The following is a 72,089-nucleotide window of genomic DNA, read 5'->3' on the forward strand; positions in this document are numbered from 1 at the left end:
GAGAAAATGATGCTCATGATGGAGGCAATTCTTGAAAATGAGGAGAAGCACCACTTGGCACTCGAGGACATGAAACAAGTCTTGACTCAAAATGATGATGATATCCTCACCTTGGAAAAGAAAATGGAATCATTGATTGAGGCTCATTATGCCCATCAACTTAAGAGTGTGGAATATGATCAAGAAGAGTCTGACTTCGAAGAAGAAAGTGAACTTTATTTAGAGGAATCAAGAATTGAACACCCGTCAACCGAATCCATGAGTGTTAATGATGCAAAGAAAAATATGAAATTAGAGTCAACCGGTGTAAGTGAAAATATGGTTGAAGTTGGCTCTAGTTCGGGGGAAAAAAGGGTGTCAAAATCCGGGAAGCAATGCAATTTGAAGGCTTGAGGTCGCATTCCAAGCATTTTTCAACCTTGGAATTGCATGGTGATATGGGAATTGAGCTGTGAGAATCCATATGGAAGTGCAAAGAAGAAAAGCAAGAGCCATACATTTTGCAATTTGCATGTTCAAAAAGGCAAAATGACATTCCTCACATGAGAGCCAATAAACGCAAGATCAAGAAATTAATGCTTGGCTTGATCATCTACTTACCACCCCCTACCACTCGTGGTCACAAGCTTGCTTCCAAGTTAGGTGCCCAGTTCATATCGTCCAAGTGGCGAGAAAAGTGGTAAAGTTGATCTGTGTCGTGCCACAACGTTAAATGCGGCGCTTGGTGGGAGGCAACCCATCGTTTTCGAATTTTTTGGTCATTTATGAAATTTTCTCTTTTAGAATAGGTTAGTATATTATTTTTGACTAATCTGCCAAGTTTTAGAATTTTTGGAGTTGATTTGAGTAGGTCGGGGTGACCGGACAACCAAAACCAGTAGCTGTTAGAAACTGCAGACGCAATGCTTTGCGTTCACGGAGGACCTTAGCGTTCGCGAAGGTTTATGAAAATTTAACCTTTCGTGTCCACGATGAGATCCTCGCGTTCGCGAAACTTTGGCACTTTTTACTCTTTGTGTAGGCGACAAGGCCCTCGCGAACGCGGTAAGGTCAAGTAAGCTAAAATATTAGAAACACTGGAAACGGGCACTTGACCCCTTTTTGGCTCAAGAATAACTCTCACTACTCCTTAACCTTCAAAAAAAATCAATTCTCCATAATCTTCAAAGTCCATTATCAAGGTATGTAATTTCCTCTCTTGTCTCTTAAATCTTTCTTCCCTTTCTTGGCGTGAAACAATAGAAGGGCAGCCATGGTTGTTTGTGCTTAGGGCTCAAACATTTGAAGTCTGAAATGTCAAAATTATGTGTGGAATTTATTGCGATTGCTGGGTGAGGATTGGTTGAGTGTGAGTGTATTTTTATTGAGAAATTTGGACAAGACCTGTGCTTCAATGGTTTGTAAAACGAAAAAAGAAAAGAGGGCAACCCAACTGTTTGAAAAAATACCTGAACGAAAAATAGGCCTGAGCGAAGAAGATGACCTTCGCGAACGCGATGGTCGGCTCGCGAACGCGAAAGCCAAATTTCTGGGAAAATTGGTTTGACCTTCGCGAACACGATGGTCTGCTCGCGAATGCGAAGGTCTAACTCTGGGCAAATATTTTTGCTCTTCGCGAACGCGATTGTCTTCTCGCGAACGCGAAGAGCAATCACTGGTAGTCCCAAAAATGGCAAAAAATAGTAGCTTTGCACAGCTCTGCCCGGGACCTTTTTCGCCCATTCTTTTGGCCTAAATACTTCCTAATACATTATTTTAAGTGTCTATATGAGCTTTTAACATTGTTGATCTATTTTGTAGGTATTTTGGGCATAAAAGGAATCCGGTACACAATAAAATTGAGCAAGAACATGTCCTTGAAGCTGAACAAGAGGAACCCTTTGATCATGACCGATTTCTATTTGCAGCATGTGAGAGGAAATATGATGAACTATTGTTAAAGACCATTGTCCGGGAAAGAGGCATAAACATGGTAAAGGTTGAAGCTAAAATGCCGGGCTTCTACACAAGATTGGTAGAAAGCAGGTGGATTTGTTTTGCCGAGCAACCAAATAATGCTAATCACACAATAGTTTTGGAATTTTATGCAAATGCCTTGAGGACCGACTTCCAAGGTACCTTAGTTACTACTGTGAGGGGTGTGAAAGTCCATTTCAGTCCTGAGATAATCAATAGAATTTATGGCCTTCCCAATGGCGATAATGAGGTCTACAGAGATTGAGCTAAAGCAGGAGGAAACTAGTGGTTAGTGGACAAATTACATGATGGGGTGACCCCGAAATGGATGACAGTGCACAAGGGAGTTGATTCTCACGATTTCACAGTTGAGGCAAAGACATGGCTCTCTATTATCTATGCAAGAGTCTTGCCTTCTACAAATGACACTAATGTGACACCAGAGAGGGCATTGATAATTGCTACTATCACGGATGGGCTACCTGTGAACGTGGGGGAGCACATTGTTAGAGAAATCGAGGAAGACACCCATGGGAGGTCCAAGAGCCTATTCTTCCCATCTTTTATCACTCGACTATGCTATGATGTTGGGGTGTTAAAACTCCTAAATGATGTTGAGAAAGGTCCGGGAAAGCCGATGATCCATCATTTGCTGAAAAGGGGACCTAGTGACAAACAGAAAAAAAGGAGAATTGATGTGGTATCCTCTTTATTTGGGCAGTTCTCCGAGGCCACCACCGATCCCGCTGGATCCTTTGCACCTTCACCAGGGTCATTTGACCCCATGGGACCACTCCAGTTCAGACCTCACACTATGCGTCACTTATCCAGTCAGATACACGGAGTAGATGCACACATTAGGCAGCTCATAGTTGGCTTTCCTACTAGCCCACCTAGGGCTAGCACATCTACTGGCACTGCTACCCCACTATCCCTGGATGGTGTGGTCCAAGAGCAAAAAACAATAACTGGCAAGATGGAGGCCATGAACAAAAGGTTGGAAAATATGAGCCGCCGACAAGGGAAGATTGAGAAGGGGCAGAGAAAGTTCAAGGAGCATGAGAAAAAGAAAAGAAAATTTATGTCCAAAATGATGCACAAGCTGAGTTCATTCTGTGGCTCACATGAATCAGAGGACGATGATGATGAGGATTTGGAGCTCAAATTTCCCACCACCTCCAGCTCCGAGTGATGCAGTTTCAGGGAGCACCTCCTTCATTTTATCTTGTTTTGTTTAGTTGCATTGAGGACAATGCAACACTTTAGGTTGGGGGTGGCTCATATATGATGGATGTATATGGAGCATGATCATTTTTGTGAACTCGTGTAGATTAGTTGACATTTGTAGTTTATTAGTAATATTTCGTAGTTTAATTCTAGCATGTTAGCATTAGCATTTTCTTGTTAGTTTTTATTTTTCATGGTAGTATTAATGAAAATCCTTGGTTTTTCTTTATACCGCGATTTTTTTCCAAGGAAATAATTTGTGTCGAATCGAGTGATTTTTCCCTATGATGGATGGCGTGACAACTTTCTTAAGAGATTAGTCGTGTTTAATTTCATTTGTCTCTTTAGGTAAATATTTTTTTTAGTTAGTATAATAGCTAATAGTGAATAAATTGGTTATAGGGTGTGATCTTTTATCCATAAACCAATGTGTGGCTTATTTGGTACCAACATGATTTAAACCTTGGCATATGAAGTTTTGATTTTAAAAATAAAAAATGATTGAAGTAATAATCATTGTTGTGACTTTTAGGTTCTATTTTTGGTTTGTTGACTCATTAAATAGTCTTTTAGGCTATATATTATTTTTTTTGGATTCATTAGTCTTAATTGGATTTTGGATTTATACGCCACTCGAGTTTGCATGTGCCATGTGGGGTGAGATTTGTTATGAGTTCTTTTGCATTATTTGTAGTCTAGAACTTCCCCGGAATGTGCTTCAAGGCGAAATCCTAGACTAACTTGGTTTAAAAAATGATGTTAGGCCTTCCTTGAACCGTTATTGTGCCTTAAATTTCCTACCCTTGTATATTTTCCATAGTCAACCCCTTTTGAGCCTTTAAACTTTTTATTTGGCAACTATGTTACAAGCTTTAACCCTTTGTTCTTTATTCATCTATCTTTTGGCACCCTACCTCCCTAAGTACTTTGAAAGTGAAATCATAGGCTAAAAGCTTAATATTGGGGGTGAAAGTTGGAAAAGTTGTGATGTGGAAGTTGCTTAAAAGGTGAAAGGTAATAAAAAAATAATAAATAAAATAAGGTAATATATATATATATATATATATATATATATATATATATATATATATATATATATATATATATATATATATATAGAGAGAGAGAGAGAGAGAGAGAGAGAGAGAGAGAGAGAGAGAGAGAGAGAGAGAGAGAGAGAGATCGAAGGAAGTGTGCGTTGATTGTTGCAAATTGTAGTGTTTAGGGAGGTTTTGAGTCACTATTATCCAAAGTGTGCCCTACCCCAACCAAAAACTTACATTACAATCCTTTAAATCCTACTTGATTTTGAACCAAGTGTGTTTACATTAGTGGAGAAATACATGAAGGGCAAGCCTATGGCACTACTTTTGTGCATTTGAATATCTTTATGAGAGTGAGAGTTAATTCTTTCCATTTGATATCCCATATGTGTTTAAATAGCAATCTATAATTTGGGATTCTCTATTAAGTGTGAGGGCACATGAAAATTTTGAGTCGTGAACTTAATCCAATCTCCAATTGGGAAGAATGAACAAAAGAAAATTGCTTGTGATAATGAGGCAAATTTTGAAACTTTAGTGTCATGACTTGGTTGCTACTTTGATTAAAAGTGGTGTTTGAGTACTTGAATTGAAATGAAATTTCTGAGAAGTTCTTGGCGATTCATATGCTTTGAATTAATTTTTGGTACCAACCGAAGTCATTAGATTGTGCTTAAGTTGAACCTTTTTGACTTGAAATGATGTTTGGTATGCCATTGAGCTTAATTGATGATATTATTGAAGGATGTTCATAGTTTTTAAATTACTTGAGGACAAGCAATAGTTTAAGTTTGGGGGTTTGCTAAGTTGGTATTTTACCCACTTATCTCTTCTTGATACTTAGGCTTTTGTATGATTTTGATGAGAAACTAAGGCATTTATTGAGGTTTATTGGCATATTTCAGGTATCAAGTGATTTAGAAATGATGGTGAAGAAACCAAGTGAAAACGAGTAAACAAGAAGCTAAAATGGACAAAATAAATCCGCCTAGTGAATTACCCTTCGCAAACGCGAAGGGTTAGATGCGAACGCGAAGCATTAGGCCAACAAGCCTTCGCGAACGCGAGGTGCTGTACGTGAATGCGAAGAAGGAGGAAGCCAACCTTCGCGAACGCGAAGAAGCAGGAGACAAACCTTCACGAACGCGACGGAGATTTCGCGAACGCGAAGAAGCAGAAATCAAACCTTCGCGAACGCGAAGTGTTGTTCGCGAACGCGAAGAAGAAACTGGGCGGAAAAACTGGGCAGTTCTGAAATTTTACGAATTTGACCCCAAACCATTTAATACACGACCTAACTCATTTGTAGGAGATCTTTGGCTTATTTTTCAATTCCTAGACTAGAGAAGACAAGTTTTGAAGGTAGGGTTCTTGCACACACACTTGAGTCTTGAAGATTTGAAGCTTTTGGTTGAGAATTTCTTACTCATTTATGCTCATCTCTTTATTTTCTTGCTTTGTATTAAATATTTAAGTGTGTAGTATTTTTTTCTACACTTGAATCTTGTTTATGGGAATATTCATATTTAAAGTATGGATTAAATATCTTGTTGTGCTTATGTATTGATTAATTTTTATTTATTATGAAGTGAGTTATTGTTCCTTTAATTATTCTTGTTCTTTATTGTTTCCAAAGGGATTAGCTAACCCTAGGACTCGCCCATTAACTTCGAATTAATTTTGGAAAAGATAATTTGGGTTTGGGAAAGATTAATTAAAAAGAACTTGAGGCTTTAACCCTCACTTTATAGATTCTACCTAGGGATAGGATTGAACTACTTGTAACCATATTCGGGTATGCTTAATCTCTTAATTGTTTTAGGGATAATTCAATTAGTAAGTCTTGTTATTTTTTGAGAGAAGCTAATATAGAATTATTATCCGAGGCTAATAAATAATAAACTCGCTCATATTTTTAAAATTGTGAAATATATTGGATCGTTACTTGAGTATTCCCATTGTATCCATACTTGTAGCCATTGATCATTTTACTTGCTTTCTAGGTTAGTTTATATTTTCGCATTTAGATATAATATTTTCTCAACAATCATTCTAAGTATTTGGCATTGCATAATAAGTGATAATTCTCTTACATTCCTAATCACCTACATATTATTCTCTGTGGGATTCGACCCCGACTCATAGTTGGGTAAATTATATTGCATGCGACCATGTCCATTTACTTTTTAGTAGTGGATTTGGACGTCATCAATACTTACTAGGTATGCATTGATTTACGTACTCATGCTACACTTCTAAACTTATTATGCGGGTATATATATATTTCTGTTGGTCTCTTGGGCGTAAAGGCACAACTATTCAGGGGACTTTATAATGAGTTGCATCCCATGTTACACACCGCAACATACGGGGTCTCCATAATACTTATTTATATTATCATGTCTATCTTGTATTCCAGACAGATGTTATATTATTATTCTACTTCCTAGTAGGTGCTCATGCACTTGTGATACTGGGTTTTGGGGGTTCCTAGTGGATGTTCACTATTGTAGTTCACGTTATTATTATCATTTCACTTTATGATTTATTTATATTCGAAACTTTGTATAGAATAGCACAGATTTCTATGAGTTCCATATTTTGCTCTATTATTTAATGGGATTCATGATTTCAAAAATAATAAAATAAGTAATTAAGTTGGTAGTTCACCATTGGCTTGCCTAATGGTGACGTTGGGCACCATCGCGGCCTACAGTAGATTTTGGGTCGTGACAATAACATATCTAAACTTAGATTTGATAGTATTTAACCCTAAGAATTATATTGCATGAGAGATATTGGGGTGACACATGCGCTAGGTGACGAGCGTGAGTGTGCGCACTGAAGTATTCATGATTAGAGGTGGATTTTATACTATCGTGAGATTTGTTTTGCTATCACGCCTCGTTATATCCGTATTTTCTCTACTTGTATGATTAAATAAGCCATTATTCATGTTAGAAAGTATGTCTAGTCTATGTGCTAATTGTTCGAGACATGATAGGCTATTCTTGCTATTTCTGAGCTATTTACCTTAATTGTACACATACTCTCGGTCATGACGCTATATCCGTGTATGATATCTCTGTATCAGTACTTTCTTATTGATTCCTCATATGTTGTTGATGCCTTATATGTGTGACACTATTGATATAAGTATTATGAAATATGATTATCTGAGACTTGAGTAGTTAATGACTGAGCTTGTGCTATAGAGCCGTTTTGGTATTGATTTTGAGGTGATGCATATGCCAGACTCATATTGGGCTAAGCGATATTGATTTTGGGGCGACGCGTGCACTAGGCCTCTCCATTGGGCTATGTGATTATGATTAGCGCTTGGGCAGGATCTGTCCATCCGGAGTCTGACATGCCAGCATTGGGCGCAGGCACAATATTTTATATACGTGCTTTGATGATGGACATTTATGCCAGGCACTCGTATAGTGCTAAGTATAGCTATGTGGTTATTCTTGATAGTTTCGCTATAATAATGTTGAGTTGACATGTAGGCATAGAGATGTACCTTCCTCATGCTAGCTGGTAAATGAAACCATATCCGTGTTGGGCTTAAATTGTTATACTCAAAAGACATGTCTAAATTCCTAAAATGTTAACGAGCTGAACATAATATCATTGAGTTACCTGATTCTACTATTTCCTTTATATTCTGAAACATTACTGGTTATTGATATTGGTCTCTAATTATTGTTTTTGAGCTCGTCACTTCTTTCTGCCTAAGGTTAGTTTTGTTACTTATTGAGTACATGTGAGCACCTAATTTTTTTACCATGCTTGAAATATTTATCAATTTTTAGTATGTAAATATATTTAAACTTTAATCTATATATTTTATCTCTTATTTCACCTTTTTATATATTTTATTTAAGAAAAATGAAAATGGTTAAAAAAAAGGTCACATTTTAGTAGAAGTTTTATTTTTATTTATAAAGAAAGAAAGTTTTCAAAAAAATAAAAATAAAATATATTTTTATTTAGTTTAATGCAATTTTTAAATTTGATACTTTCAATAAACGAAGATTGAGTATATAGTAATTTTATCTTGTTATTTTTGATTTAGTAGGAGTAGATTTTTATTTATTTGTTATCAAAAAAAGAAAATACTAAAAAAAAAAAAAAAAAAAAGAGCCAATCAGAAATTGCTATCTTGCAAAGATTCCATGTTATCTCACTAACAAACTTCTCATGTGGCCTTTAATTCTGATAAATCATTTTACAATGGCATATCCACAGAAGCTTTAAATAATTTTATTCCCTACCAGCACATATTTTCCTCACTTTTAAATTATCATCACATTTTGCTCACATTTTGGATTTTTTCTTTTTGAACTAACTCTCACGTGACACACAGAGATAGCTGCCATATTGGATTCTTTCATCAGGGAATAACTTTTCTTTTAGCCTTATCTAATAAAACCTTCCTTGCTCCCCAATTCATCTGCTCAGCTATATAAACATTAAACACACACAAACAAAAAAGAGAATACGGGGGAACAAAAAGAAAAAGAACGGGAAAAGTTCGATAGCCTATCTTCTCGAGCCATTAACCACCCATGAAACTCCACTCATCCCCTCCATTTTAACTTCCAAAAACCAGCTCCAAAAGCCATGAAAATAAGTCCCAAACCCTGCTGAAAAAGTGTTGGAAAACATGCCTAAAACCAGTCCTTCAACAGCTGCGAAACAACCCTGAACTAGCCCCAAAATCACGCCAAACTAGCATGAAAATCAGCTGAAAGTAACCCCAAAATAACTCCATCAAACCAGCTGTGAAAACACACCAAATCCACCTAAAATACAGCTATAAAACACCCCGTCAAACCACCTCGAAGATCGCCAGTTTCACCCTTTAAAACATGCATAGAGATTCCCAAAATTGGAGTAGTTCGAGTTGAAGGTACGGACGAGTTTAAGTCGAGGTTCGAGGTCGTCAGTGAGAGATTCAGTCCGAGTTCTGGTTGTTGACTCGTGTGCCGACTCTTGTATTCCAATGTTATCAACGTTAAAGATCTCAATTTGAGGTTCTTTCCTTAACTTCCAGCATGTTTTGGTGTTTTACTTACCTCTGTTTTGCGCCTATTTGTATGTTTGCTCTATAACTCACTAGTATTCCTATATCTTTGTTTTAGTTTTGTGGTATTTATGCTTTTCTAAATATTTTAGTAGTGAAAGAATAAGGATTGTCTGCTATATCAATGTTTAGGTGTGTCCTAGTTGGTTTTTGCTTACTCAAATGCTCCGATTATCTTTCTTGACTTCGTTTGTTTCTCGGGTCAATTTCATATAGCTGGTTTTTGTTTTATTAGTTTATGAAGTACTTGACATGTGGAAAATTGATATCTAAGGGCAATGTTATCAATTAAGAGGAGTGGTTTTAGAATCAAATGAGCCGTAAATTGATAAGTTGGATAGAAAAGAGAGTTGAATTTGATATGATAAAATAACATGTTGGCCCTTAGCTTAGTACCTAGATTACATCATTTCTTTCACAATTTTCATAATTCACGGCCTTACAGTAATCTCAAAATTTAGAAAGTATAATGAACATTGTTAGAATACTTTAAGCGCGCTTTTAATTAATCTACCGCGATTATGTATACGTTCGCGTGACATAATTGTGATTACCAAAATTAAAACCGAAGTATGCGTTCACGCAATTTTGGGCAAAACAATCTAAATAATAATAAAGTGTTATTAATTGTGTACATATACGCATGAAATGATTTTTAGCACACTAAACAAAACGGATCTACACACACGCAATCCGTTTTAAAGATAAATCCATAACGCCATAATTAAAAGCGGTGAAAGGTAAAACTCACATAGGTTTTAAAAATACGTAATTAAATAAATAATTAAGTCAGGTGTGATTAAAGCGACCGTGCAAAACCACAGAATTCAGGAGTGCCTTACACCTTCTTCAGGGTTAATAAAATTTCTTACCCGATCTTCTGGCTTTCGCAAACTTAAACATAGTTAATTTCCTCGATTTAGAATTTTAAAATAAATCGGTGACTTGGGGCACCATAACAAATATCCCAAGTAGTGACTTTAATTAAATAAATAATCTTATTTCGAATAATGTCATTTTAATTGGAAAAATTCTCTATTTTCAGAAAAAGGTGGTGTGACAGTACATAGGGTCGGTTATACTCATACTACACTATGCACTTCATGTACAGATCCAGGTACTTTCGGACGCGGTGATCTCTAGAGTCTGTTGCTACCAGCTTTACGGAGACTACGAGGTAGCGTCTATGCCATCCGCAGACCTTGAAGTGCTCTTTCATCATTTTTATTATTATTGTTCTACTATTCAGATACAGTCAGACCTCTTTATAACAGCATTCCTATATAACAACCATTCACTATAAAAGCCAAGTTTTCATCAGAACTAATTTTTTAAGTTATATTTTACCTCTCTGTAACAATATTTTACCTATAACAGCAACAACCATATTTATAGAAGAACACTCTTTGTAAAGTTACCCCTATAACAACCATATAAAATCATTAAGATTACTAATAATAATTATAAAAATAAGCCCACAATCTTTTTCATTAAACAAAGTTTCCATCTTGCATAAGATATAAGATTTGAAGATTTCAACATGATATCTTTTCCATTGGACATATTCCAAAAACTATATAGATAGAAAATTTAACTATCAAGCTCTTAGATTATCTTCAAGGGAAAACTATTGGATACTTTTTTGCTGAAAATTTGGACACGAATCTTCGCCAATTTAAGCGTTATATTGCTAGTAAGAGAATAAAATTTATGAAACAATCTACAATTACAAAGTTCTTCCATTAATCTTGAAAGTATTTGTTTTTCTGGTTAGCGTTACTATTTCTGCCTTAGAGTTAAATCTTTATACATTTAGTTATGAATTTATTAATAATGTATTAGATTTCTTCAATATTTAACTAGTGATATATGCATATCTTTTTAGATTTTAAATTTGAATAATTTTTTTATCTTTTATATATAACATTAGAAAAGGAAAAATAATTAATTTTTGAATAATTTTTATCTATAACAACCAAAAAATATTTAAACGTTGAATGTTATTATAGGTGTATAATAGTCATTCACTATAAAAGCCAAAAAATATCGGAACAAACGAGGTTGTTATAGAGAGGGTTGACTGTAGTTGTATTTAGGATTTGGTCTTGTATTTTGATACTCAGTCGTGCTCATGTACTCGTTGACAGCAGATCATTGGGATGGTTGTAGCAGTATTGTTGTTACTTTCTTAGAATTTCATGATATCTTCGTTGTTGAGTTTATTAAGCCTTATTTGATTAAATTCATTGTTCTTATGTGACTGTTGGCTTGCCTAGCAAGTAGTGTTATGCGTCGTCGCGGCTCCGGTGGGAGTTGGGTCTGATAGTTGGATTCAATTTTTCCTTACTTAGGTTTTATGAGTCATAATAGATTTAGAATTCTGCTACCAATTAAGGATGCTAGGGCATTGGTCGGCCCAAAAGACATTACTAGAAACTCAGAGTGACCATAACAGGTCTTGAAAATTGTCTTTGGAATATCTGAATCCCAGATCTTCAGCTGATGATACCCCAATCTCAAGTCAATCTCCGAGAACACTCTAGCACCCTGAAGATGGTCATATAAGTCATTAATGCGTTATAGCGGGTACTTGTTCTTAATTGTAACTTTTTTCAGCTGTCTATAATCAATAACATCCTCATAGTACTATCCTTCTTCTTCACAAATAAAACTGATGCACCTCAAGGCGATACACTAGGTCTGATGAAGCATTTATCAAGTAGCTCCTGCAACTGCTCTTTCAACTCCTTCAACTCTATAAGTGCCATGCAATACAGTAGAATAGAAATGGGTTGAGTGATTGACACCAAGACAATACCAAAATCGATGTCTCTGTCGGGTGGCATGCTGGACAGGTCGGTTAGAAACACATCTAGGACGTCTCTCACTACCGGAACTGACTCAACGATTCACCACAAATATCCCTCGCATAGACCAAGTACGCCAAACATCCCTTCTCAACCATTTGTTGAGCCTTTAAATATGAAATCACCTTACTCGAAACATAATCTAGGGAACCTCTCTACTCAATCCTAGGCAATCCTGGAAATGCCAATATCACGGTCTTAGCGTGATAATCAAGAATAGCATGACATGGCGACAACCAATCCATGCCCAATATCAAGTCAAAATCAACCATGCTAAGCAGTAAAAGATCAACTCTCATCTCACAACCCCCAATAGTCACCTCACACGATCGATATAAATGATCCACAACAATAGAATAACCCACCGGGGTAGATACATGAACATGCATAGCTAAAGAACCACGAGATATATCCAAATAACGAGCAGAGTATGATGACACATATGAATAAGTTGAACCACGATCAAATAGTACTGAAGCATACTTGTGGAACACTGAAACAATATATGCGATCACAATATAGAAAGCAAATACCTATGCCCTGACAGGAAAAGTATAGAAATGGGGCTGACCACTACCTGAACAACCTCCCCATCTAGGGCGACCTCGTGCTCACTGTGCTCCACCTCTAGCTGGTTGTACGAGTGGTGTAGTTTTTGATGCTGAAGTCATAGGGTGAGAGCTCGACTACGGATCCCTACTCAACAGTCTGGAACAATCTCTCTTGAGATGACTCAAGTCCTCGCACTCAAAACAACCTTTCCTCTGACGGAGCTGCTAACCCTGATAATCTGAATAACCGCCTGTGGAACCCTGTGCAGATGTAGTATGGTAAGAACTATGTACCGATAATTCATTGAATGATGACTAAGTTGGGCGTGCACTATAGGAACTGTAGCAAACTAAAGAACTACGAGGAACATGTTGAGTTGTTTGAACGGGTCTAGAAGGATGACCTTTGCTATAGTGTGACTGACCTCCAGATGAGGCACTACTAAAACAACCTAAACCACGAGGCTTCTTGGCCTCCTGCTCCTCATGCTCAAGCCTGTGGACCTGCTTCACGCGCATAGCAATCTTGACCACCTAGTCAAACCTGGCATCTGTCGTAACATTTCGAGCCATACTGTAACATTAACCGTAGTTGAGACCATCAATGAACCTCCTGATCCTCTCCCCCTCAGTGGGAACCAACCATATAGCATGACGTGCCAAATTTGCAAATCTCATCTCGTACTGGGTCACAGTCATACACTCTTGGCAAAGCTGCTCAAACTCCCTACACAACTCCTCTCTGTGAGTCTGTGGGACAAACTTCTCTAAGAATAGAACTGAGAACTCATGCCATGTAAGTCACACTACATTAGTTGGCATGCTCAACTCATGATCTTACCACCATCTGTAGGCTGCCCCTGTCGGATGAAATGTAGTGAATGTAACTGTAGTGGTGTCAGAAATACCTGCGGTGTGAAGAATAAACTGACACCGGTCTAGAAAATCCTGAGCATCCTTTGACTCCCCTTCGCTGAATTCTAGAGGCTTTAAGCCTCCCAAATCGCTCCAACCTCTTCTGCTCCTCATCACTCATCAGTGGACCAACCTCAGCCCGGGTAGCAATAACCGGCTGAACTAGTAACACCCTCGGTGTTTGATGACCCTGAGCTAGCTACTTTATAGTACATGAGGCAGGACTCTGGCACCTCCCCCAGTCTGTGAGGTAGCTGGTGCAACTGGAATCGAAACCGCCTGAGCCAGGCTCATGCATATAGTCAAAATCTGAGCCAAGGCCTCCTGAAGGCTAGGAATAACAATAGGCACTGCTAGTGCCTAATTTGGTCCAACTGGCCGAAAAATATATAGAACTTCTCCTCAGTTTGAGCGATTGGTGGCTCCACAGATACTGCTCTAGTTGTAGTACGAGCCCGACCTCGACCTCTATCACGGCCCCGGCCTCTTGTGACCCTAACTGGTGGTCGTCCTCCTGATCCGGCTGCACGTGTCCTCACCATCTGTGAGAGAATAGAATTGTCAAGGTTTAAAATTTGGAAATAACAAATCCGCACGACAAGAATGCAAGATAGTGAAGTTTTCCTAACAGTTCGGTAGCCTCCCAAAGATAAGTACGGACGTCTTCGTACCGATCCGCAAGACTATACTAAACCTGCCCATGACACGTAATACCTATAAAACTACGGCTCTGATACCAACTTGTCATGACCCAAAATCTCAACCCGTCGTGATGGCGTCTAACGCACTTGCTAGGTAAGCCGGATATAACCATAATGAACCAAAAATTCAAAAGTGACAGAATAAACATAAGTCTAAAACTTTAACATAACATAATAATATGAATACATGACAAATTCCCCAGAACTGGTAAATACAGAGTCATGAGATCTAAGACGAAAAGAAAATACAAGTATGAAAGCCAAAATAGCAACACTGTATGAAATAAGGTGTCATGCACCAACCTTGGGGAGCGTGACTGGTGCTCAACCGAGATAACCCGGCCGAGCAAGCCGTACAATGCCTTCTATCCGATCTCACTCACGAATAAAGAAAAGATCCATTTCACTAATTAGGTATCGGGGAGAATCATGTAACAACATCGATTCCTTATCAATACTTACATCATTAATACAGTTTAAAATACAACACTTTCATACTTTGATGTGGAACGTGTAATACAATTACAACATTACAAGTTTGACTTTCCCAACACCAACATACCACCACACTATGTTTACGGAGCCTCTAATGGATACAAAAGAGTACGATGATAGTGCCGGCAACAAGGTCCCAGCTATACCTCAAAACATAATACATAAGGACAAAAGATATACGACCCCAAAATGAAGTGGGGCTCACCAAGTCAGCTGGGAAGAGGGTGTACCGCTATCAACGATCAAAGCCGCCTGCTGTGGAACCACCTGCATCTATTAAAGATGCAGTGTGACGTTAGTATAAGTGGAATAGTACTAGTATGAATAACCAAACACCCTCTCAAAAGTCACCAAGTTAGGAAAATTTCAAACAATACCAAAACATCAAGTTAGGAGCAATATAAGTTTTCAAGTAATTTCCATATTATAGGTTGGGAGATCATAGCATCGATAAAGATATGCCACCGTGTATTTTGCACAGAGTCCGATCAAGGCCCGATCGGCTAGGCCGTCTCACCCAAGACATCAATCACAATCACAATTATTATCCCGATCTCAATCATTATCGCAATCATAATTTCAAACATAATCACCACCATGTGTGTGGCATGGTGTCCGATCACGACCCGACCGGCTAGGCCGTCTCACCACAATGCCATATGGATCGACATCACCTTTTTTTAGCAATCATCTCATCCCAATAAAGGGGAATATTCGCAATTTACTCCTACACCGGCACGTGTAGTTTCAGGGTTAGGTTATTTTAACCTACCCTTCCTCGGTGACTAACGATACTCCCAAAGTGTTTGTTTATTTAAAGGATTTACAACTCATTTCAATGTATTTTACACGCACTTTAGTTTCATTGGCACTATGGCTCCGAATGTAATGTTGTTCTTGGCATGTTGGTCGTATTTTCATATTTCATGCTCACCTCTTTCACTTTCAAACATCATCACGGATCATCAACAATAAAGCATTTATATTAACGACTTTAAGTCCTCATGTGAGCAAGTAAGAGTCTTAAGCACATAGATATTTCTTATACAATTTGGCATAATAGCATTCATTTAAAACACGACTTAAAGTTATAACATTTAGATATGCAATCCATACTTTGAACACATTCTCAGATAGTAACACAACATATCAAGAATATTTGAAACACATATTGAGCATATATCTTTTATCACAAAGCTTGTTCGGAATAATCAATTTATGATGAACAACTCGAGAATTACAAGGACATTGTGGGGTTCAATTCTAAGAGAAGAGTCTAGCCAACATATCTCGCCTTGAGCTTCCTTAAATTACTACAATGTTCGGAAATCTTAGCCACTTTGATCTATTTTGAACTATAACAAAGTTGAACACAAATTAGGAAGGAGTCCATGGTTCCAGCTCATTCGAGCATTTTATCAAACACTAGGTGGGAATTAAGGTTTCAATATCCTCCTATGATGAATTCCTTTATCCCACTAACCAAAATCTACCCAATTGAACTCAACCATCTTCCCACAACCCTAGATAGTACATGCATGCATAATGAACAACTCCCACACCCAAGAATTACTTGCCTTATTACCTATTTTTAGTTAAATCTCGAAATTGAGGGTTAGGGTGTAGATTCGTACCTTTTCGTTGAAGACCTTGTGATTTACCCTTGTGAATTCTTCAAGGCTCGAGTAAGGATGGATGAACAAATGACTTAAAAGTGCCTTTTCTCACTCTAGACCACTTTTCTCTCTCTAAAACATAAGTTTGAACCTTCTACAATGATCCCTAGGACTGTTTTATAAGAATGGGGATGGGTTTATAAAACTAAAAAATGAAGTTCCGATGTAGATCTACGGTCGCATATGCAACCGTATAATGCTTCTTGGATCCGCAAAATGGGCCGCATAATGGCCCTCCGAAACTATGCATTTCTGCTTCACTCTGCGATCGGTCTCCGAAAATCTTTATATGGTACATGCGATGGATTGTGCGGCCCACGAAATAATTATGCAGCAGCATAATGGACCGCATATTGGTCCTAAAATTTAGCTCAGGTTTCTGCTCCACTCCGCGGCAGATCTGCAGTCCGCAGATCAGTTCTGCGATCGCAGAATGGACCACAGAAACGCCTTGCACTTCCAAAAATTTTCTTCAATTCCCCAACGCACTGTTCAACCCAAAAAGTCCACGCCACGCTGAGCTTGGCACCAGGAACCCCGGGTTTTTTTGGTAAACCTTTACGGGGCCTTACATAAGGAAAACAATATGATATGGAAAGAGACTCCAAGTTTGCGGTCGAGAAAGAAACTATACCTCTTCTCCCGAATATCAATCAGCTCATCAATCATCTCTGCTACTGATGACTGGGTCTGACACCTGGATATGCACAATTAAGTGCAGAGTGTAGCATGAGTATAACTGACCCAATGTATTTGGCAAGTACCATATCTAACCTTGGCGAGGTAAAAGCAACAAGAATTGTAAATGATACTTGCTATAACCCGTACAGTTCATAAATTTAACAAGTACAAACATAGGTATGATCAAATCAGGAAATAACGGATAAAACTACCTTTGTGCCCATAATTACTCAAGTACTCTGCTCAGTCAATGATCCAGCATATAAAGATGATATGCAAGTAAAAATAAAATGCAGTAAGCCAATAGCACTGACCAGATTTTCCTTAGAATTTCCAATACAGTACAAAACCACTGATCAATTTTCCTCAATCCGCACGTACACCATCAAGAGAGAAAAATGAGAGGGTGACCTTAGGAGGATGGATCCATATCCACACACTGCACGGAAAACTCACGTGCTGCACGGACAACTCATGTGCTAATAATATCAATATTCGGATCCGCACGGACAACTCACGTGCTAATAATATAAATATTTGGATCTATACGAATAACTCACATGCTACATAGACAACTCACGTGCCAATAATACAAATAGCGTGGACAACTCACGTGCCAATAATCACAATCTGCCCGACGTGATCAAATGCTACCAGTCCAGATCATAGCACACAGAAAGCAAATATACAAGAATACATGTACATGATCAATGATTATCAAGTTTCATACTCCTGGACTGGTATAAATAGCATGCTATAGTGTAGGTGTTCTATCACAACTAGATTAGACAATTTCATCACGAAATAATATTTTATCAGTTTGATAAGGAGAATAACCTCAATTTAATCTCAAATGTGGTACATATAGCCTACAACATGGGTACACATGGGAGAAACAACACAACATTAAGGTTAGCAATCAGATCAAGGCTTATCATATCCTAAGCACTACCACGAGCAAGAAATAGTACCCCGGTGCAAGCATATGGGCTCATCCCAACACATATGCGTTACTCATAGCACATAACTATCATAAATATTTCAGGCAACTAGTACCTAAACCAAGTTTAGGTAAGATACTTACCTCAAGCTAGCCAAATGAGTACTCTAACAAACCCTTTCCTCGCAAATCAACCTCGCAGAAGCGCATCCGCTTCTGCGGAAACTTTTGTGCATCTATGACCTATCCCCCAGCCAGGCCAACCTCGTACCTGTGCAAAAGAGGCCGCACATGTGGCTCCGTATCTGCAGCCAATCCCATTGCAGGTGCAAAAATAGCTGAAGACAGATTTTTCAGCAAACTCCTTAACGTCCAAAATGAATCCGAACTCAATCTGAATCACACCCGAGGCCTCCCGGGACCTCATCCAAACATACCAACCAATCCCAAAACATACCACGAACTTACTCTATGTATCAAATTTCTTAAAACAACATCAAAACAACGAATCGCACCCTAATTCAAGCCTAATAAAACTAATGAACTTTCAACTTCTAAAACACATGACAAATCATATTAAACCAACTTGTAATGATCTCAAATTTTATACACAAGTCTCAAATGATACAACAGACATATTCCAACTCTCAAAACCAAAATCCAAACCCAATATCAACAAAGTCAACTCTTGGTCAAACCTATCAACCTTCAACTTTCCAACTTTCGCCAAAAAGTATCAAATTAACCTACAGACCTCCTAATCCAAATCCGGATATACTCCTAAGTCCAAAATCACCATAAAAAGCTATTGGAATCATCAAAAGACCATTGTGGATTCAGCTACACAGTTAAACTCCGGTCATCTCTTTCTACTTAAGCTTCCAACCTTAGGACTAAGTGTCCCAATTCACTCCAAAAATTTTCTGAAACTAATCCAACAATCCTGGTAAGTCACATAACCAAAAATGAACATATAAGAGGCAATATATAAGGGAACAGGTCTACAATACATAAAACGATCGACCGAATCATTAAATATATGTTTATTTTTACCCGAAAAATAAAGAAAATATTATAAAAAACATACAAAAGATATTAACTTAATAATTGAATGGGTAAAGTGACACCGTCTTAACATGAAAATGCAAAAAACCTCTTTTATATGAAGCTACAAAAACACATATTTTTCACTCTTTCAACCATTAGGGTGAGATGTACGTGCAAAGCACGTAAATAGATACTAATTATTATAAAATCATGAATGTTGCATACTGAATATTCAAAAGTTAAATTATTTGCTCAAAAAATAAATCATTGTTGGATAAACATTTATTTGCTTAATAGCATAGTTTGAATTTAACTACTATAAGAAACATAGTCCATCCATAAGGGGTGCTCTTAGAGCCCACTAGGGCAAAGCCCAGTAATTTTAGTAATTTGTGTACCCTATCTATCCCTATATAAGTACACATACAATGTACTTCTAAAGATAAAGCAAATAATATTTTGTATGTTATTTTCCCTGTCTCAATCCAACATAGGGTTTCGGCCGTGGTATAGGAGGTTGCTCCATTATAATGTAACAACCACCATCGACCGATGATGTGCCGAAGAATGCAGCACTTTCAATACTAATTTCATAGACTTTAGCTACTTTTAAAGCAGTTTTAGTCGTTTCTCATGTAGTTTTGTTGTTTTGCAGGAAATCGGACTTGAAGAGGCAAGAACATGAAAAAGATGTCAAAAACCTGAAGAAGTCAGTTTTGCGGCTGATCTGCGACCGAAGACTAGCTATGTGAACCGCACTTCAATCATAGATGGTATCGTGCCTGCCTGGCTTTAAGAGTTTCAAATGCGGTTTAATACGCGATTGCATAACTGATGTGCGGACCGCAAAATTATGACACAAATACAAGAGGAATTCTAGTGATCCAAAGAGATGAATCTGTGATCTACTTTGCGGACCGCGAAATAATTATGTGGATCGCATAACTGATATGCGATGAAAATCTGAAATCGCTGAGGATCAATCTACGGTATTGCGACAAATGTGAAGACCGCAGATCGTATTCGCGGTCCATTCCGCGACCGTAGAAGTCTCCTGGAGCCTATTTTTGTCACAAATTTGTCCGCATGTTTTGGGACATTATAAATAGAAGAGCTAGGATTTTTGTTGGAAATCTTGTATGAAAAAGGTCCTACATTGAGTGCATTGAATACTACCTTATTTTAGGGCTTTTTGGATAGATTCCAATACTTTGTCTTCATTTTAAGTTTTTATGACTTTATTTAAGGCTTTGTTCTTATATAATGGGTTGTTGATTTCTATTCATTTTTATGCTTCATTGATGGTTGGTGGTTGCAAACAGTACCTAGTGCCAATTTACTTTATCTTTCAATTGGAAAAATGGGTTAGGGTTTGGCAGAAATAATTAGCAAGAACTCGAGGCTTTAAACCTCGTTTAGTAAAATCTCTTAGGAATAAGTGGGTTCTACTTGGCATAAATTGGTTGCTCTTAATTGTAACTCTTTTATATTTGAAAAAATCATAAAGAGGAAATGCTACCTAACTATTGGGAAATATTGGGTAGACATTTAGGAACTATTTGCATATAAAAAGACTTCCCATAAGAAATATATCATATTAACACTTATGGCATTACATTCCATCGAAGGGGACACAACCTAGTTTTCTTATTCAATTAATCAATTCTCTTAACAAAATAGCTTCTCTTTACAATTCAGAATTATCAATCTATTTCCAAACTAAAGGCGTAGAATCACGGCCTTAGTGACGCGACACATTACTCAAGTAACCTTTTCACGCCTATTCCCTGTGGGATTTGACCCGGACCTAGTTGGGCTATTATATTTGACACCGGCTTCCTTACACCATTTATATAGATGTAATTTGAGTGTATCAAATTTTGGCTCCGTTGCCGGGGAATACAGTTTTAAATTACTAACTAGTGTGTGCTTTACTTTGCATCTTTTTTCATTCCATCACACTTTTCTTATTTTGTTTTGTGTCACTAGGCAAGTATGGGCGAGCTGGAGAATGTGTTTGTGGATATGGAGACCTAACCCGCAAGGGCAAGTTCCCAACAATGGCAAAATGACAAAGGTAGTTCAAATCAAAAAAATTGGAGTAACAACAACAAAAATTTTGCAAATCGAATTTCAAACCCCTATGTTCTACCAAAGGGACAACACTCTAACTCTGAACATTGGAGGGAGAGTTCTTCAAGAGACCAAAAAAATTCTGAATTGGAGATCATGCTTGAAAGAGTATTGAAAAATCAAAAGAGGACCGACATATCAATGAAAAACATGACTGAGATTGTGAGTTCTCACACCACATCTATTCAAAAGTTGGAGACGTAAATGAGGGATCTCTTAAGAGAACAAACCCCCCCCAAAAAAACCACGCTCCCAAGTGATAAAATTGCAAACCCAAAGGGTAGTGGAGGTGGCCAAACCTCTCATTGCATGGTTATTATAACTCTAAGTGCGAAACTACTTCAAAGTAAGAGTGAATGGGTGGTCGAAGTGAAAGATACTGAACAAGAGAATGAGGCACAAGTTGAAATGCCTAATGTTGTTGAAGTTTAGAGAATTCCGAAGCAGGTGAAGGATCAATATGTGAGCCATGAAAAGGTTGAGGAAAAAGTAATAGAGGCACCAAAACCTCTAGCACTGATTCCTAGACACCCCCCCTCCATTTCCTCCAAGACTATCCAAAAGAGTTGATGATAGAAATCCAAGAAGTGAACATTCCGTTTGTGAAAGCTTTTCAAGAGATGCCCGGTTTTGCTAAATACTTGAAGGATTTGATCACGAAAAAGAAGACTATCAAGAATGAAATGGTGAGTGTCACCCACCGTATTAGCTCCATCATTTCAACAACAGTCGTCCAAAAGAAGGAGGATTCACATACTTTTACCATTCCATGCACTATTGGATTGCGTGACTTTGCACAAGCTCTTTGTGATAATGGGGCTAGCATAAAATTAATGCCTCTTGATATCTACAAGCAAGCAGGATTGGGAATGCCTAGGTCTATGAGTATGAGGTTGTAAATGGCCGACCATTCAGTTAAGCGATTGGTGGGAATAGTAGATGATGTGCTTGTGAAAGTGGGGTAGTTTATCCTCCCTACCGACTTCGTTATACTTGATTGTGAAGTTGATAAAGAGATTCCTATCATCTTAGGGAGACCATCCCTTGCTACTGGAAGAGCAGTCATGGACTCAAAACTAAATGAGATTAAATTCTAGGTTAATGATGAAGAAGTTTCCTTTCAAGCAAGTAAGGGCATGAAATTGCCAAATGCATGCGAGCGTATCTCAGTACTTGATGTTGTTCATATTGTAGAAGATGTGGTTGAGGTAACAATGGAAGAGGAATGCCTTGATGAGGCATTGGCGCCGATCTTGATGAATTTTTATAGTGATGACTTAGAAGGATATGTGGAGACGGTGAAAGCATTGCAAGGGCTTGGTTCATACAATTATGAAGTGAAGAAAAATTCACCTTGATTTGGAGGATAGAGCCACTCCTCCCGCTAAGCCTTCAATCATTAAGCTGCCACAACTTGAACTCAAGTCACTAACACCACACTTAAGGTATACATTTCTTGTCTCTAACAAAACTCTACCCGTAATTGTTTCTTTTTTGTTAAATTATGTGTTGCTTGAGCAATTATTGGAGACCTTGAGAGAGCATAGATGTGCCATTAGTTGGAAAATGGCGGATATCCGGAGGATTCTTGCCAGTATTAGTGAGCACAAAATCCAACTTGAGGAAGATAGCAAACCTAGTGTGAAGCATCAAAGGAGGTTGAATCCCTCCATGCAAGAAGTGGTAAAGAAAGAAATTATTAAATAGTTGGATACCGTGGTTATTTACCCCATTGCCGATAGTCCTTGGTGAGTCCGGTGCAATGTGTGCCAAAGAAGGGACGAATGGCCGTGATTCAAAATGACAAAAATGAACTCATTCCAACAAGGACAGTGACTGGGTGAAGAGTTTGCACGGACTACCAGAAGCTCAATAGTGCCACTTGCAACGACCATTCCCTATGCCTTTTATTGATCAAATGCTTGATCGACTAGCCGGATGGTCATTTTATTGCTTTTTGGATGGTTACTCCGGCTACAACCAAATCAACATATCCATGGAGGACCAAGAAAATACGACATTCACATGTCCTTATGGGACCTTTGCTTTTAGCCGGATTCCATTTGGGCTATGCAATACCCCGGCTACCTTTCAATGGTGTATAATGTCAATTTTCTTGGACATGGTGGAGGATTCTTAAGAGGTATCCATGGATGACTTCTTCGTAGTTGGTGATTCATTCAAAAATTTCCATGATAATCTTAGGCAAGTACTCCAAAGATGTGAATTTCTATTGAAGCCTTCCTATGCGAAATTCTCAAATATTGTGAGTCCCATGTGTAAGCTTCTCTAAAATGAGTCTAAATTTGTGTCCGATGAGAAGTGACTAAAAGCTTTTGATGACTTGAAAGCAAATATCACCACAACATCTATTATTGTCATACCCAATTGGCCTCTTCCATTTGAGCTTATCTATGACACCAATGGTGTGGCTATTGGGTCGGTGCTTGGTCAAAAGCACAACAAGAGTTCACACCCTATCTACTATGGAGGTAAGACACTTAATGGCGCGTAAATGAATGACACAGTGACTGAGCAAGAATTTCTTGCCATTGTCTATGCTTTTTCAAAAATTATGGGCATATTTGTTGGGATCCAAGGTAATAGTCTTTACTGATCATGTTGCTCTCCTCTACCTTATGGCGAATAAGGATGCCAAAACGAGATTGATTAGGTGAGTTCTTTTGTTACAAGAATTTGACTTTGAAGTCAAAGATCGAAAAGGAATAGAAAATCAAGTCGCAGATCATTTGAATAGGCTTGAAGATGAGGGGAGACAAAACAGAGATCTTGAAATCAACGATGCCTTCCCAAATGAACAACGTTTGGCAATATCTAGAAATTTAACTCCTTGGTATGCCGATATAGATAACTTCTTAGTTAGTGCCCTTATCCCCGGCGAATTGGAAGCTTATCAAAAGAAAATTTTCATTGGGGATTGTAGGCAATACTATTGGGAGGAACCCATTTTATTCTAGATAAGCACCTACAACATCATTCGTCATTGTATTTCGGAAGATGAGGTGGCACCAATTCTTAAATCATGTCATGACTCTCCAGTAGGGTGTCACCACGGTGGAAACTGTGCGATGGCAAAAGTGCTTGAATGTGGCTACTATTAGACATCGACATACCAAGATGCAAATCTAATGGTCAAGGTATTATCAATATCAAATACAAGGGTCAATTTATAGATGGCATGAAATGCCTATAAATTTTGTGATGGACGAAGAGATCTTTGATGTGTGGGGGATCAATTTCATAGGTCCCTTTGTGAGCTAATACTACATGACGTATATCTTGGTAGCAGTGGACCATGTCTCAAAGTGGGTTAAAGTAGTTGCCTTGCCAAATAATGAGGCAAGGAGTGTAACCGCTTTCTTGAAGAAGAACATATTTACTCAATTTGGAACCTCAAGGGCTATCCTTAATGATGGTGGATCTCACTTTTGCAACAAAGACTTTGTAGGGTTGCTTGAGAAATATGGAGTTAAGAACAAGGTGGCCACACCTTATAACCCTCAATCAGGTGGTCAAGTTGAAGTCTCTAACCGAGAAATCAAGAGCATTCTAGCAAAAACTATTATTTCAAACATGACCGATTGGTCAAGAAAGCTAGATGACGCTCTGTGGACTTATCAAACCGCATTCAAAATACCTATTGGAACCTCGCCTTACCGGTTGGTTTTTGACAAGGCATGTCACTTGCCAGTGGAGCTAGAACACAAAGCTATGTGGGCTTTAAAAAAGTTAAATCTTAACTGGGCCAAAGCTATTAATCTAAGGATATACAACTCAATATGATGGATGAGTTCCATTTCCAAGCCTATGAGATTGCCATGAATATCTTAGGCAAGTACTTAAAATATGCGAAGATACCAACCTTGTGCTCAATTAGGAATAGTGTCACTTCATGGTGGACGAAGGTATTATTCTTGGACATAAAATCTCCAAGCAAGGCATTGATGTTGATCGATTAAAAATTGTAGCTATATCCAAGCTTCCTCCTCCCACTTCGGTCAAAGGAGTTCAAAGCTTTTGGGGGGCATGCCTATTTATATCGGCGATTTATCAAAGATTGTGAGTCCCATGTGAAATCTTCTTGGAAAGGCGGTAAAATTTGTGTTCGATGAGAAGTGCCTCAAAGCTTTTGAGGACTTGAAAGGAAAGCTCACCATGACACCTATTATTGTAACACCCCATTAGTCTCTTTCACTTGAGCTTACGTATGATGCCAGTGGTGTGGATATTGGGGCGATGCTTGGTCAAAGGTACAACAAGAATTTACACCCTGTCTACTAAGCAAGCAAGACACTCAATGGCGCGTAAATGAATTATACTGACTGAGCAAGAATTGCTTGCCATTGTCTATGCATTTGAAAAATCCTGGGCCTATTTGTTGGGATCCAAGGTGATAGTCTTTACTGATCATCCTACTCTCCACTACTTTATAGAGAAGAATGATGCCAAACCGAGATTGATTAGGTTGGTCATTTTGTTACAAGAATTTGACTTTAAAGTCAAAGATAGGAAAGGAACGGAAAATTAAGTTGCGTATCACTTATGTAGGCTTGAAGAGGCAGGGAGACCAAAGGGAGATCTTGAAATCAATGATACCTTCCCAGATGAAAAACGTTTGGCAATATCTAGCTCTTCAACTCATTGGTATGCCGATATAGATAACTTCTTAGTTAGTTTCCTTATCCCCGATAAATTGGAAGCTTATCAAAAGAAAGAGTTCTTGAGGGATTATAGGCATAAATATTGGGAGGAACCCTTTTATTCCGGATATGCACCTACAACATCATTCGTCATTGTATTCCGGAAGATGAGGTGACGCCGATTCTCAACACACGTCAGGACTCTCTAGTTGGGTGTCACCATGGTGGAAACCATATAGTGGAAAAACTGCTTGAATGTGGATACTATTAGACATCAGTATACCAAGACGTAAATCTAATGTTCAAGACATATGATCAATGTCAAAGACAATAGTCAATTTATTGATAGCATGAGATGCTTATAAATTTTGTGATGGAGGTAGAGATCTTTGATGTGTGGGGAATCGATTTCACGAGTCCCTTTTTCAGCTGATACGACATGACGTATATCTTGGTAGCAGTGGACTATGTTTCAAAGTGGGTTGAAGCAGTTGCATTGCAAAACAATGAGGCAAGAAGTGTAACCGCTTCTTGAAAAAGAACATATTTACTCGATTTGGAACCTCAAGGGCCATCCTTAGTGATGGTGGATCTCACTTTTGCGAAAACGCCTTTGCGGGGTTGCCCGAGAAATATAGAGTTAAGAACAAGGTGGCCACTCCTTATCATCCTCAATCAAGTAGTCAAGTTGAAGTCTCCAACTGAGAAATTAAGAACATTCTAGCAAAAACTATTAATGCAAAAAGGACCAATTGGTGAAGAAAGCTAGATAACGTGATGTGGGCTTATCGGACCGCATTCAAAATACCGATTGGAACCTCGCCTTACATGTTAGATTTTGGTAAAACTATTAATGCAAAAAGGACCTATCTGCGTTCATTTTGCAGTTGCAGATTTAGTTTTGCTCCACTTATGCAGTCTGCATACTATGTTGGACATGGTATGGCTCATTATGTGGTGCATTTTGCGGTTCACAGAATTGTTCTACGACCGGATAAGCGGTCCATGGAATGTGTTTTCCCCTATAGTTCTTTGTCATTTTCCATGAGGGTTTCTACCATATGCTAACTTGACTTTCATTGACATGTATGACCCCCAAGAAAGCACAACCACCTACAACACACACCACAAAAGGAAAGAAATAGGCTAGACTTATAGATCCAACATCAAAACAGTCCCAACGCAAAAAGCATTGGACATATGTCACTTCATCCGAGTCTTATCGCAATATGAAGAGGAGAGGGAACAACTTGACCCAGTGCCACGAGTTGATCCCGTGCAGAAGTACGAAGAGATAATGTTGAAGATACACTCAGGTTTAGTATTATCGGATCCTGGAATAAATACAGATACGCATTGGGAAAAAGGAACATCATTCCTGGAAAAGCGGCTGAGTGTAAACTGATTTTAGAAGAACTACCTTCACATACTGGAAAACATCAAGAAGAGGGAGGGGAATAAAATGAGGTACTTGTCAGGGTATTCTATGCTGCCTATGCTTCTTCAATCACTAAGCAGCAAGCAAAGCCTCAAACTTACTTGACATCAGTCATAATCCGAGGGTTTGCGGTATCTTGTGGCCCTAAATTAATCAATGAACTCTATTTTGTGGGGTGGGAAGGACGCATGGAAGAATATGACACAAAAATGGCACGAAAAGATGATAAGCGTGCTTGGGTAGCTTCTGTCATAGCACAGGGAACTCCATCCCGGATTGCACCGGGCCAGAAAATTCAAAAGAAAGATCACGCCCAAAAAAGCTGGTATTGGCTAAGTTTATATGTTCTCGCCTATAGCCAACAAGAATAGGGTTTCAAGATTGATGTGGAGAAGCTCATATTCCCTGAGATTAGCATATGGGCAAACCAAGGGCAAACTATGCTCCTCTTTCTATGCCTCATCACTGCTTTGTGTGAAGATGTAGATGTTCCCCCTTCTCCCGGGAGAGGAGGAGCATGGAGCTGGCACCTCCCAAGCACCAGACCTTTCTTGGACTTCACAAACCTCCTATCAGTAGAGGAGGAACATGGTACTAGCACCTCATAGGCTCAAGAACCTGCTGCACACACTGATGACCATTCGGATGAGGAATTAGTAGAGTCTCGTAAGGAGACACACGAAGAGAAAGTTGTTGAGGAGGTTGGTTACTAGACGCCACACAAAGGTAAACATGTTGCCTCTATAAAGGAAAAGGATGATGCGGGGGCAGATGTGCAGAGGGCCATCACCCAGTCACTTGAGGACATGGCTGCCATGGCTACCACCACTACCACAGAGCCATCATTGGGTTAGGCCAGCAGCTCCCAGGTCCAGGACATAGCTCCACAGCTTGAGGAGCTCACTACTTTGGTCGTAGACACCACTGTCCAGCTATAGGTTCACCCCACTGACCATCTAGTTTTATCTCCCTAGGAACCTCTATAAAAACTTAAATTTGACCGGAATACTAATGATATGCGTATGGGTCACAGTAAACCCACTGCTCACTCTACGACCTTTGAAAGTCATAATGATTTGGTGAAATATAGAAGGTGCGGAAATGATTTTGATGCCATTCTTACATATGCTGTAATTTTCTATTTGATCTGTTAATAAAAGCTTGAATCTGCTGTTCGAATTGATTCTGAGCTTTGCCAGAATCCATAATTTTCTGTCTATCCTCCACTAACATAGATGAACAGCCGAGAATCGTCGGCTCTGATAACAAATGTAACGATTCCCACGTTGGAATCGTCATGAAAATGAAAAACAAGAATTAAAAGAAATAAAGAAAGAAAATGCAGAGAAAAACATATACTCAATTTTCATTCAACATAGCTTTGAAAAAGGAAATACATGGAAATAAATAAGACAAGGCTCCTAATAAATGGGACACGTGGCAACTAATCCTATAGCCACTTGTAGGGACTGAAAGTGAAATAAGTACAGGACTCAATTACAATAACACAATATAGACTAAACTAAAATAACAAAAACTTTTCTTCTATTCGTTACAGATTCGAACAAAGCTAATAGCAAAATAAACAAAAAATGCGATGCGAATACCTACCGACATAAGAAGTGAACTAAGCTAATGCAAATCAAAAGAGTAGAGGCGAAGGAAATTGCTACGATGAAGAGTATGAAATATTTGTTTAGCCTAGCATGAACATTAGAGGGTAATTCTTTCTCGACGAAATTAATAACATCTTGAAGCTTCTCTGTAAAAATTGAATCATCGCCTTGTGTCTTATGTACAAGAGACCTTAGTTCCTTTAGCAGGACAAGTTTTTGTTCAATGCCCAACATCTTCCTGAATAGAAAAACACTGTTCCCGGCCAAGATAAACAGTGTTATGGTCCATTGCAAGGTATTGTAATATTCTAATGTGGGGTTTATATAGCCTTGGGCTCTCCCACCTTAATAGCTAGATTTTGGGGTGTGGTTCTCCTTAGCTTGTATCAATGGTATCAGAGCCACCCACCATCCTCCGTGCCCACTGTTCCATGGATGGTGACGCCGGTATTGCAGTGTTCGCTCGGGGATTGAAAAGTCTAGCGCACAGCCGTCGGGGACGACGGTTGCGGAGCGTGGTAGTTTGCCATGGTCCATTGTAAGGTAAGAGACTTGAGTCCCACATCGGTATTGAAATGTGCTGATGTGGGATTTATATAGCCTTAGGCTCTCCCACCTTAATAACTAGATTTTGGGGTGTGGTTCTCCCTTGGTTGTATAAATTTGTTATGGTCCATTGAAAGGTATGGGACTTGAGTCCCACATCGGTATTGCAATGTGATGATGTGGGGTTTATATAGCCTTGGGCTCTCCTACCTTAATATCCAGCTTTTGGGGTGTAGTTCTCCCTAGGTTGTATCAATGATTTCAGAGCCACCCACCGCTCTCCGTGCCCGCCGTTCCAACGTTTTAATTTTCAATGAGCTTGTACAAAGGCCATAGTTATTGTTTGGTTTGTTTGGACGGAAAATGAATGTTTTGAATCCATACTTTAATTTTCGCAAATGGATGGAAAAATCATCAACTGCAAGCACAATGTCATAAGTTCAGCAGTGATGTTCGGTGTTGGCAACCGTGGTGGAAATTTGTCAAACACCTCATCTTCCTTAATTTCTGAATGTTCGCTTACTAAATATCCCTCTTCCATTGTAGAATCATTGCTTGCTAAGGAACGAGCAGTCTCAAAATGGTCATAACCCATTTCAAATACACCAAGAGGTGCTTTAAGTGGTTGAAAATATATCTGTGAGCAATTAGTCTCCAAATAATCGGGACAAAACTTGAGCAATCAGTCTAGCCCAGCGGCAGTCATAGACACCAACGAACCATCACGGAACTGAACAAAATGGAAACCCGAATTGTTATTGTCGACCTGATAAGCATATGGAACCTGGTAAGAGTAAGCATTTGTGGTTGAATCGAGATAATTCTTCCCTTCATCCGTTGGGTTGAATCCACCAATGAAATCACCATAGGAACCTCCATAAAAACTTAAATTTGTACCGGAATACTGATGATATGCGTACGGGTCACAGGAAACCCACTTCTCACTCTACGACCTTCAAAAGTCATAATGATTTGGTGAAATATTAAAGGTGTGAAAACGATTTTGATACCATTCTTTCATATGCTGCAGTTTTCTGTTTGATCTATCAATAAAAGCTTGAATCTGTTGTTCGAATTGATTCTGTTTTCTGTCTATCCTCCACTAACACAGATGAACAGTCGAGAATCGTCGGCTCTGATACCAAATATAACGATTCCCACTTTGGAATCGTCATGAAAATGTAAAACAAGAATTAAAAGAAAGAAAGAAAGAAAATGCAGAAAAAAACAAATACTCAATTTTCATTCAATATAGCTATGAAAAAGGAAATACATGAAAATAAATAAGACAAGGCTCCTAATAAATAGGACACGTGGCAACTAATCCTATAGCCACTTGTAGGGACTAAAAGTGAAATAAGTACAGGACTCAATTACAACAACAAAATAAGGACTAAACTATAATAACAAAAACTTTTCTTCCATTCGTTTCAGAATTGAACAAACCTAATAAACGAAAAGAGTATAGGCGAAGGAAATTGCTACTATGAAGAGTATGAAATATTTGTTCAACCTAGAAAGAACATTAGAGGGTAATTCTTTCTCGACGAAATTAATAACATCTTGAAGCTTCTCTGTAAAAATTGAATCATCGCCTTGTGTCTTATGTCCAAGATCCCTTAGTTCTTTTAGCAAGACAAGGCTACTTTTGTTCAACCGCTCAACATCTTCCTAAATAGCAAAACATCGTTCCCGGCCAAGATAAACAGTATTATGGTCCATTGCAAGGTATGGGACTTGAGTCCCACATCGGTATTGCAATATGCTAATGTGGGGTTTATATAGCCTTGGGCTCTCCCACCTTAATAGTTAGCTTTTGGGGTGTGGTTCTCCCTAGATTGTATCAATGGTATCAGAGCCACCCACCGCTCTCCGTGCCCACTGTTCCATGGATGGTGATGCCGGTATTGTAGTATTCGCCCGGGACTAGAAAGGTCTAGTGCAAAGCCGTCGGGGAAGACCGATGCGGAGCGTGGTGGTTTGTTATGGTCCTTTGCAAGGTAAGGGACTTGAGTCCCACATCGGTATTGCAATGTGCTGATGTGGGGTTTATTGTCACGATCCAAACTAACCCCTGTCGTGACGGCGCCTATCGTGGAACTAGGCAAGCTGACTCATTTCCAAAACAAACCGATATTTTCATTTCAAAGATAATTTTAATGTTATTTTAACATAAAAACCTTCGTAAAGGAGTTCCAAACAAAATAAAAGTGCAGAAGAAAAAGCCCGAAATCGGTGTGTTACTAGTCATGAGCATCTACTACAATTTGTCTAACAATGTCAAGGCTAACTCAGCCAGGAAAATAGCTAAATACAACTAGAGGAATATAAGGGGGAGAAGAGCAAGGGATGCGCTCGCCAAACAGCTACCTTGCTATCTCCAAGAAAAATCTATAACCAGAACAATCAATAACCGCTACCGTGTCCAGCTACACCCGAATCGGCACATAAGGTGCAAGGAGTAACGTAAATATGCCAACTCAGTAAGTAACAATAATAAATAAACACTGAGCAGTAGTGAGGAGAAATAAAGCATATAATATTCATATCATGAAATCTCACTAAAATACCACATGCTTTTAAAATCAGGATTTGAATCAAAACATCTCATTTAAACCCAGTTCTAGTAAAAATCATTTAAAGATATTTTTCAACAGTTTTCAGACAGAGGAAAAATGCAAAGGTGAGAAAAAATGATGAAATCATAAACAGCCCATCGGGCAAAACATCACTCATATACAGCCCCTCAGGCAAACCTCACAGTCACTCGTGCCACTCGGCCATACCTCACAATCACTCTTGCCACTCAGGCATACCTCATAATCACCCATACCTCCCAGTTACTCAGCACTTGACACTCACACTCAGTAGGTACTTGCGCTCACTAGGGGTGTGTACAGACTTTGGAAGGGCTCCTTCATCCCAAGCGCTATTATCTGCACAGACAACTCACGTGCTATAATAATAAAGTATGCTACAGGTGGGCAGCCCCGATCCACACTCATCCTCATAATCAGGCCCTCGACCGATATCAATCATGTTGCGGCGTGCAACCCGATCCCATAAATATCCTCACAAATCAGGCCCTCGACCTCACTCAGTCATAAACCTCTCAAGCCACTCGGGCATTTCAGTAAAATAGGGCATTCGGCCCAAAACATTTATATGAAATAGAGTCATAAAACTGAGTTATGCGGTAAACAAGTATAAACATGACTGAGTATAGATTTTCAATCGAAAACAATGAGAGGATCGTAAGAAAAAGCCCTTAAGGATCCAAACAGCACTAGCGCAAGGCTCAAACATGGCATTCAGCCCAATTTACAGAAACTCTTTCGAAAACATATAATTATCATATAGTTTCGACAAAGTATGCAACTTTATAGTTGCTACGGGATGGACCAAGTAATAATCCCCAACATTGCACACCCACACGCCCGTCACCTAGCTTGTGCATCACTAAAAATAGTAGAATGATACAAAATCTGGGGTTTCGTACCCTCAGGACTAGATTTACAATCGTTACTTACCTCGAACCGGTCAAATCTCTATCCCGCAATGCTCTTGCATCTGGACTCAGCCTCTAAATGTTAAGAATCTATTCACAATTATTACAATACCATCAATACGCGCTAATGGAATGAATTCCACAGGAAAAGCTACAAAATTAGACCAAAATACGAAATTGGCTCAAACCGACCCCCGGGCCCACGTATCGAAATCCGACAAAATTTACAAAACTAGAAAGATCATTCACTCACGAATATAACCATACCAAATTCATCAAAATCCGACATCGTTTGGTCCTTCAAATTCTTAAATTACTTCTCCAAAAATCCCAAGCCCTAACCCCTCATTTTCACCAATTATAATGATTAAACAACGAAAAATCACCATATATACAAGTAGTAGGTCTCAAGTAACTTACCTCAATGAAACCCCCTTGATTCCCTCTTCAAATCTCACCCAAAAGCTCCAAAACCGAATAGAAATGGTGAAGAATGAACCAAAATTCACGAAGTGAGCAATATGTACCCTCTACCCAGGCTTCTCGCACCCGTGCGACCGCAAATGTGGTCCAAGGAGCCGCACCTGCGCAACTCACTTATCCACCCAGTCTCCGCATCAGCGGCAAACTCGTCGCACCTGCGCATGGCGCGCCGCATCTGCGAAACCTGTCCAGCATTCCCCTTTCTGCATCTGCATCTGCACCCCAGGTTTCGCACCTGCGGGCTCGCAGATGCGACCTCCAACTCGCACCTGCGCATCCTTCATAACCCAGCATTTATCGCACCTTCAAACTCCCCACACGCACCAGCGGCCTCGAACCTGCGACTCTTTCTTCCGCAGGTGCAAAAATAGAAGTAGCAGCAGCTTCAGCTGCATTTTCCAACTTTGACAAATCCGTTAACCACCCGGAATCACCCCGAGGCCCTCGGGACCTCAACCAAAAATACCAACAAGTCATATATCAACATAACAACTTAGTCGAACCTTCGAGTCACTCAAAACAGCATCAAATCATCAAATTACCCTCGGATTCAAGCCTAAGAACTTCTAAATTTCAAAATTCGGCAACCGATGCCGAAACCAACCAAACCACGTTCGAATGACCTCAAATTTTGCACACACATCACAAATGACACTACAAACCTACTCCAATTTCCGAAATTCCATTCTGACCCCGATATCAAATTTTTCACTGCCGACCGAAATCGCCAAATTTCCAATTTCGCCAATTCAAGCCTAATTCTACCACGGACCTCCAAATCACATTCTGGACGCACTACTAAGTCCAAAATCTCCTAACGGGGCTAACAGAACCACCAGAATTCAAATCCGAGATCGTTTACACATAAGTCAATATCCGGTTGACTTTTCCAACTTAAGTTTCTACTTAAGAGACTAAGTGTCTCAATTCACTCTGAAACCACTCCGGTCCCAAACCAACTAACCCGATATAATATAATATAATATAGCTGAATAACACAAAAATAAGTAGAAAAGGGGAAAACAGGGCAATAACTCTCAAAATGACCGGCCGAGTCATTACATTTATATAGCCTTAGGCTCTCCCACCTTAATAACTAGCTTTTGGAGTGTGGTTCTACCTAGGTTGTATCAATTTGTTATGGTCCATTACAAGGTATGGGACTTGAGTCCCACATCGGTATTGCAATGTGCTTATGTGAGGTTTATATAGCCTTGGGCTCTCCCACCTTAATAGCTAGCTTTTGGGGTGTTGTTCTCCCTAGGTTGTATCAATGGTATTAGAGCCACCCACCGCCCTCCGTGCCTACCGTTCCAACATTTTAATTTTCAATGAGCTTGGACAAAGGCCATAGTTATTGTTTGGTTTGTTTGGACAGAAAATGAATGTTTTGAATCCATACTTTAATTTTCGCAAATGGATGGAAAAATCATCAACTTCAAGCACGATGTCATAAGTTCAGCAGCGACGTTCGGTGTTGGCAACCGTGGTGGAAATTTTTCAAACACATGATCTTCCTTAATTTCTGAATGTTCGCTTACTAAATATCCCTCTTCCATTGTTGAATCATTGCTTGTTAAGGAACGATCAATCTCAAAATGGTCATAGCCCATTTCAAATGCACTAAGAGGTGCTTTTTAAGTGGTTGAAAATGCTTCAAGTCTCCAAATAATCGGGACAAAAGTTGAGCAAGTTATCTAGCCCAGCGGCAGTCATAGACACCAGCGAACCATCACGGAACTGAATGAAATAGAAACCCGGATTGTTATTGTTGACCTGATAAGCATATGGAACCTGGTAAGAGTAAGCATTTGTGGTTGAATTGAGATAATTCTGCCCTCCATCCGTTGGGTTGAATCCACCAGTGAAATAACCATAGGAACCTCCATAAAAACATGAATTTGTACCGGAATACTAATGATATGCGTACGGGTCCCACTGCTCACTCGACGACCTTTGAAAATCATAATGATTTGGTGAAATATTGAAGGTGCGGAAACGATTTTGATATCATTCTTCCATATGCTGTAATTTTCTGTTTGATCTATCAATAAAAGCTTGAATCTGTTGTTTGAATTGATTCTAAGCTCTGCTGGAATCCACAATTTTCTGTCTATCCTCCAATAACACAGATGAACAGCCGAGAATCGTTGGCTCTGATAACAAATATAACGATTCCCACGTTGGAATCATCATGAAAATGGAAAACAAGAATTAAAAGAAAGAAAGAAAGAAAATGCAGAGAAAAACATATACTCAATTTTCATTCAACATAGCTATGAAAAAGGAAATACATGAAAATAAATAAGACAAGGCTCCTAATAAATGGGACACATGGAAATTGCCACTTATAGGGACTAAATGTGAAATAAGTACAGGACTCAATTACAATAACAAAATATGGACTAAACTATAATAACAAAAACTTTTCTTCCATTCGTTACAAATTCGAACAAAGCTAATAGGAAAATAAACGAAAATTGCTATTCAAATACGTACCGACATAAGAAGTGAATTGAGCTAATGCAAATCAAAAGAGTAGAGGAGAAGGCAATTGCTACGATGAATAGTATGAAATATTTGTTCAGCCTAGCAGGAACATTAGAGGATAATTCTTTCTCGACGAAATTAATAACATCTTGAAGCTTCTCTGTAAAAATTGAATCATCGCCTTGTGTCTTATGTCCAAGATCCATTAGTTCCTTTAGCAAGACAAGGCGGCTTTTGTTCAACCGCTCAACATCTTCCTGAATAGAAAACACCTTTCCCAGCCAAGATAAACAGTGTTATGGTCCATTGTAAGGTATGGGACTTGAATCCCACATCGTTATTATAATGTGCTGATGTAGGGTTTATATAACCTTGGGCTCTCCCACCTTAATAACTAGCTTTTGGGGTGTGGTTCTCCATAGGTTGTATCAATTTGTTATGGTCCATTGCAAGGTATGGGACTTGAGTCCCACATCGGTATTGCAATGTGCTGATGTGGGGTTTATATAGCTTTGGGCTCTCCCACTTTAATATCTAGATTTTGGGGTGTGGTTTTTCCTAGGTTGTATCAATGGTATCAGATCCACCCACTGCCCTCCGTGCTCACCGTTCCATGGATGGTGACGTCAGTATTGCAGTATTCGCCCGGGGCTAGAAACGTCTAGCGCACAGCCGTCGGGGATGACAGATGCGGAGTGTTGTGGTTTGTTATGGTCCATTGCAAGGTATGGGACTTGAGTCCCACATCGGTATTGCAATGTGCTAATGTGGAGTTTATATAGCCTTGTGCTCTCCCACTTTAATAGCTAGCTTTTGGGGTGTGGTTCTCCCTAGGTTGTATCAAATAGCACCCAGATATCCAATCCCCTCAATAGTAGTAATCCAGTACATCACGTAGTCTGTTTCACAGCTCAAGAATCTGGAAGTGAAGAAAAGAGCTGCTCCTCCATTTATAGCAACAATAAAGAGAATAATGGCCATTGTAAACCTAATCATGTCATCTAGTTCGGTTCTAACTGCTCTGTCTTCCTCACGCAGGCTTTTGCCTGTGTCAATCAAGGATTTTAATTTTTTTTCATCGTCTCCAGTTACTATATAGGAGGGTTGCGGAGTTAATTTTTTTTCATCGTCTCCAGTTACTATATAGGAGGGTTGCGGAGTTGGGGGCCGAGTAATTGGGGGCGAATAAGGGTTCGGGGGAAATTAGGAGGCAAGTGTAGAACTGGAATTGAAGCAAGAATATGACTATCTTGAATACCTTGAGGGTCATCTTAAATACGGAAAGGCCTTTTACGAATTCCAGGGATCCTAAATGGAGTCAGCAACGTACTTGGAGCAAGTAGCTCCTCGGCGCTTTGCATTGTATTCTGAATTGGCAATTTCGGATTAGTGCACTGATGTCGTCGAGTAATTCCGATCCGCTGCATCAGTTGAATAATGGTGTGGCCAAGACGGCGGGTAGCCATAATTCCGAGTCGTGAGAGAAAGGGAGTTATGCGAGGAAAAAGAACGAGATTCTTTTATGTGAGATTGTTTGTCATCCGTTTGAATTTGCAATAGCTCCCCCCTTTTATTGTGGGAAAAAAATATAAATAGCCAGCTCATTAGTCTTTACAACTCATCCTAGTCCTAAAAGCTAGTTTGCAGAAAATAACCCTAAAATGGATAGCCATACCAAATAAGAGCGTCGAATAAAAATCGTTGTATAACATAAAATAGGCGAAAAGTTCGCTCCCTACAATTGCGTGGATAATGAGCGGAAAGCAAATAAAAAAAAGAAAACATTCCCTACATGTGACTAGTCATGCGTGTGTGTACCCATATGCAGCTATGTCTAATTTTTTTATTATATGCTACGTGTATTTTCCTTTACTTATATAACTTGTGGATTATTCTGTTTACTTCATGTATAAATGTGATAGATGCAAATTTTGGAGCTTGCGTACTGATTATTCATTCATCGTTGAATAATGAATATATAGATGTATATAGCCATATTTGCACGTGTACCATATATAATCCATGTGTAGCTGTGCGTAAAAAATTTATTATGTGCTATATGTGTTTTCCTTTGCATGTATAATTTATGGATAACTTTGTTTGATCTGTGTATAAATGCAATAGTTGTATATTTATTCGAGCTTGCAGATTCAATATTCATTATCATTGAATAATGAATGTGTAGCTGTATAACTCTGATTGCATGTATAATGTGTGTAGTGTAATATTTTTATATATAAAAGCAGATTCATTACTGCTTTCTTTTATATGTATAAATTGCATATATTGAGAATAAATTGATTGATAAGACATCAACAAGAAAACAATCCCCAGAAAAGATAAATAAAATTATAACTAAAACTCAAGTACTAGCAATGCTACTTCATCTTCAAATTTTTCCGATTGATTAACAATCATTTAAGCTTTGACTAAATTAACTTCTTTTTTGCCCGCCCTTCATCCCACAACAGTGCGTTGTATCTTTTCCAGATCTTGTTAGTATCATAGCCAACTTTTAGAAATAGAAATCTTCACTTTAATGGGAACAGAAACATTCACTTCAATGAGAGATATTGAGCATAAACGAGGGAATGAAGGGAGAGAGAAACCAAATTCTTTACTTCGCCACACTGGGAGAGAGACCGAACGAGAGACCAAAATAGAAAATAAAAGAGACTATTAGATGTGTACGACGTTTAAAATGAGTTATAAAAATAAAATAGGCTTATTTAGAGTTTATAACTGATATGGGTTGCTAGTTTAGTTAATTGTTCTTTTATTGTGGACTGTGAATGATGTGTAGTAGGCTTGTGCTTCTGAAATTGGCCAAACTCAGCAAAAATCTAGACCTAGTCTGTATCCAATGTGGCCCAAAATATTGTAAAAATTGCACGGGGCGCCCTATTTGGTCACCCTCATTTAACCTATACCCATATTTTTAAAATTATTTAATCTATACCCTATTTTTAATAATTTCAGACGCCTCATCTTCTTCCTCCTGACCTATGCGTTCCTTTCTTCCTCCTCTTCTTTTCTGATGAGGCTGAGAGCAATTCACTTTAGGATCTGACCAAACCCATTATTTGTTTCCCCAGTTTAGGATCTTGAGAGTTCACGCTGAACTGTATCTCTTAGTTTATGGCAAAATGCAAGAATAAAACTATCATCTTCGCTCTCCGAATTTACGTTTCTTGGTAAAAATAATGGCTCACCTCTATATCTTTTATCTCCATACATATATTTATGAACTTTCCCTGTTGATAAGTCCACTTTTGCAAATCCTGAAACTTTTGGTCATGGCTCTGCAATTGTAAGATAAGCATATTGTATTTTTCGACCAAGTTTGTTCCTGTTAACCATTTCAGCTTTCAAATTAATTTATTCTGATGATGAAATTATATCTCGTTTCATCGATTCGCCTGTCATCAAATTGAACCTTATTTTGAAGTTTAGTTTTAATAAGGCCACACTTCAGGCAAAAAAATTCTCAAGTTCAAACTACACACATACACAATTGAACTGAAGTTTGCCCTTGCTATGAACTGAAGTTTGTCTGATTGCCTTTGCAAGTCAGGCCAAACTTTAGGCAAAAATATTTGTAGTTTTGCTTTGATAAGGCTACACTTCAGGCAAAAATTCTGAAGTTCAAATTTCAGACATACACAATTGAACTGAAGTTTGCCCTTGCTTATGAACTGAAATTTGCGTGATTGCCTTTGCAAGTCAGACGAAACTCCAGGCAAAAATATATGAAGTTTTGCTTAGATAAGACTACACTTCAGGCAAAAAAAATTGAAGTTCAAACTTCATATATAAATTTCTGCTACTTCAAGTCCATATATCTAAAGTTACCCGAAAATGGATACGCTTGCAATTTTATTTTGCAAAGCAGATATATGTTAAATGGTGACCCAAAAAATGGGTATAGATACAAATGCCCCCAAAATATTTTCAATTCACTTAAATCCACATTTATTTTCTCTAATTGATGTTTGGATATAAAATACTACTGTACTAAGTATTAGAGTAGTTTTCCTCTAGTGTCTTATTACCCGTTTTTACATGAGCAATTTTGTTTAAGCTTTTAGCAAACTAGACATTTTTCAACTAAATTAGAGGTTTCCTGGAGTATTTGTCTTCTACATTTTAATTAATGTCAAAATCATTTTTCGGCAATGAATTTTAGTGCCCTCCGTACATATAGTTAATAACTTAACATTGCAAACGCCCACTTTATGACAGAAACAAGGAGAATGGCCTGCCCAGTGGGCGGCTAATTTTATTGTTTTTAATTATTGTTTTAAATGTTTTCTATCACTCGGATAAAATTTATATTATAAAATTATTTCAAACAAAACAAATACAAGCATAAAATAGGTTCTTTTCGTTTAGGCCTGGACCAACCCTCAGTCGGCCCATTATCCCATTCCGGCTAAAAGGGATAAATAGCACGGGCTAGTCAGTTTTCAGACTGATCATTCAAAAATGGCCAGTATTTACAAAGTCATTAAAAATAATCACTATTTTGCTGCAACAGGGACCGGTCCAGCATATTATACTGGAGATCGGTGCACATGTGTATGAACTTCCAGCATATTATACTAGAACTCCAACACGCGGAAAGTTCTCCAGTATATTATGCTGTAGTATTTTTCCTAATTTTGAATAATGTTTTCGTTCAGATTTATCTTTACATGAAAAGTGATTAAATTTCAATTACTTTTAAAACTGTGACTATTTTTGAATGATCACATTTGTAAATCTAGCTATTTTTGAATTTCTCACGGCTAAAAGAGAGTACTAGATTTAACACATAAAAATACGTTGATTAGGAAATGCAAATGGGCCTACTTCTCATGCAGTCGCACGTATTACTTATTGGGCCTAATAAATTAGGACTAGGAATTGGGTAGGGGCCGTGGGAACGCAGGCCCCCGCTATCACAAATTATGACGAAGGCTTAACCATTTGGGCCGATCTTAGGTGGTCACCCCTCCCATGGTGCAATGGAGGTCACCGGCCTAGGCCATGGCCTTATTGATTCATTGACCCCGTCCAGGTAAGTATGTTCCTCACTGTTCTCAACCCATTTCTTATACTAAGCCTTTCGCTTCCCTTTTCCTTCAAGCGGCCAATGTGGGACTGAACTCGTTACACCAATTAGTTTATTTTTTTTTATTTTTTCTATTTTTCACATTATTTAGATATTCCCCCAATCCGATCTATTGAACAGGTATAAATTTCTTTTTGCTAACTGTATGTGTTAGTAAATTTCAGAAACTCGTCTCTTATTAAAAAAAAGTGGGTATCTTTCTGAAAAATTTCTAAATGAGTACTTTGACACCTTATAGTTTTATCAATAAAAAAACAAGAGACTGATCCAAAATCTCCAAGTTTTATCATGAGTTAAATTTAGATTTCATTTCAATTTTACTTAACCTACGTACTCAATAAATATTGAAGTTACTGAAAAATCATAGAACTTCAAATGCCATAACTTGAATTATTTATCTTTTATTTTAGTCTGAAACATCCCCTCAATCCGGTTTATTAAACGAGCATAAAATTTTTTCTGCTAATTGAAAGTCTTAGTAAATTTAAGGAACTCATTATTCGTAATATGAAAAACTGGGTGTCTCTCTGATGAATATTTTAAAGAGTATTTAACACTTTTTAGTTTTTATTAATAAAACAAGAGACCGGTTCAAAATGGTCCAACTTGACCTTAAAAAGTAAAATATGACACTTAAATTCAGAATAGAGTACAAAATCGAAGCCTAGAGGAAAAGAAAGGTAACAGCTTGTTCACTTATTTCTCCGAAAGTTTGTGCTTTTGGTTTTAGTTATATGAATTTTTTTTCATTACATTTCTCCATTTCTTCGACATAAAAATAAAAAGTGATATCGAATGTGAAATAGCTTTCGGTTGTCTACCAAATCCTGCACATCAAATGGAGTCAAATAAGAAGTTATTAAAGTTAATGAAAAATCTTAAAACTTTCGGGATGTGTTTAGTATAACGGAAAATGTTTTCCGTGAAAAATATTTTTCAAGAAAATATTTTCTTGGAAAACAAGTAGTAATCTTATTCATTTTTCAATATTTGGTACGCAAATTAAGGAAAATAACTTCTCAAGAGTATTCATAAATAATTTAGATACAATAAACATGAAATCAAACTTTCGAACCAACCTACCGAACCCGCAAATTTCATAAACTTCCGAACCGCTAAACTTTCGAAACCGCGAACTTTCGAACCCGTAAACTTTATAATTGGAGAAAAATAAGTTCATAAGAAAAATATTTAACACATTTAATCCAACCAAACATGAGAAAATTGGACCCGAAAATATTTTCCTTCATACCAAACACACCCTAGGTGTAATAAAAACTTACACATGCAGTACGTAAGATTTGGTGCCTTCACTCATCCGCATTTCGTGCAGGAATACTAAACGGAAAATGATCAGCTGCAGAAATTTCCCACATCTCAGAAGAGAAACTTTCCAGGTAACAAGGTATAATCTGTTTAAGCATAAACTTTCTATCTCATTATAATTCTGCAGCTTAAAATCCCTAACTAAACTTTTTCTTTGAAAAGCTAAAAACACAGTCAGGGGTACATTATTGGTTCCTATGTCACAAAGTAAAATTTTAGCATCCTAACACCTAGAAAACAAGAAGACAAATTTTACACTTCCACAAGCACATACAGTACCACTTTACAAGTAGCAACTTAGCTGCATATCATACATTGGCCAGTTCCGGCATGGACGGTCAACTGGAACTGGACCATTCAGTACAAAGGTAAAGTAGTGTACACCACAACTGTGTGGTGTCTTGACAATAGTTCGCCCGAGGTTCAGCAGAATACTGCAATGCATGTCATACTTACTGCTCTCGTGGTCTGGCGAGCCAAAGAGAGCTGAGAGCTCGAAGACGTGAGAAATATTCATTTATTGCAAGAAGAGCACGGGCCGATTGTCTGGTTGTTAATACACGATGCATTTGTTGCAATGTTTGTTGTCGCAGATTGTCTGCCTGTTAAAAGTTGCCATAAAGATACAAAGACTTTTAGCTTCACATAGTTTGCCTCCAAAGACCATAAAACTAACATAACAAACTAGCTACCACTGAACATGGAGTTATTACATCTCATTGCTACAGGGAAATAAACATGGCAACTTTCTTGAATCATATGTTTCATGCCAAAACCTACTCTAACCTTGCCAATAGTAGTCCACACGAGACACAAGTACAAATGCCGATTATTGACTTTAGAATGCTCGCAAACATAAAGCTTTACTTGATCTATAACATTGTCAAAGGACATAAAAGAGGAAGACGTAAGATTTGTAGTACCGAAACCAGACCTCCAGAGTGACATTCGCTTGCCCCTACGCCTTACCCCCCCCCCCGATTTCCACTGCTTAAACGACTGAATGTGTTTACGGCAGATCCATTATTAAAACAACTTAAACAAAGAATAGGCAACAGCAGCTGCAGCAAATATAGAGTTACCTGACGGAGAAAACCTTCAAGAGTTCCTAATTTCCCCATTGCCATTGCCATTTGACCCATGTAATTAGCTACATCCCCTGATGATCCTTCTGGAGCAGGAGATCCATTGGCTAACGTCTCAGCCAAGGATTGCTGCAACGCCTCCATACCTTGTGAAAGAGCATCTTCTGCTTGATGGGATGACTGCTGCAAGTTGTAAATGCCCGCTAACTGCTGCTCGGTCAGCGGCTCTAACTGATTGACTAGAAGCTGCATTACCAAACAACCATTTCAGGAAACATGTGAAAAATAGTAAAATAAAATAATGCATAATTGCTTATAAAGAAACTTCCATACGGCTTAGAAATAGCATATTAAACTTTTAATTTTTCCAAAGAATGTTATCTAGCTTAGCAACTTGAGGTTTTTAATTTATCCACGCTGGATGACGCATGAAGAAATTGACAAGAATAAAAGCAAACACAGTCTACAGCACTCATATAATTCCGGCATAAAAATGCTGTTAATTGACAAAGTGAAAGCACATTAACAACAGATGCAACTGGCTAACATCACCAAGCTGAAGAAGGCCAGGAAACTTCATTTGGGATGCCAATAAGGATACAGATAACCACACAATTTGATCCAAGCTTTTGCTTCTAGGAATCAAGTTGTTTAGAGATAGTAGTATGCAGTCAGTGGCGTATCCATGATTTTAAAGTGATGGGTGCTCCGGTATTTTTACAGTAAAGCTGTTATCGGCCACATAGTATAAGAACATAGTTATTTAAAACTTGAGGTGAAAAAGATAAAGAGAAAACTAAAATTAAGGTTATCATGGTTAAAGAAAAGTTCTATTTAGAATTATTCTCGACGAGTTTTTATATTTTAAAAAGGTAGAATAACTAACAGCATCTTACTTACAGGTGCAAACATATTTTGTTATACATAGCAAACTGAGCAAATGAAAAACTTCAAACCAGATTGGATATTTCATCGCCATTCTTTAATCCTGCATTTTTATCAGCACCCAATTATCATATTAAGTAATGGGTGCTCACCACTTTATTTGTCAGCTTTTTACTGATTGTTAATATTAATACACATGGTTCCAGTCAGATGCAATGGGTGCTGAAGCACCCAGCACTCCCTACATGGATCCGCCACTGTATGCACAGTGGACACGAGAAAAAAACCAAGAGCTTCAAAACAATAATTGCACGTCCATGACATTTGAAGGAGAATCTCAGACCTTACCTATCCAAGGACACGAGACTACAATGATGGAGTTATAAATGATAGTGTCATAAAAATGCAATTGTACACTGCACGGCACTTCATTCATTCAGTCGAATAGTGAAACCACCCAATGTTTAGCAAGTATTCTAGACTTTCACAAGCATAAATCAATGAAGTGCAACATGCCACAAAACTCATTAGACCTGCTTACAACATGACCTTTTCATACTTAATCAAAGAGTATACAGCAGAATGGGAAAGTCTAGATGGAAATGCAGAAGAACCGATGCAGAATTGCACACATATGAGAGCAAGAAAGCGGTCACCTTAAGAAGTTCAGACGGGCGGAAGCCACCAATCCACATAAAACACCGTTCAGCTGGGGTTTTCCACATCCCCGACAAGACATGGAATACGTCCGCCTTGGCTGCATTTCCTTTCACCCTAAAGACCTCATCAAAGTGTGCAGTGACATTATTCACAATACTTCGCAGTTCAGGGTCACTTGCATGTGCATTGACAGCTGTCCTTAGCTCATTGATGTGTTTGTTGTGTTCTTCTAACCATCGACTATATTCTGCATCAAATGCTAAGGGCCCTGCAGAACAGCATAATCTTGAATGTTATCTTAGCATGAGGAAATTAACTTTTTGGGAAGTGCAATCAGAAACTAGTTAATGGGTTGAACATATCTTATAAAAATAAGCCAGCCTAATACAAAAGAGTCATGTATTAAACTGACTGCATAAAGCAGCAACTGATTCATTCATTATCTGTATCATGAAAACCATCATAAGTGTGTGAGAAATATCAACATCGACCAAGTCCATGCACCCACAGCTTCACAACTTTTGATATAGGGTCAAAACTCAAAACAATGACACTGAGGACCTATCATATATGCGGTTTACCTAGTTCCTCAAATTCAAATTTAATGATCAGCTGCAGCGAATAAACACGAAGATGGATGTCACAAATTTTCTCATTAACTGAGTGCAGTTAATCAGGGAAAATCAAGAAATCTGAAGTTCTCCAATCTTCTTCAAGTAGAAAAAAGATATTATTTCAGTCTTATTTGCTTCCTAAACACAGACCACACAACGCACAATGTATTCTGATTCCACTCAAATTTCCTAGAACTACTCAAGCCCTGTCAACTTCACATATGAGAAGCACTGTTTAGATGATTTTAACGATATTATAGCTGAGACAACGCAGAGTATTGACAAACTTTGGTTGTTACAGTAACATGAAATAACAACCCACTCCTAGCTCAATTAAGTATCAAGAAGTGGCACATCCTCAGCAAATCTAGAAGAAGCCCAGCAATTTTCTTGTTTGTTGAAATAAAAAAAAGGAAGCTAAGGCACACAAGTTAAATGATGAGCAATAGGCATACCATTGGCACCCACTCCATTTGATTGATCTGCTATGTTTGAAATGTACTTCCCCTTCAGTTGGACAAGAACCCAATATAAGAAAAGATTGTGAAACCTCTTCAGGTTGTTCTATGAAAGCACGTGAAAGGACAGAAGCCAATACCTGTTGACGCGCTCTCTGAAGGTCCTGCTCCAACTGGGATAGCTTCAGCCGGCTGTTCTCCAACTGTTGAACATATGCCTACAGCATAAGCACTGAATTAGTCATTTAAAGACAAGTGAGAAACGGTCAGCTGACATAATCTCTTCAGCATCCCTTGTTTACTAAAATGACAAACTAGTGCGCGAGGTACAGGCTTATATTACATATCAACGGGGGAAGGGAAAAAAGGAGGAGAATGAGAGAAGAAAGGTTTACTTTTTTCCTCAATCTACTTTTTCTAGCAGCTTCACGGTTCTGGGCAAGTCGACGTAGTGTCTGAAAGCAGTGATAAATAAGCAAAAAGAATATCAGAATGGAACAGGAGTTCTCCTCTTCTAAGAACTAAATAGTGCGGGAAAAAAAGGGGACCTTTTGATCCAAGACTTTTTCTTTTGATTTATCACTGGATTGACCTGCCTCAATCTGCATAAGAGAAAAGAATTTCCATACATGACTGAAACGTAAAAACACAAATCAGTAATGACAAACATCATACTTTCAAGTCAAGACATTTCCGCTAACTTTTCAAGCCAGATGAAACAAATAACAATTAATGAAACTAAAAGGTCCACCACAATAAATAATTCTCCTGTTACTTGAGGAGAAATTTTCTGTTACATGTACAAACTCTTCAGTGAAAGCAATTAGTACATATTTGCGAAGTGCGAACCAAAGACTCGAGTATGAAATTGAAGTAATGTACATACTCAACCAATTACTGCTCAATACCAACTAGTTTGTGATTGGTTAACATGAATCCTCTGTACTACTCCCACTTTCTCAATGCTTTACAATGCAAAAGACATGTCTTTTATTTTAGATTAATAATTCAATAATACGCCCTCAATTCCATTTTGTATCACTATATTTGATGGGTTGCAGAGTTCTAGATATTAATTTTGAGTTATATACTATATTGACAGCAGTGAGATATATTAAATTAATGATTCAAAAGTTAATTTAATAAAGGAAGCATAAGACTGAAGTTTAAAATTTGAATAATTTAATGAATTTGAATTCTTAGGAGTTGTGGAAGTTGCATAGAGATGGAATATGCCAAGCATTTTGAGACATCCCAAACGATAAAGTTATATATGATGGGACAGAGGGAGTAGTAAATAACTTGTCATTTAAGGCAAATTAGCATTTTCTAAGACTAGAGACTCTACAAAGTTCACACTTATCCTTACATGAACATATAAGTGCTCAGATAGAACATTTCGAGAAACACTGCACCTTATGTAAGTGTAATAACAACTAAACCTCAATCCGTACTTGTCGGTGCGCCTATATGTCCCCTTTTGCTTCTATTAAGTTTCGTTCTTAGCCAAATCCGCATTGATTCAAAGATATTGCAGGTCTTCACCGACCAACGAGAAATGGTCCAAGAGAGGCTAAGAGATGAAACCAAGACAAGCAGAGTAAATTACCAGCTGATTTTTATCATCTGCATCCATGTCAGTTGAAGTATCAGTGCGTGAACCAGAATCTGCCATGTTTGACTCTCCCCAATTCTCATGATGAGTGCCTGATACTGAAACTAGGTTTGATTGCAATTGCATTGTCTGAGATCCCGGAGTAGCAGTAGGCAAACTTGTATTTAAAGGAGCTAAAGTCTGCAAGCTCAACGGAAGGAAAAAAAAAAAGAGATATCAAAATTGGCTAAACGCCTCACCGGGCTTTTGGACATCTCTGCCAATATCAGATTAACAGTTTCTACTTCTCTTTAGGAAAACATGGGGAGAGAATAATGCCATAATTACCCTATTGATGGTTCCAGAGACTTCAAAACCCACTGCTGGATTAGTTGCAGTTGTTGAATTAAATAGCGGACCTAAACCACCAAAAAGAACAAAGACAAACTTATCAATGATAAGTACTACACAGGACAAGGTCAGTCTTCACAGAAGAAAAGTTCTTGGAAAATTGAGGTTCGGGTATGAAGAAACAATAAAGAAGAAACACATGTGCTTTTCAGTAAATCTAGCATTTCTGTTACAGTTGAAATCATCCTCTTATTTAACATTGTTCAAACAGGAAGATCCAGAACACTATTTACTTCATATACTATGTGATCGAATATATTTTTCGAAACCTATAGATATCTATATAGGATTATTACTTTTTCGTAGATTATCTATGAAGAGGAATCATATTGTTAGAGTACCACATCAGTCGAGGGTATGAGTTGAACTTTCTTTATATGCTTTTTGGCGACTCTCACCTCATGAACTAGTTTATTGGGGTAGAATTATGCCCAAGGTCCATTTTTCTTTTAGTAAAGTCAGACCAGGCAAATCCTAATGTTGAATTATCTAATGTTGGAGATTCATGTTATGTCATCCACATATTTCTATATGATCTAGAACAATCCTAACATCGTGAGCTAACTTTTGGAATTGACTTAAGTTCAAAGTCCCACTTTTCTTACTAGATTTAGACCTGACAAGGGTAGAAAAGCAAAGAGAAGTCCTATACCATGATCAATCTCTTCAGCTCATCTAAACTTTTCAGAGGTCTCAGCTACCCATAGATAACTTGCATGGAAAATAGAACTTGCTTATAAGATCATCGTAATGATTGTTTACAACGAGAGATCCCAAATGCTCTCACTAAAAACATTAAAGAGAAAACATACTTAGTGCATATCGTAAGTTTGTAACTTAAAGAATGCTTGAACATACCAAGATTCTTTTGACAGATGACAGATAAGAAAGATGAGCATACAAGAATATTCAGGATAAAAGAGTTTAAACTTGGTTATCTTAAAAATACATACTTCGATTGACATTAGCACCATCTCCAATACGGAATCCAAGATATTGCTCGAGCACCCCAAAATCAGACATTCTAGTAGTATTTGTATTGTTCGCTTCTGTGCCCCTGCAATCCAAAAATATTACAGCCCAAACATATTGTTAAACAGGAACAAATTATTCGAGATATCACCTTCGTCATATACAACATATTACCAATGACATATAACTATTCTAGATTCACACTAACACAATAATTACCCCCCAAGGAACTCTGAGAAACAACAAGATCATGAAATGGTTGAATACTCTTACCTTTTTTCATTCATTTCCGTTATTTCTAGGGACTAGTAGAGTTTAAGTAGGAATAGCTGATTTACCTAAACCATGAAATGGACCCTGCTGAATAAATAGATTAAGACTGTCCTACAACTTAGGTAGTCACCCTTCATTCAGAAATTACTGTACAAGTAGGGTAAAATATTTTTTTTCATACATATAAAAACTATTGAATCCCCTTAACATAAGGGAAGCTTTTAGGTATAGCATTTTTGCATTTATTTTTTGAATCGTTTTGTTAGAATTCCTGGCTCCGCACCTCCGCCGCTAACTGTACGTGACCTTTATACTTGATTACAGGACCAAATTGAAAGAAACAGGTCATACCTCCTAATCCAACTTAAGCTCATGATATGAATGGCCTAGTTCCCATAAAATCAATTTGCAGAACTTGAATTATTCGACATAAAAACAAGAGCAATAAATCTTCTCTAACCTTCAATAATTTGCATCGAACTAACTAAAATATAAATAAACAAAAAAAGAAGCTGTTAAGAGATATATACTTACATGGGATTAGAAACAGGCATCTGAGAAATGAAACTTGGCATTCCAATAGTACCACTTCTATTGCCTGCTGTACCAATCTTACTAGCCATGAATCACCATCATCATAATCAACAGTCACCAACCTCAGCTCATATAATCAGAATCTCACAGAAGAACAGATTAAAAACACACAAACCCCTTCAAATAAATGAATTAGCACCACAACTAACAGTTGACTTAGTACAAAAACTTCCAAAAATCCACCGCTTAATCACTTCTGCAAAGTGTCATATAAAGATCAAAAGAACTTCTAATACATATTCTCAAAATCCACCGTTCAATACAAATCAGACAAAATTAGACCACTGAAATCAAGAAAATTACCGGACAAAAGAAACAGCTGTTCACTTATATCAAGACAAAAACTTTTTTAGACCCTATTTATAAAAAAGCACCAAAAAGGTCAAAACTTTAATAAAACCAACTACTGCTTTATCAAATTGAGCAATACCCAGAAGCTGAAATTAGTAAAAGAGCTCAAGGAAATATGAATTTTCTTTTGCCCACTAGTAAAAACACTAGTTTTGCAAAGTTGGAGTTGTTCAATGAAATTGAGTAATCACTGGTTCAATAAACTATTTTATCCACAATTTTCTATGTCAATACTGATTTTCTGCACAAAATTCGACGGACCGAATATTTATTTTTGTATCATTATTTTACTAACGTATATTATGTTTATGTGACATAATTTGACTAAAATTTTTATTTTAAGAATAAATGAAAAGTAAATTAATTATAATTATATAACCTTATCATTTTCTTTGGACGAATTAGTGTGAAAGTAGTATCATAAATAAAAAATTAAAACTGGAAATATTATATAAATGCCCATATCAGAGACGTGACGTTTAGATCATTCCAAAATACGCTAGCCCCCACGTCATTTTCAAGTGAACCTTTTCTTTCAACTTTCAAAGCCACCGAGATGAGAACCATCTTGCCAATTTGATATTTGTACTATTCTGGAATATTTTATTATTCGCAAATTATTTAGCCTACCTACATAACAACAACAGTCTAATTTCAGATTCATCCCAAAAGTCTTGGAAAATACACTTAGGATCCTCACAAGGGTTTTGGTTTTCACTTGCATCCATGATTAGTTGTTAAATGTAGCATTTTTTGTCCACCACTTTTTCTTAACTACTTGGCATTCAAAATTTAATGACCTAAATTAACTTGAACTCACATCCAATATGCATACTAAAGAGAGTAACGCGCTCATAATGAAAATTTTCATTTTCATGACTCAAACTTGAGATATTATGTGAAGATGAACAAACTACAAAACCAATGTAAGGTCTAGTAGCTCAAAATTTGACGAACCTGGTATCATTGCTCGCATCCACTCTCTGCGTGTATAATTATTCCTAATAATGTTTTCTCTTACTATTAATTAGGCCAGACATTATAGTGACCTAGGTTACAATAACCTAGACTAATCATAGGTAGATGCCCAATACAAATGAAGGAAAAGTAGTTGGAACTTTGGAATATAAACAACAAAGAAGTAAAGTTTGTAGAAAGTTCCATTAATGGAATAATGATTAAAGTCTCATGATAGATTCTTGAAGAAATCAGAGTCAAACATGTGATGATCGTTGGCTTTAACAATTGTCAATAAATGTTACTTATCAGATATAGTCAGAATTTGATTACTTATCAAAAACGAATAACAATCAAATTTATAAGTGATTTTAAGGATACGTGAGTTAATTCAATACAAATGATGAATTGTGTTAGATTAAACAGATAAAGGACGTAATAAATTATCAAACCAATCAAGATGAGTGATCCTGAACTTAGTAACACGCTAATGAAATGTTTGCCTTCGATACCGGACTCACGTTACTGATGAATTGATGGACAAAAGTAAGAACTTTGAATAACAGAGAAAATAAGAATATATTGTCTTGGTATGCGTGCTATAGTGTGTCTAATGAATAATAAGACCTCCCTTTATATAGTAGGGGAGTTTTACCCTAAGTGCAATTCCACAAAAGGTAAAAAACTTCCACTTAACTAATCTCCAGTTTTCTGTCGATTCGTGCCGAAATTCACGTTGTGATTTCCAGCTGGTCACGGATATCACGGCCTTTTGTTGGTCATGCTCGATTATCTAGTAAGGCTCTTCGAGATTTTTGGAATTCGAAATGATCCTAGGGGGTCGTGGCCCCAATACTCCCGAGGGCAAACGTTTTACCCGGACCCCGGCTCGAGGGGCTCATTGCCTCGATTCCGGTCCCTTATAATCACGTCTCTTCCTCCTTTTACTTCATCAAAAATCGAGGCGTATCATGGGCTCGGTTTCACCCGTACACTGATAGCCCCCTCGTTCTCGAAGAGTAAGTTTATGGAAATGACGAGAAATGAAATGTGCACTTCGATTCCTTCTTCAATACGTCGTGACAAAAACGACAAAGAATCTGAAACGCCTCTTCAGTCGCGTCATTATGACTTTAAACGTGTGTCAGCCATCAGCAGGTCATCTCTGGATGTGAAACGACGCGGAGCCTCTATAAATATTCCCCTCATTCGTTCACTTTTATCTTTTGATAAAGCTTCTACTTTTGAGTCTTCAGGATATCACTGCCCTTATTCATACTCTAACATTTTTACCTCTGTTCTTCGAGATTCCTCAGTAAATTGCAAGCTTCTACTTATTTTCTATCCAAACTAGCGCACTTGGATTTCTCAGTAAAGCTTTTACCTTTCATCTCCAAACATTTCTTCATATTTTTCAAACTTTTTCCAGATATTAATGGCTAAAACTTCCAAAACTGTTCCCCAAAAAGTTGCTTCCTCTTCTTCACAGCCGACCGCCGAAGTCGAGGAGACCACTCCTGATGTGGTCGTCCTCGAAAGATCCGCTCCGGGCGCGGCTATCAATGAATCGGTTGTCGAGCCTCCCTTGAAAATGTTCGTCCCGAGGGGTGCTCGATCGCAGAGATTTTAAGGTCGAAAAGCCCCCATCGGTGCAGGGCTGTTGTGAGGTGGTATCTAGGTACATATGCTCCATCACCGAAGACGTCCTTCCTGTGGTTCGAAAGGACAGCGGCTAGGCAGATAAGGACGTATTAATCCCCGAGCCCGAGGATGCCATTACTACTCATGTGGAGGAGTATTTGAGTGTTTACACTTATTCCTTCACACTGGGCTCGGTGGACCCGATTATTCTGGACTTTTATAAGAGGTATGAAGTATGACTCGGTCAGATCCACCCGTCGTTGTGGAGGATCGTAATCCTCCTTCGATACTTCGTGAAACAAATCGACTCATGTCGGTTCACCATCGATCATCTACTCCATCTGTACAGTCCCTGAATCTTTCGAGGGGGACTGATAAAGCTCGTACGCCGGGCTAGCAAAGCCCCATTCTCAAGCATCGATGAGGATCGGGATTGGGCTGGCAGGGACGCTTTGTCAGGGTGAGGAGCGCAGACTTGATCCCTACCGAGTTTAGGCCCTTCCCCGAGAAGTGGAATGTATCACATAAGCATAACTTTCCTTTAAATATCGATTTTATGTTCATCTCATTTTTCCTCACCAGTATCTTTTGTGGTGCGGCTGTTGCTCGAGTCCCAAATGCCATCCCTCGGCTCAAGGAGTGGATCGAGGGCATTTATTCGTAGATGCCTAATTCTGAGCGCACATGGAGCAAACTCTCGAAGGGTTGTTGGGAAGCCCGTTCTCACGGTAAGATCTCTTTCCCGAATAAGTAATATTAGGCTCTTTTTTCAGCACCAATTCTCATTCCCTCTCTTTTCTTTTCGCAAGCTTGCCTAAGACCATTGAGCTTAGGCCTTTAGTAGGGGACGAGTACCTGTCCGTTGATCCCTCCACTTCGGGGCCATAGCAGGAGAGAAGAAGAAAAGGAAGGCTCCGAGTTCCCCAAGCTTAGAGAAGAAGAAGCTAAGGAGAAAGTTGGCCCATAAGCCAAAGGAGAGTTCTAGCTCCCGAGCACCCGACTCAGACTCGCTTTTGCCACTCAAGGACAAACCCGAGGAAGGTGATATTTTTGTGGCATGTGAGCCGACCTCCCTCGAAGAGCGGGCGGTAGTCGAGGGGGAAACAAAGGAGGCTGACCCCCCTTAGGTTCGGGAAGCCGATGTAGAGATGAGGGATGAGACCTCTCAAGACGCCGGCTCTGCTCCGCCCGGTGTTATAGAGATTTCGGGGTCGCCTTCATTCACCGAGTCCATGTTTGACAAAGCCCGAGCGGTGAAGGAGCGATCCAACGAAGGGGCCCATGGAGCGGATGATCCCTTTCGTTATTTTTTTGAAGGTGTGGACTCGACCGCTCTGGAAGACTTCTCCAGTTTAGGCGACTTTGAGGTGTCGAGGAAAGACCCATCTTCAGAGGTCGGCGGGCTGAACTCGAGCCCAAAATTAATCAACCAGTTCCCTGCCCCAAGCATGGATCCCGGTCGTAAGAGGTCAGTAATCATCACCGTCCCGGAGGATGCCCGGGTTCTTTCTGCCCCCATTGGAGTGGCGAGCTACCTCCGGTGCCTGGTAACCGAAGAAGACCAGGTGAAAATGAGTGAGGCGGATGTGCCGTGCTTGTTCAACGAAGCATCAGGTGTTAAATCAGGAAAGGCATCATTACGTTCTTCCATCTTCTGACTTAGTTTTTGATATTTCTCACGTCTTCTCTCTTTTATCTTTTTGCAGGCCTCGGTACTCCATCATGAAAGTTTTCTTCAGTACCAGGCTGAGACCAGCTCGAGGCTGAGGCCAGGGAGCTTGCCGAGAAGAGTGATACGTATAAGCTTCTCAGCGAACAACACGAAGGTGTCGTCAAGAGTCTTCGAGCCGATTTGGATGCAACTTAGAAGGAGCATGCCGACTTAGTGGAACAGGTAAAGATTTTTGAAGTTAGCAATGACGACTTATCCATGGCGACTAACGTCCAAACCTCGCAGGTCCAGCAGAATATTGATCGGATCGACCAGCTCTGGTCTGAAATTAACGAGGTCCAAGCCTTGGCCGATGTCTGGAAATGAAAAATGGATTGACTGGCTTCGGAGAAGGAGACCAACCGGGAGTAGCTGGCATTAGTAGAGGTCCAACTCCGAGTGGCGAAAGAGAAGGCCGATACACGGGCTCAGAATCGAGGACCTCCAAGCTCAACTGGGGTCGGCCATTGCTGAATGGAATTCCTTTGGTAATGAGCTCGAAATAACGAGGTCCGGGTTGGAAATATCCAGGGTTGATGCTGAAGAGATGGTAGTCCAGTACAAGGCTGATGTTGAGGCAGTCGAGGCCCGCCTGAAAGTTACCATTGAGTACGTGAAGCGGTTGTCTTGAAGGGAGACCCTCGAGGAGATTCATGCCCGAGGTTTCGACCTGTCGGCTGAGATCGATGAGGCTCGAGGCTCGAGGTAAAGGCCAAGAAACTGGTTGAGCCCGAGGGTGAAGAGGGCTCATACGAACCCGAAGATAGAGAAGACCACAACGGCTCTGGTGATAAGGTGGGTTCCGTTGGAGATCAGGCATAGGTGCCTTAGAAATTTTTACCTTTGTTTTGAATTTTGTACATTTATTTTATTGAGGCTGTTTTCATCGGCCTTTGTAAAGATATTTTGGAATATATATATAAGGGTTTTTTTCCTTTTGGCAATTTTCAAGTCTATTACTTTTGGCATATCTTCTTACAATTGCAAAGATTTCAAATGCCTTAGCACGGGGTAAAACGTAGTAATAAGTTGTTGTTCAGAGGTCTAACAAGACTTGTTCTCGACGTAAATTTTGTTTGAAACTTTTGGGGGCTCGGTATGACCGGGATCTTTTCCAGTGTTTGTTTAAATGTTCTTAGACTATAATTTTGCCAAGGGTAACCTTTAAACCGTTTTGGAATTTTGAAGGCCTTATGTTTTAATTATGGGCTTTGGACGTCTCCAAGCCGTTTTTAGGGGTGGCCGTATCCTTTTAAGTTCAGGCACTACCTAATAGGCTCTGTACCCCCGGGCTTCGATAGCCCGAGCCGTCCGAATTTGTCTTGGATGACAGTCCCCGAGTGGGGGTGATCGTAGCCTTTTAAGTTTAGGCGATGCCTACTAGTTTTTGTACCTCCGGGCTTCAATAGCCCGAGCCGTCCGAGTTTGTCTTGGACAACAGTCCTCGAGTTGGGGCAATCTATCGGATCCGGATAGAGGCGGCCCTTGGGCTCGATATCCTTAAGGAACAAAATGTAATAGTTTTAAGAGACAAAATATGTATAAGGTAGAAACTTTCTTTCATTCCGTTGCGTAATATAAAAGATTGTAAGTATGTACAAGCTTCGTGTTATGTCTTAGGTGGTCTATGTGGGCACGGTTCATTTGACCATTTGGCCCTTACAATAAATCTTATCCACCGAGCCTAGACTATTTAAGCACAAAGTTTCCTTCCTTGCTAACAATATTACCCGAGGGTGATGGCCCCTAGTATTCGAGATCGATCGTCGAGAGGGCTCGGGTACTGTTGAGGTGACCATCGATTGCGATTCAAAAATTGGTCTTCGATTCTAAGTTATCACGATCTATTATTGTCTCGTTAAAAACCTTGCCGAAAAACCTATTTGGGACAAAACCGGTTCAAGGAAAAAAGAGTGCAACGCGTGCTTTCAGACCTAAAAACTACATAATCCTTTGGCTGTTGCATGCAAGTGTTAGTCCAATTCGCAATATATATATCAAGAAAGAATAAATGGTGTCGTACCTTAGCAGTAGTATCATTTTAAGTGGGTCACGTTCCAGTTTTCTGGTAGCCGCTCACCATTCCCTGCTATGAGTTTGTACAAACCTTTACTGGTAATCTCAATAATCCGATATGGACCTTCCTATTTCGGTCCCAGCTTCCCTTCATTCGGGTTTCAGGTGTTAGTATCACCTTTCTTAACACCAAGTCACTGATATTGAAGTGCCGGAGGTTGGCCTTCCGGTTGTAAAACCTTTCGATCCGCTGTTTCTGAGCAGCCAACCGGACGAAGGTGGCCTCATGCCTCTTATCTAATAGTTCTAGGCTCATGCTCATAGCCTCACCATTCGACTCTTTGGTCGCATATCGGAACCTGAAACTCGGTTCTCCTATCTCGACCGATATTAGTGCTTCAGCACTGTAGACCAATGAAAATGGGGTGGCCCCGGTACTAGACTTTGAGGTCGTACGGTATGCCCACAGGGCTTCGGGCAAAATTTTGTTCCATTTTCCTTTGGCATCGGTTAACCTTTTCTTAAGGGTTTGGAGTATGGTCTTGTTTGTAGACTCCGCCTGCTCGTTCCCACTAGGTTGATATGGTGTTGATAAGATTCTTTTGATCTTATGGTCCTCGAAAAATTTGCTTACCTTACTGCCGATGAACTGCTTCCCGTTGTCACATACGATCTCGGCCGGCATTCTGAACCGACATATTATGTGGTCCTAAATAAAATTAATGACTACTTTTTCTCTGACTTTCTCAAATGCCTGAGCTTCAACCCATTTAGAAAAATAAATCAGTTATAAATAACATAAATTGAGCCTTACCGGGTGCCAATGACAGGGGACCGATGATGTCTATTACCCATTTCATGAATGGCCAAGGTGACAAGACCGAATTTAGTAGCTCCTCGGGCTGATGGATCATCAGTTTGTGCCTCTGACAGCCATCGCATTTCTGTACGAATTCCTTCGCATCTTTCTCCATGTCAATCCAGTAATAGTCGGCTCTGATTATCTTACGAACCAACGATTCGGGCCTCGAATGGTTCCCGTAGGTGCCTTAGTTAACTTCCCTCAAAACGTATTCGGTGTCTCCCGGTCCCAGACATATGGCGAGTGGGCCATCAAACGTTCTTCTGAATAGGGTGTTATCCTTGGACAGGCTGAACCTGGACGCCTTCATGCGCAGACCTCTCGATTCTTTAGGATCCGAGGGCAGCTTCCCGGTCTTCATGCAATCTATATACTTGTTTCTCCGGTCCCAGGTTAAGCTTGTCGAGTTTATCTCGGCGTGGCCTTCTTCCACTACCGATTTCATGAGTTGTACGATCGTTCCCGAGCTGAATTCATCATCATCAACCGACGATCCCAAGTTAGATAGAGCCTCGGCTTCACTATTTTGATCCCGGGGTACATGTTACAGGGTCCACTCCTTGAATCGATGTAGTGTTACATGTAGTTTATCTAGGTATCTTTGCATTCGTTCCTCTTTAACTTCGAACGTCCTATTGACTTGATTCACCACAAGGAGGGAATCGCATTTGGCTTCGATCGCCTCGGCCCCCAGGCTTTTATCCAGTTCGAGATATGTAATCATGACCTCGTACTCAGCCTCATTATTAGTCAATTTTATAGTTCTAATAGATTACATAACTACGTTACCCGTGGGCGGCTCCAACACGACGCCGAGTTCGGACCCCTTTGCGTTCGAAGCACCATCCGTAAAGAGGGTCCAGATCCCCGAGTAGGTCCTCGAGGTTAACAACAATTCCTTTTCGACTTCAGGTATCACGGCTGGAGTGCAAATCGACCACGAAGTCTGCCAAAAATTGAGATTTGATTGTGGTTCGGGGTCGATATTCAATATTATACCCACTAATTTCCACTGCCCATTTGGCCAATCGTTCCGAGAGCTCGGGTTTGTGCATTGTGTTCCTCAATGGGTAAGTAGTCACGACACATATGGGATGACATTGAAAATATGGCCTTAACTTCCTGGAGGCACTTAGCGAAGCGAACTCCAATTTCTCTAGGTGAGGATACCTCGCTTCGGCCTCGTCTAGAGTCCCGCTAACATAATATATAGGGAATTGCGTATCTTATTCTTCCCGGACTAAGAAGCCACTTACAGCTATCTCGGATACCGCTAAGTACAGGTATAACTACTCGTCTGTCTTCGAAGTATGAAGTAAAAGCGGACTCGAAAGGTACCGTTTGAGTTCTTCTAGCTTGCTGGCACTCCGAATTCCACGAGAAGCAATTCTTCTTCTTCAATAACAAGAAGAACCGATAGCTCTTATCGGAGGACCTTGAAATGAATCGACCCAATTCGGCTATGCGCCCGGTTAGTCTTTGAACTGTCACGACCCAAAATTTCCACTTTCGGTACCGTGATGACACCTAACACTTCACTTGCTAGGCAAGCCAACGTTAGAATAATATTATCCATTTTAAAATAATTTTAAATTAATTAATAACAAAGAAAAAAATGCGAAAGTAAAGTATGAAATGTAGTGAATAATTCATAATAATAGTGATATCTAAATACCATCCCAGAACTGGAGTCACAAGTGCACGAGCTTCTAGAATGATACAAATAAGGGTCTGAATAAAATAAAGTTGTCTAACAGCAAACGCACAGCTAAAGTAAAGTAGACGGGGACTTCAGAACTGCAGACGTTGTGCAGTTATACCTCAAGTCTCCTCTGGGTAGCTAAAATCCGAGCAAGTCTATGATACGCCGCTGGGACCAACTCCGAAATCTATACAAGAAGTGCAGAGTGTAGTATCAGTACAACCGACCCCATGTACTGGTAAGTGTTGAGCCTAACCTCGACGAAGTAGTGACGAGGCTAAGGCAGGTCACTTACATTAACATGTACGCAATAATAGTAATAACAACAATAATAGAAATAAATCAGGTAACTCATTTTAACAGTTGAAACCAACTCAACAGTCATAACCAATTATTATTTCCATCAATTTCCATTGCAGCGTGCAACCCACTCCAACAATATATTCATATTCAATTCTGTTGCGGCGTGCAACCCAATCCCCCAATATAGACTTTTAAATAAGTTTGTTGTGGCGTGCAACCCGATCCCCCAATATAGACTTTTAAATAAGTCTGTTGCGGCGTGCAACCCGATCCCCCAATATAGACTTTTAAATAAGTTTGTTGCGGCATGCAACCCGATCCCCCAATATATATTTTTAAATAAGTCTGTTGCGGCTTGCAACCCGATCCCCCAATATATTTTAACAACTCATAAATGTTACAAAGATTACTCAAATAAATACCACGTTCAATGAGAAATTATTAAGCATCGAGGCATACAATAATTATAATTCATTTATGAAATAAACAATGACAAGTAGCAATTAATTGTGGAAATCAGGGAGAAAATAGCCACTTTAATATTTAATATGCTAATGTCAAGTAGAAATTAAGACACATAAATCAAATAAGTATGTAACAATTATTGCAGGAATTCAAGAATTAATATTTGACAAGGAATATGAGTGAAACAATTATAATAACGATTAATTCGTGTCTTAAAATAATTTAAGATATTTAAATAATTAAGCAACAATTAATTTGACAAAGTATAGGCACCCGTCACCTTGCTTATACATCGTTACACATAAAATTCACATAGCAAATAATTCAAGGATTCTATTCCCTCAAGTCAAGGTTAACCACGACACTTACCTCGCTTTACAACCAAATTTCAAGAATCCAATAAACCTTTATCTCGCGAATTCGTGTCTGAAATCCTCAAATCTAGTCATAAACAATTCAATATACTCAATACAAATTATAGGAATTAATTCCATATGAATTTATAAATTTTCCGGATAAAAATCCAAAATTCATTTTTAAAAATCAACAGTGGGACCCACATCTCCAATCCCGGAAAAACTCATGAAATCCGAACACCCGTTCCGATACGAGTTCAACCATACAAAAATTATCGAATTCCGACATCGGATTGGCTTTCAAATCTTCATTTTACATTTTTTGGAAGAATTTATAAAAATCTAATTTTTCTTCCATTAATTCACGGATTCATGATATAAATGAGTATGGAATCATGAAATATAATAAATCTAGTATAAGGAACACTTACCCCAATATTTTTTCGTGAAAATCGCCCAAAAATCGCCTTACCCGAGCTCAAAAATCGAAAATGGTTGAAGATGGGATGAAATCCCATTTACACAACTTAAGTTCTGTTTCCCGGATTTTTTACTCTTCGCGAACGCGGTCAATGCCTCGCGTTCGCGAAGGACAAATTTGTGTTGTCCAACATTGCCCTTCGCGAACGCGAGGGCTACCTCGCGAACACGATGCTTGTGTGGGTTGTCCCTCGCGAACGCGAGATGCCCTTCGCAAACGCGAAGGCAAAATTTCTGGCCAGCCTTTTTCCATTCGCGAACACGATGACCTATCGCGAACGTGGAGAACAACCCCGCATGCCTCCTATTTCTTCTTTGCGAACGCGAGACCCCTCTCGCGAACGCGAAGAAGGAAACCAGAAGTAGATTTCTACAGTTTTCCTAAGTCTAAAAAATGATCCGTTAACCACCTGAAATCAACCCGAGGCGCCCGGGACCCCAACCAAATATACAAACAAGTCCCAAAATATGATACAGACTTACTCGGGGTTTCAAATCACGTCAAACAACATCAAAATCACAATTTACACCTCGATTCAAACTTTTGAGTTTTAAACTTTTCAATTTACAAAACTCGTGCCGAAACATGTTAAATGAATCCGGAATGACTTCAAATTTGGTACACAAGTCATAAATAACATAACAGAGCTATTCCAATTTTCGTAATCTCAATCCGAGTCTGATATCCATAAAGTCAACCCCATGGTCAAACTTTAGAAACCTTTAGCCTTTAGATTTCTAGTTTCCGTAAAGGGTGATAATTTGAGCTAGGGACCTCCGAATTCGATTCCGGGCATACGCCCAAGTCCCAAATCACGATGCGGACCTACAAGAACTATTAAAACACTAATCTGGGTATGTTTGCTAGAAATGTTGACCGAAGTCAACTCAATTGAGTTTTAAAAACTCTATTTCACATTTTAATTTATTTTTCACATAAAAACTTTCCAAAAAATTATACGGACTATGCATGCAAATAGAGGAATAATTATTAATGCTTTTTGAGGTCTTAGAACATATAAATAAATATTTAAATTAAAGATGATATTTTTGGTCATCACATGAACGGCCTTGGTATTGTCCCCCACGGTGATGTCTTCTATGACATTGATCTTGTAGGGATTGATATCGATTCCCCAGTTGGACACCATGAATCCAAGGAACTCCCCGTACCCGACTCCGAATGCGCATTTCTCCGGGTTCAACTTCATATTGTATTTCATTAGTAAGTTGAAGGTTTCATGCAAATGTTTCAAATGGTCCTCTACTCGTAGGGACTTAACCAACATGTCGTAAATTTAAACCTCCATTAATTTTCCTACTTTCTTTTCGAACATCCGATTTACTAGGCATTGGTAAGTGGCACCAATATTTTTTAGTCCGAATGGCATTACGTTATAACAATAGGTGTCATATTTAGTTATGAAGGAAGTCGTTTCCTGGTCGCCCGGATCCATCCGGATCTAGTTGTACCTGGAATAGGCATCGAGAAAGTTGAGTATCTCGTGGCCGACTGTCGTATCGATCATGCGATCGATGTTAGGCAAAGAGAAAGAGTCCTTAGGGCATGCCTTGTTCAAGTCTTTGTAATCTACACACCTTCTTAATTTATTTATATTTTTAGGCACTACCACTACGTTTGCTAACTAGTCCGGGTACTTAACTTCCCTAATAGAACCTATTTTAAGGAGTTTGGATACCTCATCTTTGATGAATGCGTGCTTGACTTTGGACTGAGGCCTCATCTTTTGTTTAACCGATTGAAACTTCAGATCTAAGCTCAACTTGTGAGTAGTTATTTCCAGCGGGATCCCTATCAAGTCAAGATGGGGTCAAGCGAAATAATTTATCTTAGCTCTAAGAAATTCAATGAGTTTTGTCCTGAGATCGGGAGTAAGCCCCGTGCCCAGGTATATCTTCCGATCGGGCAGGTGCTCGATCAATATGACTTGGTGGCATCGGAATCACCAGAGACTATGAAAGACCCGGGACTCTGTAATCGTCATCCTTGCTCGTTTCTTGCTTTTTCTGGTTCGGTCGGGGCTAATGTCGGTGATTGCTATTTAGTTTCTTTCTTGGTGACCGAACTCGGGTTCTTCGATGTAGAGAGTGCGGATATCAGGACCACCTCATCGACCGCGAACATTTCTTTTAGGGTCGGTTGTTCTCCCTAAACCGTTTTGATCCCTCCCGGTGTAGGGAATTTCAACGCTTGATGTAGTGTCGATGGTACTGCCCTCATGTTGTGAATTCATGGCCTCCCAAATAGAGCGTTGTATCTCATATCTCCTTCGATCACGTAGAACTTTGTTTCCTGAACTGTTCTGGCAGTGTTTACCAGCAGGGTTATCTCCCCTTTAGTGGTCTCACATGTCATGTTAAACCCTGTTAAAACTCAACCTGGAGGCACAATTTGGTCTTTAGACCCAACTGTTCCACGACCCTCGATCTGATGATATTGGCCGAGCTACCTGGATCAATCAACACACGCTTAACTCGAGATTTATTTATGAGTACAAATATTACAAGCGCATCATTGTGCGGTTGTACGATGCCTTCAGCGTCCCCGTCATTGAAAGATACGGTTCCCTCCGGTACATAATCTCGAGTCTGTTTCCCTTGTAATGGACACTTTAGTGCGCTTTAACATCGGCCCCTGGGGGACGTCAACCCCACTAATGATCATATTAATGACGTGTTGAGGTTCCTCTTGCTCAATCTGCTTGTTGGAGTCCCTATTCCTGAAATGAGTTTTGGCTCGATTCCTCAAAAACTCTTGGAGGTATTTGTTGTTGTATAACCAAGCTACTTCCTCTCTCAGTTGTCCGCAGTCTTCGGTTCTGTGGCCGTGAGTGCCATGATATTTACACACTAGGTTGGGGTCCCTTTGGGCAGGATCAGATTGTAATGGTCAATGCCACTTAGTATCTTTGATGCGCCCGATGGCTGATACGATGGCGGCATCGTCGACGTTGAAGTTGTACTCCGATAACCTTGGCGCTTCCTTAGACCCGGTGGGTCTGTCAAAACCGCTTTTGCTCATAAGTCCCCGGTTATTATGACCTCGTTCGCCTCTTCTTTTACTCGTCACAGTGTTGCGTCTGAACCCATTACCCCTTCGATCTCCATTGTATGGTTGATACCGGTCTCTATTCGATCTTGGTTCACGATCAATGTCTCTTTTGGATCTGTCATTAGCTCTGATGGAATAAATGGACCTGGAAGGGGCCCCGAGCTAATCGTCTTCGACCCTGATTTTGGATTGGTATCGGTTATGGACGTCGGTCCAAGTTATCGCCGGGTATTCTATCAAATTTTGCTTTAACTACTGTGAAGACAATGAACTTCAGGGATTGAGTCCTTGGGTGAAGGCCTGAACGGCCCAATCATCTGCGATAGGAGGTATATCCATCTGTTCCATTTGAAACCTCGATACGAATTCCCTAAGCATCTCGTTATCTCTTTCCTTTACCTTGAAAAGGTCTGATTTCATTGTATCGACCTTGATGGCCCCGGCGTGCGCTTTTACAAAGGCATCTGCAAGTATAGCAAATGAGTCAATAGAATTAAGGGGTAAGTTGTGATACCATATCATAGCTCCTTTCGACAAGGTCTCTCCGAACGTTTTCAGCAGAAGGAATTCGATTTCATCATCTTCCAAGTCGTTTCCCTTGATGGCACACGTATAAGAGGTCACATGTTCGTTTGGATTGGTTGTCCCATTATACTTCGAAATTTCGAGCATACAGAACTTCTTTGGGATCGGCTTCAGAGTTACGCTCGGAAGGAAAGGCTTTTGGACAATTTTTTTGGAATCCAGGCCCTTCAGTATCGATGGCGCTCCCGGGATTTGGCCGACCCTTGAGTTATAGGTCTCCACCTTTTTGTCGTTGGCTTCGATTTTCTTTTCTCCTGATTCTACCCGTTTTGTGAGTTCCTCAAGCATATTTATTATCTCGGGGTTGATCCCGGGTTCTTCTTGACCCGGTTCTTCTATGAACGGTTCATTTCTGCTGGCATTTTCCCGGGACGATTCAGGCTCAACTCTGCTGGGGACTCGGCTTTGGTTATGCAACTGGGCAATCGCTGCCTGTTGAGCTTGTAACATTTCAAAGATCACGCGCAAGTTGATCCCATCACCTTCACCGTCGTGTGTACTCCGGGCTATCGACCGGGCTCCCCCCGCGAATGCTGTTTTCGGGGTCAGTAGGCAAGTTTGCTTCGATAGCCACGTGTGAGTTGGCATCGATCGGATCAGTGACTGGGATTCTGTTGGGGTCAGTAGGGGAACTTAGTTGTTGGGTACCACGTTGTTGTTTTCACCATGGTGGCCGGACTCAACATCTATCTTCAAATGGCAGATTGGGAGTTCGACATTTTTAATTTGACCTGAAATTAAAAGCTCAAAGAACAAGTGTAAAATAGAGTATGTTATGAAAATTTGTATCAAATTGTCATTATTATCCTTAGCCCCACTATGGGCGCCAAACTGTTTACCCTAAAAAACAGATAACAATTAAATTTTTAAGTGGTTTTAAGGATACGTGCATTAATTCAATACAAATGATGAACTGCGTTAGATTAAACAGATAAATGGCGTAATAAATTGTCAAAACAATCAAGAGGAGTAATTCCGGACTTAGTAACCGCTTAATGAAATGCATGCTTTCGATCCTGGGATCACGTTACTGATGAATTGATGGACAAAAGTAAGAACTTTGAATAACAGAGAAAATAAGAATATATTTCCTTGGTATGCGTGTTATAGTGTGTCTAATGGATAATCATACCTCATTTATATAGTAGGGGAGTTTTACCCTAAGTTCAATTCCACAAAAGGCAAAAATCTTCCGTTTAACTAATCTCCGATTTTTTGCCGATTCATGCCGAGATTCACGCAGTGACATCCGGTTGGTCACGGATATCACGGCCTTTTGTTGGTTATGCTCGATTATCTGGTAATGCTCTCCGAGATTTTTGGGATTCGAACTGATCCTGGGGGTCGTGGCCCTGATACTCCCGAAGGTAGACGTTTTGCCCGGACCCCGACTTGAGGGACTCCTTGCCTCGATTACGGTCCCTTACTGTCACGTCTCTTCCTCCGTTTATTTCATCAAAAATCGAGACGTCCCATGGGCTCGGTTTCACCCGTACACAATAGTTAAATAAGTTATAAAGATATTATATTTGATATTACGTAAACCTTTTTTTATCGTTGTCCTTTTCAAATTAAATTTACCTCCATTAACTTCTTAAGCGTTGAACTTTAATAAGAAGACAAGTTTAATAATAAGAGTGCTAATATGAAAACATCAAATTAATCGGATTAGTCAATTAAAAAATATCTACGTAACTCAACAAAGAGAACGCGCCAAAACTCATTAAAAAAGATCTAATGATATAATAAATTTAACCATCTTGTATCATTATACGTAAAATCATAGGAGTACAAATTAGGAATAATTGCATCTTTCTAGATCGAAAATGGAAAGCGCAAGAAAAAAAAATGACAACAGCAGAAAATATTAAAGTATTGATATTTAGGAAGATAAATTCTCCCTAGCTAATAGAAGGAAAACAAAAGAAAAAAAAAGTGAACTGTGCACAACAGTAAAGAAAAAAAGAATTCCTATCAGTTGCAATTCTCTTCCTTTAGTTCCTAAATTGTAAACAACAGATTATCTGTATACATACATATATACAAAATTATGCGCTAACATTAATAAAGTAAGAATATATTGATTGTTTCCAAATGCCTATACGAATGATACATCTGAAACTGAAAGCGAATCTCACTAATTTCTTAGTACTGACATCGTTAATTGAAATCTTCAAAGATAATAATGATAAATTTTAATAGGTTAAAGAGAGAGGGAAATATAGTGGACAATTTGTAATTTAACTATAATTGTATGGTCCACTTTATCAATATTGACAGTTTTTTCTGCATCTTTTCCTTTTCCAGCGCCGCCTGCCAAGGGAGCTAGCTGCTTCCCAACTAAATGACATCTTGTACTTTCCAACACAAATAATTTAATATTTTACCATTCTCGTCCAATAATGTGAAAATGCAACTTCTGGAAGATACGTTAATTAAATTATTAGCATCAAAACGATATTTGTATTAGCCAATTACCTTGTTGCTTCGTGATTTTCATTATTGAACGATACGTTAAGCAGTATATAACAAAATTTATTAGGAGTACTAGCCAATTAAGAGGTGTAAAGGGACTTGTTCGTAAAATTTATGAGAATTTAGCAATTCAAGAAAATGAACAACCATCTCTCGAAGAATGCCAAGCTTATATATATACTTATGTTAGATCAATGTTTGATAAATATAAATCTATGGAAACAAGAGGTGGTGAAACTGTTCCTTCTACTTCTAAGTCTAGAGTAGAAGTTCTATGGGAAGATATGGATGATATAACAGGTTTTGATTCCTCTATTGATGATGAACTTGATTCTTATCTTAATCAAGGATTGGAAAGTATTAAAAACGAAGAAGGCAACGAACAACTTTTGGCATCGGAGAGTGCTTTTAGCGCGGTAAGATTTCAAATCGGAGATCATAAACATTCATTAGCAGAGGACAGCCTAGAGATTTCCGTATCATTCAGAGATTGGATTAATTCAGAAAGAAGAAATCTTGGTTTTGAAAAATTAACCACTAGGAAAGAAGAAGAATACAATGAGATACTTAGCACTGGGAGCGATGACGGCATGGAACTCATGGAACATCAATCAACATTGCCAATTCCAGAACAATGTCCGAGAGAAATTATAGATAAGTTACAACGAAGTTATATAGGAGCTTACAAATATTAGTATGATAATTTGTAATTGGCTACTAAGAGGCCTAGTTCAAACAGAACCTTTCCTAGAAGGTGGCTGCGTAGATTAGGTGCTCTTCAAAAGAATTATATTTGTATGTGAGATTTGAAAGTTCTATTAATAAAATAAAAGGCTCTAAGCGTTGAATTCTTTTTATGAATTGTCTTACACTCTTACTTAGTTACTTTATGGCTTGAAATTATATTAAATAAATTATAACTCTATTGTAAATTTATAATTACTAGAATATTTCATTACAAGTCTTTTGTTTTAATATTTTATAATTCTTTACTTAGTTTCTTAATTTCTGTTTAATTTTTAAATTGATTAAATAAGTCAAAAAACTAGATGTTGCAAACTTTAAAAACTTAGTCATTGTCAAAAGAATATCCGTTGCCAAACTCAATGCTTAAATAATTTTTTTTTAAAAATGGCACTTAAGGCCCGTGAACCCGTCCCGTCCCGTCCCGTCCCATCCTGTTTGTTAGCGATACGGGATGGGCCTATCGTTTCGTCCCGTTTGTCTCGTCCCGCCCCGGCTAAATGTCGTACTGTCCCGTTCCGTCCCTTCCCGTCCCGTCCCGTTGGACAGCCATACTGAAATACGGGAATGTAGTGGGCCAGCATGGTCAGATAAGTGATAACCTCAAAAGAAAAGTGGGCCCACTGGTGTAATGATGTAATAAAGTTGCAATAACTCATCTCAAACCAGAAGGGTACATTAGTCAACATACATTATATATATATATATATATATATATATATATATATATATATATATATATATATATATATATATGAAGCCTTTAGGTACAACAACAGCGAAGCATATATATTACAAACTACCAAACATACCCTCGTGATGAAAGACATGTTGACCGAGAGCTCTGTGCTATTCCCTCTTATAAGAAGTATATATATATATAGGAATGTATCAAAAGTATTTTTTTAATTCAAAATTTTTTGTGCAGAATCAAATAACGTTACATAAAATGAGACAAATAGAATTATATTTATCGTACTTTCTTAAGTTACATGCATGATCTTAAAATAGATAATTAAGATAAATTTTAAAACACTTAAAAGCTTTTTACAAAATATTATTTCACTCCTTTCTAGTAATTCTCTATAGTACATTGGAATTATATTCCAATCCTACACAGGTAGATTTGAATGAATAATCTAAAAAATATGGTAAGTTACCAATCTGCTATAACGATTAAGTGCCGTATGTAATGAACCTTCGTTTTCTACTGATAGTGACTTTCCTCAGAAAAAGAAAAGAAACTAATTGACATTAATGCCGCCATTTCTAAGTTTATCCTATGATGGGGATACATATATAACAAGACATGTATGGTTTCAAGGTAGGAGCTGGAAAATGCCAATCCTATTATTACGAGATATGCTTAACTTCTTGTGTATAATTTTGTCATTAAGGACCCAAACAAGTTATTTTTTCGGTATAATCCGATATTAACATATTTCACCGGCACTTGAAAATAACTATTTATTTTTTTACCATCAAAGGTTGTGATGAGATGATATACACTCATTCATTTCTAATCAGATATTTCCAAAGTTCAATCAGACAAAATAAAAAATCGCAATTGATATGGAGCTAATGCTTTGTCCTAAGACTTTTGAGTTCGAAAACGGGTACATAACACGCGATTGGGAAGAAAAAAACTAACTAAACAAATCTTGAAATCCAAAAATATCGACGCCTATCTTGAAAAGTTAGTTTGAAATTGAATGAAGTTGTTTATAATTAGAAAGAAATGAATCAATTCTTAAATGAAATTGCCCATTCCTTTTCAAGAACGTGTACAATCTATGTCAATTGTCAAACTCCTCAACTAATTATCACATACTTTTAAATAATATTGGGGCCAGCTCAAACTTAAGGTGCGAATATTGCAACTCTTATATAAATTTTTTGAAGGTAATGAATTGCTCAATCCTACAAAATTACTAAAAGAACCAAAGCTAGATTGACCAAAAAGAAAAAAAACCTGCAACCCGCAATGAATTTACTTGAATATTCCCCTCTTCTATTGATAATTTTTGGTTTCACTTATTTTATTATATGGTACCTCCGACATAGATGGACAAAAACATCGTCAGAACCAACAAATTGGCCATTCATTGGGATGTTACCTGCAGTTATTATGAATCTTCATCGTATCCATGAATATATGACTGAGGTTCTTATAGATGTTGGCGGCACTTATGAGTTCGAAGGTCCTATGTTTGCCAACTTGGACATGTTCGTTACTTGTGATCCTGCAAATATTCATCATATATTTAGTAAAAATTTCTCAAACTATCCAAAGGGACCCGAGTTTCGTAAAATATTTGATATCTTGGGAAATGGGATCTTTAATGTTGATCATGAATTATGGGAGATTCATAGGAAAACCACCTTGTCCATAATGAGCCATGCAAAGTTTCAAACTTTGTTAGAGAGGAACATGTGGGACACTGTCGAAAAAGGGCTTCGACCAATTCTTGATGCTTTTGCTGAACAAGACAAAACATTAGATTTACAAGACGTTTTGCAAAGGTTCACTTTTGATTCTATCACCCAGTTGTTACTTGATCATGATCCGAGAAGCTTGTCCATTGACTTACCTTATTTGCCATATGAAAAGGCATTTGGCGATGCTCTTGATGCTCTTTTACACCGACATATAACGCCAGAAAATTGTTGGAAATTGCAAAAATGGCTTCAAATTGGTAAAGAGAAGAAGCTCACTCAAGCATGGGAGTCTTTTGATCAGTTCATATATCCTTGCATTTCACAAAAGCTAGAGGAGTTGATGAAGAAAACCATCAAAGATGAGGAAAGTTTTACATTTTTAACTGCCTATATTAGAATGTACAATCTATGGAACAAAGGAGATTTGGGTACTTTACAAAAATTTCTCAGGGACACTTTCTTGAATTTAATGTTTGCTGGGAGAGACACAACAGGTGCAGCTCTCACTTGGTTTTTCTGGCTCTTGGCTAAAAATCCCTTAGTCGAGACAAAGATTAGAGAAGAGATTCAGCAACAACTGCATCTGAAAAAAGATGAAAACCTCAAGTTTTTCAACAAAGAAGAAACACGAAAATTGGTCTATCTACATGCTGCCTTTTGTGAAACTCTTAGGTTCTTTCCATCAGTTTCCTTAGAGCACAAAGTCCCACTTGAACATGACATCCTTCCTAGCGGTCACCGTGTTACTCCAAAAACGAGAATGATTATACCATTCTATTCAATGGGGAGAATGGAGACTATATGGGGGAAAGATTGCTTAGAATTCAAACCTGAGAGATGGATCTCAGAACGAGGAGGGATTAAACATGAGCCATCTTTCAAATTTCCAGCGTTTAATGCGGGTCCAAGAACTTGTATAGGAAAAGAAATGGCATTTGTTCAGATGAAAATAGTGGCAGCCATCATCCTATACAATTATGATATCCAATTAGTGGAAGCTCAAAATAGCTCTCCCACTACTTCTATTATCATGCAAATGAAACATGGTCTGATGGTTAGGGTCGTCAAGAGGGCATAGCACATATATGCATGTGTTGGAATACTTATGAAGATGTGTTTTGCTTGATGGAATCAATCAACCACTTCAGTTGAATCATATTTTAGCTCTTTTAGAAAATCCAAATAATGTTGTTTTCTTTCTTTAATGATCTTCTTTGAGGTTTTTTTTTTATCCAGCAATATGATTGAAGTTTGTTTAGCCTAAAATATGCCCACGTTTAAGCTACAAGAACGGCAGAGGAGTACCAATCTTTTGTTTTAGTCAAACGTCTCAAGGTATAAAATCTTGTCTTGATTTTATAGTCATCTAGTTTTGGAAAGATGACCAATTAACTTGCTAAATTTATATACAGATTGAATTCTTTGACGCAGAGAAAGCAATATCTTCTTCTTCTTTTTCTGTGGTCCATATGATATTTACAGTTCCTAAAATTAGACTTATCACGAGCTAAACTCTACAAACTAGGATGTCTCGTGAAAACATTTTTTAAACTCAATTTATATGCTTAAGGAATTATTATTCCTTCTTTTTTGGTATTCATTAGGCAGGTGGGATTTGGGAAAGCTAAATTGAAGAGGATATATATTTATGTTACACTTTAATACCTCTCTACTCTTAAAGGGCAAAAAACTTGAAGTAGACAAAGTTATGAAACTTGCTTTATCATGGACTTCTGCCTACATTGTATAATTTCTTAATTTTTTAAATGATTTATGTGAAGGCAGTCAGGTGATTTTGAAAGTAACCTCTAGTGATGTACTTCTTTTATATAATTTTAGATATGTATATTTTATTAAAGAGAAACTTCTCTTTTATTT

At 38.6% G+C, this 72,089-nt stretch overlaps 2 protein-coding genes, 1 long non-coding RNA gene and 1 other non-coding gene across 4 annotated transcripts; 2 read left to right on the forward strand and 2 right to left on the reverse strand.

The window, feature by feature from the left end:
* Positions 1–8,583: 8,583 nt before the first annotated feature.
* LOC107827217 (uncharacterized) lies at positions 8,584–20,361 on the forward strand. The gene is made up of 3 exons (XR_001657479.2): positions 8,584–9,268; positions 10,430–10,495; positions 19,847–20,361. It is a non-coding gene; the product is annotated as an uncharacterized LOC107827217 (long non-coding RNA).
* A 20,614-nt stretch (positions 20,362–40,975) lies between these two features.
* LOC142178678 (U1 spliceosomal RNA) lies at positions 40,976–41,133 on the reverse strand. The gene has a single exon (XR_012706945.1). It is a non-coding gene; the product is annotated as a U1 spliceosomal RNA (small nuclear RNA).
* A 1,461-nt stretch (positions 41,134–42,594) lies between these two features.
* Positions 42,595–50,808, reverse strand: LOC107773895 (TGACG-sequence-specific DNA-binding protein TGA-2.1-like). Its single transcript, XM_075247177.1, has 11 exons — positions 49,992–50,808; positions 49,166–49,269; positions 48,150–48,220; positions 47,817–48,002; positions 46,756–46,809; positions 46,603–46,662; positions 46,348–46,425; positions 46,205–46,256; positions 45,132–45,403; positions 43,588–43,836; positions 42,595–43,107 (listed from the first exon to the last, which is right to left on the reverse strand). Exons 1-11 carry the CDS (start codon positions 50,078–50,080, stop codon positions 42,958–42,960), a joined length of 1,365 nt encoding a protein of 454 aa, XP_075103278.1. The 5' UTR covers positions 50,081–50,808; the 3' UTR covers positions 42,595–42,957.
* An 18,850-nt stretch (positions 50,809–69,658) lies between these two features.
* On the forward strand, positions 69,659–71,416 carry LOC142178590 (alkane hydroxylase MAH1-like). The gene has a single exon (XM_075248443.1). The coding sequence runs from the start codon at positions 69,757–69,759 to the stop codon at positions 71,287–71,289; it is 1,533 nt and encodes a 510-aa protein (XP_075104544.1). The 5' UTR covers positions 69,659–69,756; the 3' UTR covers positions 71,290–71,416.
* The last annotated feature ends 673 nt before the right edge of the window (positions 71,417–72,089 follow it).

Source organism: Nicotiana tabacum, chromosome 24 (genome assembly GCF_000715075.1).
Source record: "Nicotiana tabacum cultivar K326 chromosome 24, ASM71507v2, whole genome shotgun sequence".
NCBI classification, from domain to species: domain Eukaryota; kingdom Viridiplantae; phylum Streptophyta; class Magnoliopsida; order Solanales; family Solanaceae; genus Nicotiana; species Nicotiana tabacum.

Bases quoted from the DNA above. Each gene is read 5' to 3' on its own strand.
- LOC142178590 (XM_075248443.1), top strand. From the start codon at position 69,757: ATGAATTTACTTGAATATTCCCCTCTTCTATTGATAATTTTTGGTTTC.
- LOC107773895 (XM_075247177.1), bottom strand. From the start codon at position 50,080: ATGGCTAGTAAGATTGGTACAGCAGGCAATAGAAGTGGTACTATTGGA. The intron at 46,426-46,602 runs GTAAACCTTTCT...CTTATGCTGTAG, and splicing joins AAAGTAGATTGAGGAAAAAA to GCATATGTTCAACAGTTGGA. The intron at 43,108-43,587 runs GTAACTCTATAT...AACTTTTAACAG, and splicing joins TTGAAGGTTTTCTCCGTCAG to GCAGACAATCTGCGACAACA.